This window comes from Brassica napus, chromosome C8 (assembly GCF_020379485.1).
Source record: "Brassica napus cultivar Da-Ae chromosome C8, Da-Ae, whole genome shotgun sequence".
NCBI lineage: Eukaryota > Viridiplantae > Streptophyta > Magnoliopsida > Brassicales > Brassicaceae > Brassica > Brassica napus.
Window position 1 is genome coordinate 29,659,614 of NC_063451.1, and position 63,431 is coordinate 29,723,044.

At 37.9% G+C, this 63,431-nt stretch overlaps 6 protein-coding genes across 10 annotated transcripts; 2 read left to right on the plus strand and 4 right to left on the minus strand.

Moving 5' to 3' along the window:
* Positions 1–31,834: 31,834 nt before the first annotated feature.
* On the minus strand, positions 31,835–34,807 carry LOC106433173 (BEL1-like homeodomain protein 10). Of its 4 annotated transcripts, none has more exons than XM_022700483.2 (5): positions 34,740–34,807; positions 34,388–34,462; positions 33,099–33,839; positions 32,474–33,013; positions 31,835–32,403 (listed from the first exon to the last, which is right to left on the minus strand). In XM_022700483.2, exons 3-5 carry the CDS (start codon positions 33,765–33,767, stop codon positions 32,023–32,025), a joined length of 1,590 nt encoding a protein of 529 aa, XP_022556204.1. In that variant the 5' UTR covers positions 33,768–33,839; positions 34,388–34,462; positions 34,740–34,807; the 3' UTR covers positions 31,835–32,022. The 4 variants fall into 4 exon arrangements, with proteins under 4 accessions (XP_022556204.1, XP_013729469.1, XP_013729468.1 ...); XM_013874015.3 differs by lacking the exon at positions 34,740–34,807 and having other exon boundaries at positions 32,474–32,534; positions 32,766–33,013; positions 34,388–34,725; XM_013874014.3 differs by lacking the exon at positions 34,740–34,807 and having other exon boundaries at positions 32,474–32,534; positions 32,622–33,013; positions 34,388–34,724.
* Positions 34,808–37,279: 2,472 nt separating this feature from the next.
* LOC111205419 lies at positions 37,280–40,231 on the minus strand. Its single transcript, XM_022701202.2, has 5 exons — positions 39,617–40,231; positions 39,112–39,308; positions 38,914–39,030; positions 38,766–38,822; positions 37,280–37,552 (listed from the first exon to the last, which is right to left on the minus strand). Exons 2-5 carry the CDS (start codon positions 39,298–39,300, stop codon positions 37,532–37,534), a joined length of 384 nt encoding a protein of 127 aa, XP_022556923.1. The 5' UTR covers positions 39,301–39,308; positions 39,617–40,231; the 3' UTR covers positions 37,280–37,531.
* Positions 40,232–40,464: 233 nt separating this feature from the next.
* On the minus strand, positions 40,465–43,289 carry LOC106433154 (jacalin-related lectin 3). 2 transcript variants are annotated; one of them, XM_013873995.3, is made up of 7 exons: positions 43,173–43,289; positions 42,856–43,077; positions 42,349–42,789; positions 42,032–42,265; positions 41,555–41,905; positions 41,206–41,427; positions 40,465–41,013 (listed from the first exon to the last, which is right to left on the minus strand). In XM_013873995.3, the coding sequence occupies exons 1-7, from the start codon at positions 43,173–43,175 to the stop codon at positions 40,714–40,716; spliced, it is 1,773 nt and encodes a 590-aa protein (XP_013729449.1). In that variant the 5' UTR covers positions 43,176–43,289; the 3' UTR covers positions 40,465–40,713. The 2 variants fall into 2 exon arrangements, with proteins under 2 accessions (XP_013729449.1, XP_013729450.1); XM_013873996.3 differs by having other exon boundaries at positions 42,856–43,059; positions 43,173–43,279.
* Positions 43,290–46,707: 3,418 nt separating this feature from the next.
* Positions 46,708–48,339, plus strand: LOC106433160 (purine permease 14-like). Its single transcript, XM_022701644.2, has 2 exons — positions 46,708–46,937; positions 47,022–48,339. Exons 1-2 carry the CDS (start codon positions 46,898–46,900, stop codon positions 48,152–48,154), a joined length of 1,173 nt encoding a protein of 390 aa, XP_022557365.2. The 5' UTR covers positions 46,708–46,897; the 3' UTR covers positions 48,155–48,339.
* Positions 48,340–48,347: 8 nt separating this feature from the next.
* LOC106433177 (protein TRIGALACTOSYLDIACYLGLYCEROL 1, chloroplastic) lies at positions 48,348–50,218 on the plus strand. Its single transcript, XM_013874019.3, has 3 exons — positions 48,348–48,565; positions 48,888–48,975; positions 49,042–50,218. The coding sequence occupies exons 2-3, from the start codon at positions 48,929–48,931 to the stop codon at positions 50,036–50,038; spliced, it is 1,044 nt and encodes a 347-aa protein (XP_013729473.1). The 5' UTR covers positions 48,348–48,565; positions 48,888–48,928; the 3' UTR covers positions 50,039–50,218.
* LOC106433176 (filament-like plant protein 4) lies at positions 50,172–53,657 on the minus strand. The gene is made up of 4 exons (XM_013874018.3): positions 53,294–53,657; positions 53,122–53,196; positions 50,790–53,050; positions 50,172–50,711 (listed from the first exon to the last, which is right to left on the minus strand). The coding sequence occupies exons 2-4, from the start codon at positions 53,194–53,196 to the stop codon at positions 50,300–50,302; spliced, it is 2,748 nt and encodes a 915-aa protein (XP_013729472.2). The 5' UTR covers positions 53,294–53,657; the 3' UTR covers positions 50,172–50,299.
* Positions 53,658–63,431: the final 9,774 nt, after the last annotated feature.

Here is a 63,431-nt window from a genome sequence, read left to right on the forward strand (position 1 = left end):
CTCGGAATTTCCTCGGAATAGACTCTGTCGATTTAGGGATTTGATTATAGAGTCTTTTTCCTCGGAATATTCCGACGGAATTCCGAGGAAGATAAGGGTTTCCTCGGAATTCCCTCGGAATTCCCTCGGAATATTCCGAGGAAATTCCGAGGAACTAGGGGTTTTTAACCGAAAACAACGTTTTACGGATTGAATAACACGTATATAACCTTTATTAAGTGTTTTAACCAGATTATGAAGTTAAACTTTGGTGTTTTACCCAATAACAAACACTTTTACGATTGCATGAACGAAAACCACACAACATAAGAGAAACACTTATACACTTTAATAAACGGTAAAAGGAATACTTACAATTATTTTTGAAATTTTGTTATTTCATGGTTTATGATCATCTATACAAAGAATCCTCAATGGTATGCATTACAATTGTATAAGAAATGAAATACGGCAAAAACAAATCGATGTTTTGAAACCCCAAACCCTTTTTCCTCGAAATTTCCTCGGAATATTTCGACGGAATTCCGAGGAAGATAAGGGTTTCCTCGGAATTCCCTCGGAATATTCCGAGGAAATTCTGAGGAACTAGGGGTTTTTAACCGAAAACAACGTTTTGCGGATTGAATAACACGTATATAACCTTCATTAAGTGTCTTAACCAGATTATGAAGTCAAACTTTGGTGTTTTATCCAATAACAAACACTTTTACGATTGCATGAACGAAAACCACACAACATAAGAGAAACACTTATACACTTTAATAAACGGTAAAAGGAATACTTACAATTATTTTTGAAATTTTGTTATTTCATGGTTTATGATCATCTATACAAAGAATCCTCAATGGTATGCATTACAATTGTATAAGAAATGAAATACGGCAAAAAAAATCGATGTTTTGAAACCCCAAACCCTTTTTCCTCGGAATTTCCTTGGTAATTACCGAGGGTATTCCGAGGAAACATGGTTCCTCGGAATATTTTGATTTAACCGGGTAAACCAAGCCGCCATATATTTCGCGAAAATTGAATTAATGATTTCCGAGGAAATTTCGACAGAAATATTTAATTATTCCGAGGAAATTTCGACGGACATTTTCCGTCGGACGCCTCATTTTATTAGGTCGAACCAGATATTCTTCCCCATTTCTCTCTTCCTCTCTACCGAAGCTCTCCTTCTCTCTCGCAATTTTCGCCGAGCTCTCTCTTCTCTCTCGCGATTTCCGCCCTAATCCTCCTCAATTTCAGTCACTGATCATGTATGAACCCTATCCCACTCTCTTAGGTTAGATTTGTTAGGTTTTTAAGTAGATTTGATGATTTTGGAATGATATTTATAGATTTTTGTTAGAGTGAATGGTAGGATTGTGTAAAATCGAGTTTGATTATGGTATTCACTTGATTTGGAATTTTTTTTTTTAGTTTTTATTAATTTTGTGGTTATAAAAATCTAATTGATAATTATGTATATATAATATGAAAACGTTTCTTGTATATAAAATCGATTTTTTTCATTATAAAATCATTTATATATTTATTAAACATTTTTAATATCTATAAAACTTTCTTGGTGATTAAAAACTATTATTTGGGATTTTTTTTAAAAAATATATATATATATAATATAAATTTCTATATTTATTAAACATTTTTAATATTATTAAAACTATTTTTTGTAATTATTAAACTATTTTTTATTTATTAAAACTATTTTTTGTAATTATTAAACTATTTTTTGTAATTATTAAACTATTTTTTGTAATTATTAAACTATTTATATTTTTGTGATTAAAAACTATTATTTGGGATTTAAAAAAAATATATATATATATATATATGTAATATAAATTTCTATATTTATTAAACATTTTTAATATTATTAAAACTATTTTTTGTAATTATTAAACTATTTATATTTTTGTGATTAAAAACTATTTTTTAAATATGTGTTTTTTATTTATTAAAATTATTAGAACTAATTTTTAAATATGTTTTTTTAATTTACAGATCTAATGATGATCAGACCCGGCCTCGACAGCGTCGTGGTCGTGGTGGTACGGGGAGCCAGTCTCGGGATTCCAGCCAGGTTCAGGATTCCGCTTCGCCCCACAGCTCCTACCATACTTCTCCCTCTCCATTTCCCGCTCCTGCTCCTCTCGCTCCCGCTGCTGCACCCGCTCATGCTCCTCCGGGTCCTCCGGGAGTGATGAGTGTTGCGGAGTTGGTTCGACAGCCCGGTCGTGAACATCTTCCCTATCTCACTTCGTATCCACATGGACGGGGTCAAACATGGTAATTTAACGTATTTTTTTCATTAAAATTTGATTCATTATTAATAATTTGTTCTTTTTATTAGGTTCAACCGATCCGGAAACGGGATCAGCGCATGGATCAACCGTATGATGTACTCGGCCCTCGACAAGGGACATCCGACTTTCACTGACTTCCCTACCGACAAGCAGCATCTGTGGTTTCGTCAGTTTGCGGTAAGGATTCGAATTTTTTACTTATATTTTTAATATAAATTTTCTACTAATTGTGTTTTTTTTTCAGCAAGAATTCAACTGGAATTCCGATGATACGCTCTTTATCTATCACCACTTCGTCCATAAAGTTATGGACAACTATGGGAAGCAGATCCACGAGTGGAAGAAGAAGTGGGAAATCAGCAAGGTTGTTCTTAATTTATTAAACTATTTTTTTTATTTATTAAACTATTTTCTTTTTTTTATTATTAAAAGGTCCCAAAGTCAATGAACAATACGGTCTGGACGGAGTTGTGTGTGCATTGGGATAAGGAAGAGACGAAAGAAACTTCTTCCACCAACTCCACCAACCGCAGGAGCGACCGTAAAGGGAAGGGCGTCTTCAAGCATAACTTGGGTGCTCAATCTATTGCCACTCTAGGGGATCGCATGGTAAGTTCAGCCGTTTTTTCTTCAATTATTTAAGTTTTAAAATTTTATTTTTTGTGTATTTCGTCTAATTTCTAATGTTTGTTTAATTTATGTTTTTTTAAAGGCGGAAGAAATGATGGCGAGCCAGTTCATGATCTCGCCCTAATGAAGAGGGCGTATACCAACAAGAAGACCGGCCAGATTGATGATGGTCTTGTGAGGGAAGTGGTCACCCTGGTCCAAACTCAGGTGCAAGACGAAGTGTCTCAGTTTCAAACCGAGGATGACGATTCGACAGCTTCGACCAACTTGTCCCGGTTTCGAATCAACGAAATCGTTGAATCGGTAAGTTCTTTTTTTTAAAGTTCAATTCATTTATTTCTTGATTTTTATTTTATCATCTTTTTATATTATTTAAATTTGGCTATTTTCTATTTCATTCGGTTCCAAAGAAGAAGGGACGTTTGGTCGGTTTGGGTCGTCGCCCCCGGTCGGTTCCTCTTTTTTCTGCACCACCGCCCTTTGTTGATCCAGAAGTAGTTACGGCTCAGTTGAAGGACAAGGATGATCGCATATCTTTGTAGGAGACCCAGATGGCGGCTCAACAGGCGGGCTATGAGGCACAGAAGAGGCTGAACCAGCAAATGATGGAGATGATGCAGAGGATGTACCCGAACGAGGTGTTCCCGAACGTGCAAGACCCGTAGTTTTTTTTTTTTTCAAAAACTCGTTATTTTTTATTTTTATTTGGACAACTTTGAATATTATCTAATATGTTTTCAATTTTAATTTAAATTTTATATTTTTGAATTTAAATTTCAAAAATTTTATTTTTTTAAAAAAATTAATTTTTTTTTGAAATTCCGAGGAAATGAACCCTCTGAAATTTCCGACGAACATTTCCTCGAAATAAGTCGTCGGAATATACCGAGGGGCTCCTTCCTCGGAATTTTCCGAGGGCTCCGTTCCTCGGAAATTCCCGATGAAAATTCCGAGGAACATTTCGTCGGAACTTCCGAGGATTGGACCATCGGAAAGTCCATCGAAATATACCGAGGGACTCCTTCCTCGGAATTTTCCGAGGGCTCCGTTCCTCGGAAATTCCCGATGAAAATTCCGAGGAACATTTCGTCGGAACTTCCGAGGATTGGACCATCGGAAATTCCATCGAAATATCCCGAGGAAGTTCTCCTTCGGTATATTCCGAGGACCTTTCCGACGAACTGGTGGTCCTCGGAAATTCATTTCCTCGGAATTCCGTCGGAAATTTCCGAGGGATTTCCGGGGAAAAAAGAATTTCCGAGGAGTTATTTCCGAAGACTTGTTTCGTCGGTATGTCGTCGGAATAACATTATTCCGACGACATACCGACGATTTTTTCCCTCGGTATGTCGTTGTTTTCTTGTAGTGTTAGTTCGTTTCTATTTCTTTTACGCTTTCACCCATATTATATGAATTCCTGACAACAACTATAAAGTTTAACCATATTAATCCACACGTAGTTGCTTCAACCTGGTTGGAAGAAAATTGGAGCAAATTATGGTAGATTTGAATTATGGGGGTTTGCGCAAGAGAATCCATTTGTTAAAAAGTTCTAGGTTTTGGTTTCCCCAGATTTATGGATCAAATATCCAGCCATACAAAAAATAAAACGATAGTTAAATTTTGATTTATCATGAAATTTTTACTTAAAATCAATTAGTGATAAATGGATTAGTCCTAATTTTTTATATATTATTATGTCCCAGTTAGTTAAACTCCTGATGTGGGAACTTATATTCGCACAAACAAAAAATGACCTACAAAGTAGTAGTGTAATATAATTCAATCTTGTGTTAGTTTATATGAGAGATAGATTCTTACCACATGCAATTTCATATGAATTTCGTTTAATTTTTTATACCAATGTTAAGACAAGCTCTTTAGGTTGGGTCTACTTAATTAGTACTTGTTCTTCTCTTACTCTTATGTACAGGTATAGCATCTGATCCATGATAATAATGGAAAAACTATAAAAAGGAAGAATTTCATCTACACGGTCGATGGTTATAAAAAGGTGAAAATTGTTGATAAGCTTAAGGAAAACAGAACTAGATGAGCCTTTGCTTTTATGTAAAAAATTATATACATATGCGTAAAGCATAACGTAAGTGTGTATTTAGTATCTTTTGGATATGGAAACTTTTTTTTTGTTAGTCTGCAATATTTGTTAGCTATGTTATTACGATAGTGTATTATTGATTAATAGTAGGTAGGAGTAATTAAGTTGTTAACAATCAACTTCTATTTAGGATCAGTTTTTACAGTTGACACTACTTAACTCAAGCTCTAACGTTTTTAATACGAACTTATTAGGTCTTCAAAACAAATTTTATAATTTGACCAAACACTAGTAAACTATGATAAACTAAACTTAATGCCACGAATTAATGGAGGAATCGTGTTACTCGGCTGTCAACTTTGTGTATAGACAGCTAACACTAATACTATACACTAAAACTCATATTTTTAGTAACATAATCTTATTAACAAAAAAAACTCAACCCAATACTGAAATTTCGAGTAATTGTATACTAGCAGAAAACTACAATTACATATTGATTTCAACTAACACGCCTCAGGATTTGTCTAAATCGACTGCATGATATTGTTGAATTTATATTGTTTATATGTCTTTTCGAGTTTTTAAGGTAGGCAAGAAAAAAACACTTTAGGTCACTTCACATGTATTTTGTCTTGTATGAACAACATCTTATGGCACTATATATCTTTTTGTAAAAAAATATTAGGGTTAATAATGTCAACACATACGACGAACCCACCGAGCTTGTAAAGAACTCGAATGATCAACACAAGACAGAGGCCATCACTCAATCCTTCGAAATATACGAGAACAGTATACCAGATGATTTGACTTGTTATCACTTAGATCACATGGCATATGATTCGTGGAACATATTATTGCAAATGATATTCGAACTATTCCTCAAGACAAATACTTGTGACTTGTGAGAGAACACATTATTAATTTTGTCACGTTTTATTTTTCTGTTCCACAGTAGAGACATGGTCTATGGTATTCAGTTAGGGTGTCTAAAAACGAACTTTCGTAGAATCGAAACTGAAACTAATATTTCATATCATCTACTAATTTATTGCAAGCAAAAATATGAAGCTCTACTCTCTATCCCGTTTCCATAGGTCTATTTCATTTTTATCGTCAAACTATTAAAATATAAATAGAATCAATTTTTTTCGGTGAACCACGTGGGTTTTGCTGCCAAGTAATTTTCCAACGCGAATAGATTGCTAGATGAAATAGTAATTTCACGTGAACATTCCGCTTCATGTTCCGACGATGAGCCTCTTCTTGTGTTATATCGAAGAAAAGGCAAAACATGTTTCTGGTGTGATAGTTTGGCACACATTTATTACACTTCATACATGTCGTTGATATTGAAAAGATTAGATAGTACTGAATTTTTTTTTTAAAGTAAACCCAAAAAATCCGTGCCTATCTCTAACTCGTACTTCGACCAGATTCCAACTAGAACCTAGATCTAATTTTCTCCAAGACATTTATGCCATTTAGCATTTTGTGCCAATTTCCGTTTTAATCTATTTGTTAATTGATGAACGACTGCAGAAGAAAATTAAGATAAATTTTCCGCAAGCAAATGCTAAGAGCCAATACAGACTAGTCCAGGGAGTGAGAAAATACTTAGAAGGTATATTCCACAAACTTCCATTTGCTTTGTACAAAAGAATGTGTTTATCTTTTTTACAAAAAAAAAAAGAAAAAAGAATGTGTTTATCTTTTGTTATAGTCAATTATTACCTTAAGTTAAAATTTATTAGATGATCATAATGTCTAACAGTTGATTACATAATAGACATATATAAGGCTACATGGCAACTGAATCTAACCATTGTGCTCCAACCGTTGATAGCTCTCGTAATTACACAACGTGAAAAAATTCGAAAACTAGGATCCACTACAAGAAAACAGCAAGGATACTGAGAGAAAAAATCGTCAGAATTTCGTCGGAATAACGTTATTCCGACGACAAACCAATGAAACAAGTCCTCGGAAATAATTCCTCGGAATTTCTTCTTTTCTCGGAAATCCCTCGGAATTTTCCGACGGAATTCCGAGGAAACAAATTTCCGAGGAAATTCCGAGGATCACTAGTTTGTCGGAAATCTCCTAGGAATATACCGAGGGAGAACTTCGTCAGGATATTTCCTCGGAAGTTCATCGATCGATGCGTTTTTGGACATATATCCATAGATCGATCGGAATATACCGAGGGACATCTTCCTCGGAATATTCCGAGGAAGATGTCCCTCGGTATATTCCGAGGAACATGTCCCTCGGTATATTCCGAGGAACATGTCCCTCGGTATATTCCGAGGAACATGTCCCTCGGTATATTCCGAGGAACATGTCCCTCGGTATATTCCGAGGAAAGGTGTCCCTCGGTATATTCCGAGGAAGATGTCCCTCGGTATATTCCGAACGTTTTTTTATAAACAGATCGATCGATGGATATATGTCCAAAAACGCATCGATCGATCGAATAAAAAATATAATTAATTTCCTCGGAATGTAAAAATTATTAATTTTTTTAAAAAAATAAAATTTTTGAAATTTAAATTCGAAAATATAATATTAAAATTAAAATTGAAATCATATTAATTAATATTAAAAGTTTCACAAATAAAAATAAAACATTTCGAGTTTTTGGAAAAAAAAAAAACTACGGGTCTGGCACGTCCGGGAACACCTCGTTCAGGTACATCCTCTGCATCATCTCCATCATTTGCTGGTTCAGCCTCCTCTGTGCCTCATAGCCCGCCTGTTGAGCCGCCATCTGGGTCTCCAACAAAGATATGCGATCATCCTTGTCCTTCAACTGAGCCGTAAGTACTTCTGGATCAACAAAGGGCGGTGTTGCAGAAGAAGGAGGAACCGACCGGGTGCGGCGACCCAAACCGACCAGACGTCCCTTCTTCTTTGGAACCGACTGAATAGAAAATAGCCAAAATTACAAATTTAAACCAAGAAATAAAAGAATTGAACTTTTAAAAAAAAAGAACTTACGGATTCAACGATTTCGTTGATTCGAAACCGGGACAAGTTGGTCGAAGCCGTCGAAGCGTCATCCTCGGTTTGAAGCTGAGACACTTCTTCTACCACCTGAGTTTGGACCAGGTCGACCACGTCCCTCACAAGACCGTCATCAATCTAACCGGTCTTCTTGTTGGTATACGCCCTCCTCATTAGGGCGAGATCATCAACCGGCTCGCCATCATTTTCTTCCGCCTTGAAAAAAAAACATAAATTAAAGAAACATTAGAAATTAGAAGAAATGCACAATAAATTAAAATTCTGAAACTCAAATAATTGAAGAAAAAGCGGTTGAACTTACCATGCGATTTCCCAGAGTGGCAATAGATTGAGCACCCAAGTTATGCTTGTAGATGCCCTTCCCTTTACGGTCGCTCCTGCGGTTGGTGGAGTTGGTGGAAGAAGTTTCTTTAGTCTCTTCCTTATCTCAATGCGCACACAACTCCTTCCAGACCGTGTCGTTCATCGACTTTGGGACCTTTTAATAAAAAAAAAAAGAAAATAGTTTGATAAATTAAAAAATTGTTTAATAAATTAAAAAATTGTTTAATAAACTAAATCGAACCTTATTGATTTCCCACTTCTTCTTCCACTCGAGGATCTGCTTTCCATAGTTGTCCATAACTTTATGGACGAAGTGGTGATAGATAAAGAGCGTCTCATCGGAATTCCAGTTGAACTCTTGCTGAAAAAAAAACACAATTAGTAGAAAATTTATATTAAAATTAAAAATATAAGTAAAAAATTAGAATACTTACCGCAAACTGACGAAACCACAGAACCTGCTTGTCGGTAGGGAAGTGAGTGAAAGTCGGATGTCCCCTGTCGAGGGCCGAGTACATCATACGGTTGATCCATGCGCTGATCCCGTTTCCGGATCGGTTGAACCTAATAAAAAGAACAAACGGTTAATAATGAATCCAAATTTAAAGAAAAACAAATGTTTAATTACCATGTTTGACCCCGTCCATGTGGATACGGAGTGAGATACGGAAGATGGTCACGACCGGGCTGTTGAACCAACTCCGCAACACTCATCACTCCCGGAGGACCCGGAGGAGAAGGAGTGGGTGCAGCAGGAGCGGATACAGCAGCGGGAGCGAGAGGAGCAGGAGTGGGTGCAGCAGAGGGAGATGTATGGTTGGAGCTGTGGGGCGAAGGGGAATCCTGAAAATGGCTGGAATCCCGAGACTGGCTCCCCGTACCACCACGACCACGACGCTGTCGAGGCCGGGTCTGATCATCATGAGACCTGTAAATTAAAAAAATATATTTAATAAATACAGAAATATATAAATTAATTTTTTTTTTAAAAAAAATCCCAAATAATTTAATCCCAAAATAGTTCTAATAAACAAAAAATAGTTTTAATAAATAAAAAATAGTTTAATAATTACAAAAAATAGTTTTAATAATATATATATATATTAAAAATATTTTTAAATCCCAAATAATAGTTTTTAATCACAAAAAAGTTTTATAGATATTAAAAATGTTTTGTAAAATCCAAAAAATCGAATTTATATACAAAAAAGATTTTGTAAAATCCAAAAAATCGAATTTATATAGAAAAATCATTTTGTAAAATACAAAAATCGATTTTATATACAAAAATCGATTTTATAAATACAAAAAAAAAATAAAAAAATTATAAAAAAATTCTAAATCAATTCAAAAAAAACAAATCATTCAACCAAATCACAATTCTAAACCTATTATACAACCAAATCACAATCCTAACCAATCACCCTAACAAAAATCTATCAAAACTACACAAAAACCTAACAAATAGAACCTAAGAGAGTGGGAAAGGGTCCTTACATGATTTGTCTAAGAGAAGGGGGAGATCGCCGGAGATATCGTCTGACTTAAGGGGGAAATCGCCAGAGAGAAGAGAGGAGTCGCGCAGAGGAAGAAGAGAGAAATGGGGAAGAAGAAGGGGCTCGTGGTTATAAAACCTAGGGTCCGACGGACATTATCCGTCGGAATTCTAATTTCAATTTTCGCGAAATATTTTCCCGGTAAAATGAAAATATTCCGAGGCAATTCCGACGGATAGTAAAATATCCGTCGGAATTTCCTCAGAATATTCCGAGGAAATACCGAGGAACTAGTGTTTGGGGTTTCAAAACATCAATTTTTTTTGCCGTATTTCATTTCTTATACAATTGTAATGCATACCATTGAGGATTCTTTGTATAGATGTGCATAAACCATGAAATAACAAATTTCAAAACTAATTGAAAGTATTCCCTTTACCGTTCATTAAAAGGTATAAGTGTTTCTCTTATGTTGTGGGATTTCGTTCATACAAACGGAAAAGTGTTAATTATACGTTAAGGAACAAATTTTTGACTTCATAATGAACGTAAGAAACTTAATAAGGGTTATATAGGTGTTATTCAAACCGCAAAACGTTGTTTTCGGTTTAAAAACCCTATTTCCTCGGAATTTCCACGGATTATTCCGAGGGAATTCCGAGGAAACCCTCTTCTTCCTCGGAATTCCGTCGGAATATTCCGAGGAAATTCCGAGGAACTAGTGTTTGGGGTTTCAATACGTCAATTTTTTTTTTATAAACGGATCGATCAATGTATATATATCCAAAAACGCATCGATCGATCACTAAGATGGACCAAAGCGTAACAATGTGATCGATCGATTAGATTATCCCATCGATCGATCGAGAATCTCAAGCGTTCCTCGGAATGTCCTCGGAAAATCTCGTAGGTTTTTTTATAAACGGATCGATCGATGTATATATATCCAAAAACGCATCGATCAATCACTAAGATGGACCAAAGCGTAACAATGTGATCGATCGATTAGATTATCCCATCGATCGATCGAGAATCTCAAGCGTTCTTTGGAATGTAGCGTTCCTCGGAATGTCCTCGGAAAATCTTGTAAGTTTTTTTATAAACGGATCGATCGATGGATATATGTCCGAAAACGCATCGATCGATCCCTAAGATGGACCAAAGCGTAACAATGTGATCGATCGATCCGTATTTGTACAAAAACGCATCAATCGATGCTTGTGCGGGAAACAGAATTATAAGGCAAAACCCGAACTTTTTGGATCAAAACCTCAGAACTCTCATCCCCTCCGATTTCCCCTATAATTCGACCCCCCCCCCCTTTTTCTCTCTCTATAATCATCCGATTTGAACAATTTTGGGCTCTATTCCCCTTGATTTTTTGAGCTCTACCTGATTCCTACACTCGTTTTCACCTTAAGACAGGTATACTCCGCGAATCTCCACATTCTCAAATCGTGTTCTTGAGCAATTTTTTGGGTTTTGTGAATTTCTTATTTCCGTGTTGATTCTTTGATCAAATATGCATGAAACAGTTGTTTAAACATGAAATAGAACACAATTGTCTGTGATCAACGAGTTTGGAACAGGATTTGAGATGATTTAGGGATTGAGGATTTTTTTCAATTTGTTTTTTTTTATCACAACTCGATTTCGCCTTTCATTTTCATGTTGATTTGAGTTCTTAATTTATTATTACCATGTTGAGAGCAAATTGTTGTTGAAATACATATTGGAATGATGAACCTGGGGAATGAACTGATTATGGATTGATGTTCCTTATCTGAGTCGCTAGTGTTTACTAAACTCGTGTTAGTATTGCGCAAATTTGATGCGTAACCGTCTGGAAATTCCACATCGTTTGAAATCCAATCAAAGAACGCATCTTTTCCCTCTGCATCAAGTCGGTATATGGGAAAAGGAGCCCTACCATTGTCATCAACATGAAGTTCTGAACGAGCACATATATCGACTAAATCCAGTCTTGACTTCAAATTATCCTTTGTTTTACCTTGAACATTAAGGATCGTGTTCATGAAATTGTCAAAAAAGTTCATCTCAATATGCATGACATCTAAATTATGCCTTAGCAGATGATCCTCCCAGTATGACAGATCCCAGAAAATACTTTTTTTTGTGCCAGTTATGTAGTTCTCCAACAGCATCTACCGGAAAACGCTCATGTCCACCGACGTCTGGCGTCCTTTATGCACCAAAATCTCTTAGTTGTATCTTCAAATCTTTCCCACAAATTTCCGGAGGTGGACTGTCAAACACCCTCTTGTTCTTCGTAAACAAATTCCTACTCCTACGATATGGATGATCAGGTGGTAGGAATCTCCTGTGACAGTCAAACCAACACGTTTTCCTTCCGTGTTTTAGTTGGAAAGCATCAGTGTTATCTTGACAATATGGACATGATAGCCTTCCATGCGTTGTCCATCCAGACAACATACCATATGCTGGAAAATCACTTATTGTCCACATTAGTACTGCCCGCATTTGAAAGTTTTCTTTACACGAAACATCGTATGTTTCAGCACCTTGAGCCCATAGTTGCTGCAACTCATATATTAGTGGCTGAAGAAACACATCAAGTGATCTCTTAGGATGCTCTGGTCCGGGAACGAGAATCGAGAGAAACGAAAACTCTCGTCGCAAGCACAAGTTTGGGGGTAGGTTGTATGGTGTAAGAATGACGGGCCATAGAGAATACTGTCTTCCACTCTTGCCAAACGGACTGAAACCATCAGTACATAATCCAAGGTAGACATTTCTTCTCTCATACGCAAAGTCGGGATACTTTGATTGGAAATGCTTCCACGCTTTAGCATCTGAAGGATGTCTGATCTCACCATCTGTTGAGTGCTCCGCATGCCATCTCATTGGTTGCGCTGTGCGTTCAGACAGATACAACCTCTGCAACCTTTCCGTCAAAGGTAAATACCACATCCTTTTATATGGCATTGGAACTCTTCCACTCGTATCTTTATAACGAGGCTTTCCACAAAATTTGCATGTAACCCGCTGTTCATCCGCCCTCCAATAAATCATGCAGTTGTCGCTGCATACATCTATTACCTGATACGATAAACCAAGACCAGCTACGAGTTTCTGAACCTCGTAGTATGAACCAGGAGCTACATTATCCTCGGGTAGAATACTTTTTACAAAATCAGCAATCGCATCCACACAGTCTTCAGCCAAATTATAATCTGTTTTAATGCCCATCAATCTTGTAGCAGATGATAAAGCTGAATGACCATCTCTGCAACCTTCGTACAATGGTTGCTTTCCAGCATCCAACATATCATAAAATCTCATAGCTTGTGCATTGGGTAAATCTTTCCCTCTAAAATGATCATTTAGCATCTGCTCAGTACCTACACCATAATCTACATCCGTTCTAATTGGTTCTTCTAATCTAACCGCTGGCTGAGGTTCGCTAGTACTACCATGTTCATAATCAGTTTCCCCATGATGATACCAAATTTTGTAACTTCGTGTAAACCCACTCAAATATAGATGAGTCCAAACATCCCACTCTTTAATAACCTTTTTATTTTTACAATTAGAGCAAGGACATCTTAACATACCTGTTTTTGCTTCCGGTTGTCGGTGAACTAACCCCATGAATTCAGTTATACCTCGTTGGTATTTTTCCGTAAGCAATCTCGTGTTCGGATCCAAATGAGGTCGATCGATCCAAGAACGAAAATAATTTGAAGAAGACATATTTTTTATGAATCAAATTTGTGTGTAAATAGAGTATGAGGGAGGATGAAGATATGGAGTGAATGAAGAGGAGGAGGAGTGCTTGTATTTATAGTTTAAATCTTGCCGACAGACCGAGGAAATTCCGACGGAATTCCGATGCAAAAGGCTAGTTCGTCGGAATTTCCTCGGAATTTTGTAAAATCCCCCAACGGCTATAATCATTTTTCCTCGGAATTTCCTCGGAATATTCCGACGGATTCATATTTCCTCGGAATTCCGTCGGTATATTCCGAGGAAATTCCGAGGAAACCCAATTTTGTGTTTCCTCTGAATTTCCTCGGAAATTTCTCGGGATATTCCGAGGATTTCATTTTCCGTCGGAATGTCCGTCAGAATACCGCTGTTTTCTTGTAGTTTTCAAGTTTGGTACAATTTGGTTGAATTCTTAACCTCATAGTACAAAGAATAACCTCAATTATTGTTTTGATTGTGGTTGGAAAATGTAGTCTCTTTCATATTCTCTAAGTTTCGTTTAGTTTTATAGATCAACTTTAGTTTGATAGACACTTCACATGGCCTAACTAATATTTCTTGTTATGTCAAAGCATATAGTACTATTTCAAGAATCGATTCACATTCTGTTAAAGCTTGGCTGAGCCTAATTCAATGTATTTGCAACTCACAGCAAAAAGAACACGATTGTTGTGTGGCATTGCCATGCATGATTCCTTATTTTTAGGGGAGGTTGTATTAGATTACTAGTAAAAGAGGTGAACAAACTGTACCTGAAACTTGTGACGAGTCCTTTGTTTGGTCATATAACCATGTGGGCGATCGACGATGCATCCCTTTTTCTAACATGCAGGACCCATACATTATACAAATCATGTCACAACCCACTTTTTGTTTTTTTTTCTTTTTCCTTTTTTTTTTGACCTCAATTACAGAATCCAAAGTCACAAGCAGGTTCAACGAAGGACTTGATTAAAATAAAATCTCAATGCAAATTTCATCTAATTTGTTAACGCTTATTTATATTACTACACATTACGAAAATATTATAAAACAATTCTATAACAGTATACATCTCTTTGTTTTATGATTGCACTACAAGAAAACACAGTTTTAGCAAGGAAATTTAACGAGGAAAACTATTCCTCATGAGATTACGATGATTTAACGATGAAATTGCGAGGAAATAAAGTTTCCTCGTAATGGCCTTGTAAAATACCGAGTAAAGCTTTTCCTCGTAAAATCGTCGTAAGTTGACGTGGTTTTTCCGAGAAAAATGTGTTTCGTCGCAAATTCGTCGTAATTTTAGCATGATTTTTACGAGGAAATAACTTACGAGGAAAGAACGAGAAATCCACCAACTTAACACGTTTTTTTTGCCACCAACCTAATTTTTCGTCGTAAATTCCTAGCAAAATTCAACTACCAGATTCGAAAATTTTCTATATATATGGAGGTTTGAACATAATTTTAAGCACACCAACAAGAAAAAAAAACGTGAAAAAAATGTCGGGCTTGGGAAATATTTTCGAGTTGCGGAGGTGGATGTATATGCATAGAGATGCTAACGGGAGAGTGACGAAAGAATATCTTGCTGGGTTGGAGCGTTTTATGCATCAAGCAGATTCTACACCGCTCGCCCAAGAAAGCGGTAAAATATTTTGTCCTTGTAGGAAATGTAACAATTCAAAGTTGGCAAATCGTGAAAATGTTTGGAAGCATTTAGTAAATAGAGGTTTCACGCCAAATTATTATATCTGGTTTCAACATGGAGAAGGTTATAGTTATGATCAGAATGAAGCTAGTAGTAGTAATAACAACTTTCAAGAAGAACCGGTTGATCATCAATTGCATAATGCACATAGTTACCATCAGGAGGATCAGCCGATGGTAGATTATGATAGGGTTCATGATATGGTAACTGATGCATTCGTAGCTCATGATGATGAAGATGAAGAACCTAACATAGATTCAAAAAAGTTTTATGAAATGTTAGATGCGGCAAATCAACCACTTTACAGTGGTTGTAGAGAAGGTCTCTCTAAATTGTCATTGGCTGCTAGAATGATGAATATTAAAACTGATCACAATCTACCTGAAAGTTGCATGAACGAATGGGCAGATTTATTTAAAGAGTATTTGCCGGAAGACAATGAGTCTGCTGATTCTTATTATGAGATTCAGAAACTGGTTTATAGTCTTGGGTTGCCTTCGGAGATGATAGATGTTTGCATCGACAACTGCATGATCTACTGGGGAGATGATGAGAAGTTGGAAGAATGTCGATTCTGCAAGAAACCACGATTCAAGCCGCAAGGAAGGGGACGTAATAGGGTACCGTACCAAAGGATGTGGTACCTACCAATTACAGATAGATTGAAAAGATTGTACCAATCGGAGCAGACTGCTGGAAAGATGAGGTGGCATGCCGAGCATACTCAGACGGATGGTGAGATGACTCATCCATCAGATGCAAGAGCCTGGAAACATTTTAACAAAGTACATCCGAATTTCGCTAGCAATAGCCGGAATGTGTACCTCGGATTATGCACAGATGGATTTAGTCCATTTGGAATGTCAGGGAGACAATATTCATTGTGGCCTGTCTTTCTTACGCCATACAACCTGCCACCGGAGATGTGCATGCAACGGGAGTTTTTATTCTTGACCATATTAATACCCGGTCCGAAGCATCCAAAAAGGTCACTTGATGTTTTCCTACAACCACTGATAAAAGAGTTGAAGGATTTGTGGTCAACAGGGGTGAGGACGTATGACTGCTCAACGAAGAAGAATTTTACGATGCGAGCTATGCTTTTGTGGACCATAAGTGACTTTCCTGCCTATGGGATGTTGTCTGGATGGACTACACATGGGAGATTAGCTTGTCCATATTGTAATGGAACGACAGATGCATTTCAACTGAAGAATGGTAGAAAGACAAGTTGGTTCGATTGTCACCGTCGATTTCTTCCAGTTGGCCATCCGTACCGAAGAAACAAGAATTTGTTTAGGCACAAAAAGGTTGTGAGAGACACTCCTCCTCCATATCTAACTGGAGAACAAATTGAAGCGCAAATCGACTACTACGGAGCTAACGAAACAGTTCGCTGGGGTGGTAATTGGCATGTCCCTCGTAATATGCCTGATTCTTACGGTGTTCATCACAACTGGCACAAGAAGAGTATATTTTGGGAGTTACCATATTGGAAGGATCTTCTTCTGCGCCACAACCTTGATGTGATGCATATAGAGAAGAATTTCTTTGAGAACATCATGAATACAATATTGAATGTCCCAGGGAAGACAAAAGACAACATAAAATCGAGGTTGGACTTGCCGGATATTTGCTCAAGAAGTGAGTTACATATAAAAAGCAATGGCCAAGTTCCCGTTCCAATTTTTAGATTGTCTTCAGAAAAAAAGTCGGTTTTGTTCAATTGGGTGGCATCAGAAGTGAAGTTCCCTGATGGGTATGTTTCAAATCTTTCAAGATGTGTTGAAAAGGGTCAAAAGTTCTCCGGGATGAAGAGTCATGATTGTCATGTCTTTATGCAACGACTTCTGCCATTTGCATTTGCGGAGCTACTTCCAACAAACGTACATGAAGCACTTGCAGGTAGTTTACAATAGGACAATAATATTAAATTGGTTTAGTTTACAATAATAGTATTTGACTAACAATGTGTTTAATTGTTTTTGGAATAGGCATTGGAGCATTTTTCAGGGATTTGAGCACACGCACTCTTAAAGAAGAAGTCGTAGAACAGCTTCAGGAGAACATTCCTATCTTATTGTGCAACTTGGAGAAGATATTTCCTCCAGGCTTTTTTGACGTGATGGAGCATCTAGCTATCCACCTCCCATATGAGGCATTGCTTCGTGGACCGGTACATTACGGATGGATGTATCAGTACGAGCGAGCCATGAAATATTTGAAGGGAAAAGCAAAGAACCTCGCCAAAGTTGAAGGTTCTATAATTGCTGGAAGTTTGACAGAAGAAGTTTCTCACTTCACATCGTACTACTTTGCGTCAAAAGTACGTACACGAAGAAGAGCTCCAAGAAGATATGATGATGGTGGCGTTGCGCCCACATATGCAGTTGTTGGTGTTCCAGAAATCTTTAGCCAGATTGGACGACTTGGTGGGAAATCAAAACAGGTTTGGTGGTCGAGTGAAGAAGACGCTCATAGTGCACACACCTATATTCTACTCAATTGCGAGGATCCATTGATGCGTTATTTTGAAAGGTAACTTAAATTGAGTATACATTATATAATTGAGAGAGATTAATTCATGTAAAATGTGAATTTACAGCATGTTTGTTTCACAAGTCGAAGAAACATTTCCTGGTATATCCACAAGTGACGTAGACAAAAGAAAAGATCAACACTTTGTTAAGTGGTTGAAGAATCAGGTATTAATCAAATACTTTTAAAATTTTCATACATGAATGATTTGTATTTCAACGTTCTTTTTATTTTTAAATAGGTTGATTATGACGACGATGCAGATTATCCTAAGTGGTTACACGAAGTAATTCAATCTCCACTTGTAAAGGTCACCACATCACAGATGTATTTCACACGAGGCTATACTTTTCACACATATGAGTATGGTAAACAGCGGGCAACCAGTAACTATGGAATTTGTGTGAAAGGAGAAACAGATTTCTACGGAATCTTGACGGAGATTATTGAAGTCGAATTCCCAGGGATATTGAAGCTAAAATGCGTCCTCTTCAAGTGTGAATGGTTCGACCCCGTCGTCAATAGAGGTGTTCGGTTGAACAAATTCGGTGTAGTAGATGTCAACGGTGGCCGGAGGTACAACAAATTCGAGCCCTTCATCTTAGCTTCACAAGCAGACCAAGTTAGCTTCCTTCCATACCCACGGATGAGAGAGTCGGGTATAAATTGGTTAGCCGTGATCAAAGTTACACCTCGAGGACGAATCATCGTAGGAGAAGAACCACCATTGCAAGAAGAACAAATAAATGAAGTTCATGAACCTGAACAAGAAATTGATGACATCCTTCTCATTGATCCGCATAATCACGAGTATGAAGATCTTACCGAAGATCCCACGGAGGAAGCTGTTGAAGACGAGTTTCATGTAAATGATGATGTTTCAAGTGATGACGAGAATGTCGATGAATCCGATTAATGTATTTCATATTTGTATGAGTTTGATTTATTATATATAATTAAAGATAATGGGAGTTTATTTATAAATAAGATATCGACATTAATTATAAGTAAAGGAATTGTGTTTTTATAATTTTCGGTTTGGATTAGAATGAATTGCTTGAGGTTAAAGGATAGAAGTGTTTGATATATGAAGTAGAAGATAAAGAAGATGTGGTTTGGGATTTGGGGTTTCGTTTTAGGGGTTTAGAGACAGTCGTCGTACTTTCCACGTTATCTCACGGGAATTTTACGACGATTTATAATACATTACCTCGCATATTCCACGGTAACAGTAAACGTCGTAAGAGCCTCGTTAACTTACGTGGACTAAGAGACGATTTATAATTAAAAAAGCGGACCTCGCTTATTCCACGTAAGACCAAAACGTCGTAAGAGCCTCGTTAACTTACGTGGAATGAGCGAGGTTAGCTTTTTTATTTTACTTTTCGTCGTTAATTCGTCGGTAAATATAAACCCTAAACTAAAATGAAACCCAAATCCATAAACCCCAAATGTGCAAACCCTAAAACTCCCCATCCTACTTCATATAAACTAAAAAAAATTAATTTTCAATTTTATATAAACTTAAAAAAAAAAGAGAAGAAAGATATTGGAAACATGTACATATGACGAGATACGTAAGTGTAGCCCACATAAATCTATATCATTTGTATTCAAATATCTTCTTCTTTTTTTTTTTTGTTTTTAAACCTTTCATATATGATTTGTGGAGTGTGTTTGATTTGTTGTGTGATATGTCAAATTCAAAATTTGTAAAATTGTTTTCCAACGTATTAAACCTTTCAAATTCAAAAAAAAATATATATTGAAGTTAAAGGGTTAGAAATATAAGATTTGAGGTTTAAGATTTTAGGGGTTATCGCTATTTGCACGTAATGTCGATGATAAAATCGTCGTAATATCGTTAAATTAAATACTCGCTTATTCCACGTAAGACCAAAACGTCGTAAGAGACTCGTTAACTTACGTGGAATGAGCGAGGTTCGCTTTTTATTTTACTTATTAATTCGTCGGTAAATATAAACCCTAAACTAAAATGAAACAATGTGCAAACCCTAAAAAATACTTCATATAAACTAAAAATTAATTTTCAATATATAAACTTAAACCTTCAAATTCATATATATTGAAGTTAAAGGGTTAGAAATATATGAAGTATAAGATAAGAAATATAAGAAAGATAGGGTTTGAGGTTTGGAGATAAGAAAGATAGGGTTTGAGGTTTGGGGTTTAAAATTTTAGGGGTTAGCAAAAAAAGCCTCGCTATTTGCACGTAAAACCGATGATAAAAAAAAAATCGTCGCAAGAACGACGTTAAATAAAAGACGGGCCTCTGTATATCCTCGTTAATTTTCTTGGGCCTTGCGACGAAACAAAAGACGGGCCCACGTAAAATCGATGATAAAGCAAAAATCGTCGCAAGAACGACGTTAAATAAAAGACGGGCCTCTGTATATCCTCGTTAATTTGCTTGGGCCTTGCGACAAAACGAAAGACGGGCCTCTGTCTTTCCTCGTTATTTTGCGAAGAATTTTCGACGAACACTAATCCTATATATAGGCGAAACCGCAGCCCTCTTCATTTCCTCTCTAATTCCTCTCTACAGCCTCTCCATTTCCTCTCTACAGCCTCTCCATTTCCTCTCAACATGGTAACTCTCTTTCCTCTCTAAGTAGTTTAGGGAATTTAGATTAGGTGGTTAGTTTAGGGAATTTAGTTTACGAAATTAGTTTACAAAATTTAGGTTTCCTCATTTTATTAATTACGTAGTTAATACTGTTCATAATTTTTTATTTACTCTTGACTTTAATTTAGAAATTTAAATTTTGCAGACTATTCGTAGGCACCAGCGTAGTGCTCACTACTCGCAGATGTTCGGTCCACCGGGTAGTCGGTTAGACCCGTCTTCACTTCCCGGTTCTTCTTCAGCTCCTGGTTCTTCGGGTCAGCAGGAGACCGTCCCCGAGACTCAATCTTCTCAGAGAGTCTCGCCTTCTTCTACGGCATCGCCATCAGTTCCTCATGTGCCTCCTCCGGTAGCTCCTCCTCCGATGCCAGCTCCTCATGTGCCTCCTCAGATGCCCGCCCATCAGGTTCATGCTGATTTGATGGTGCCAGCGAGTTGTCCTTACTCTCAGTACACTGTTGAGGACATTCTCGGTTTGCCAGGCAGAGAAGGCTTACCGATCATAGACCCCGACCGACCTGAAGGAACTCTTTGGTATGTATGTTACATTTATTTTTAAAATTCATTTGTGACTTTAATAAATATTTAAAACTTTGAATTTGTTTTTTTTTCCAGGTTTGGGGTTGATAACTGCCTTGCAACAGAAGTAACCGAGACGATTAAAGGTTACTTCTCCATGGCACATCCCAACTGGAAATCCACTCCGATCTACATCAGAAGGACATGGTTCAAGATTTACGCTGTAAGTTTTTACAATTTATTCCTGATTTATATTTTTTTAAATTTTATTTTTCTAAACTAATTATTAATATTTTTTTTTTTGCAGCAAAAATTTAATTGGTCCATGGGGGTCACTGAGAAGGTGCGGAAAGAGTTTATCGACAAGGCGAAGAAACGTTTGTTGGACACGGTCTCCAACTGGAAGGGTGACTGGATCGTGAAGGGCTATGAGCGGGGCAAACCCTCAACCATCACCACGGACGTGTGGGATGGTCTCATCCGTTACTGGAGGGATCCTGATGCCATGAGAGTCGCCCAGTCTTGCTCCGCCTCCCGTAACTCGGTAGATGAGCACGGCCACAGGGCGATGCAACATAGTACGGGCCAAAAGCCACACGCCCGCGTCCGTTTGGAAATGGTACGTAATTTAAATATTTAACTTTTTGATTTTTAATATATATATATATATATATATAATAAAAACTTTCTTAACTATTTTTAGGCCAAGGAGTTGGGACGTTTACCGACTCTTATGGAACTTTTCGATCGGACCCACAAGAACAAGGCGGGCGCATTTGTAGATGAGAGGTCTGAGAAGATCTACAATGATGTGGCAGCTCGTATTGACGAGCGTGAGACCCAGCTGGCGCAGGAGTCCGCCGACGGATCACCCGTCGTCTTATCCACAATAGAAGTGGATAGAATTTACGAGGAGGTAAATTTTATATAAATTTTTTATTAATTCCATTTTACTTTAAAATTTAAATTTTAATATATATTTTATTGTTTTTTAAGGTCGCTCCTAAGAAAAAGGGACGTGTGTTGGGGATTGGTTCCGTCAACGATGTTCCGAGAGCGACTTCCTCTTATGGCCAGAGACGGGATGATGAAGTCTCTCAGCTGCGCGACGTGTTGGAGACGACACAACATCAGCTGTCGTCGACACAAAACGAGTTGGCCTCGACAAAATCGTCGTTCACAGCTCGTATGACTGGTCTCGAGAACTTCTTGGACGTCATAGCGGCCACAAATCCGGAATGGGAGGCCATGTTCAGGACCATGAGACAACAAAACCCCATTCCAGGCGAGACATCCGTGCAAGTCAACGAGGAAGATCTCTCGAGAAGGAGCGAGGAATTCTACGACGCGGCAATGCAGCATTAGTTTTTTTTTTTGTTATTATATTTTAAAATTCAAAACTTATTTATATATTATATAATTTCATTTTAATTCGGCCAAAAAAAATTTTCTATTCGATTTAATTTCAATTAAAATTTTATTAATAAATTAAATAAATATAATTTTTATTTATAAATTCAGTAAATAGAGAACAAAGTAATTTCGTCGCTAATTCCCGATGTATTAACGAGGAAAATTAACGACGAAATATCGAGGAATAATTATCGAGGATTTTACGTGGATTTAGTTACGATTCTATTACGACGAATTGTTTTCGTGTTTCTTACGTTTTTATTACGACGAATTTATTTAGAGGTTTTTGCGGGTCTTTTACGACGAATCATTTACGAGTTTCTTACGAGGAAGCACAACGACCACGTTACGTGGAAACTCCACGTGGTCTTTACGACGAAAACTTAATTCTTCTTTACGAGGAAAATATAACCTCGCTAATTAACGAGGAAATGGCGACGAATCTTCTCTTACGACAATCATATAACGACGAAACGCCTTTCATCGCCATTTCCTCGTAAGCTTTCTTTTCCGAGGAAATAACGACGATTTTGGCCGTCGTTAAATTTGTGTTTTCTTGTAGTGTTGTCAGGCAGTTTTATTTGTACCATATTCTGCTTAAGAGCAATTCCAAATGAAATTTGTAAAGGGTATCTAAACTCTAAAAGAAACTGAAAAATAAAAAGAAAATAGGAGAGAGAGTCACAAAATATATTTTTTCCAATTTTAAGAACAATCTATTCACTTCTAATGTCATGTGTCTTTCCATCAATAACTCAATCTTCTAAAAATAAATACATAATGCTATAATATTATTATTTTGGTGATAAGAAATTACACTTTAAATACTAGTGGATGGAGCTGCTCTTATACCATACTAAAAACCTTTTATAAAATTTTAACCATTAATTTACATAATTAATGATATATTATATATTTTTTAAACTCAAATTCATATTTTCTGATGTAAGATTATTGATAAATCCTTAGTTAAACTTTTTTTTTGAATTGAATGTTAAATTTAATTCAAAGAAAAAATGCCTTGTTACAACAAGTGCTTCCTATTTTAGAGTTTATGAAAATAGAACAAATTTTTTCTAATTTTCAAATTTTCCTCTACGCATAACAAAGCTTCAAATCAATCATTGTGCTAAACCAAGTAACCATCCCTTCCTCAAAATCTTTATCTCCCTTCTTATGAATAATTGTAAGCTTGTTTTTCATGTTTTTGTCAATCCTCTTAACCAATAGCGGTACTCGGAGATGGAGATTCACCATGTCTTCTTAAGTTCCTTTCACGCCAGATAGTGTAAACTGTGGATTGAAACACATATCTCATTATAAACAGCTTTACTCTGTTATCCGATCATCCCGACAGTAGTCTGATAAGTCTCTCCCAATCCCATGTATACTCATCTCTCATCACCCCCTTTACTAGAGTTTCCCATATCTGTGCTGAGTAATAGCATTCAAAGAACAGATGCTTCAAGGTCTCCATTGGTTCCTGACACAGAGCACAAGAAGTATCTACATTCACATTCCATCCTCTCATCCTTTCTCTTGTTGATAATCTTCCATTCATAGCAATCCAAAGAATAAAAGAGAACTTTGGCGTTGCATATTTGAACCAGACTGCTTTATACCAATCACAAAACTGATACTTCTCTCTGATCATTTTCCATGTTTCTCGAGTGGAAAATATTTTTTATATCTTCCGTCCTCATTTTTCCACAAGGACATATCCTCCTCCTGTACCAAGCTTACTTTGTATTTCTCAATCTCATTCTCCACTCTATTCAAAAGGGTTACCCGATGATGCCTTCGTCTATGATCTCTACAATCCTCCACAGTTGCGTTATGTGGAATACCCAAATCGATGTGACCTCCATCTCTCAGGACATCTATCAAACAACCCAACGAAGACCACTTCTCATGCCAAAAAGAAGTTTTCTTCCCATTCCTAACTTCAACCCGATAGAATAGCTTTGCTGATTCTCAACACTTCAAAATCTTCTTCCACATCCAAGAACCACTCTGAGTGCTCTCTTTCACCGTCCATATGGATCCGTTCCTGATGAGGTATTTTTTAATCCAACTAACCCACAAGTAGGCATGGGCATAAAATCTGGAACCTGAAATCCGAACCGAACCCGAACCGAAAAACCCGACCCGTTATCCGATCCGAAATGTAAAAATACCCGAACGGGTCTTGTAGGGTGATACAAAAAATATCCAAACCCGAAGTGTTATTAACCGAACCCGAACGGGTAACCCGAAAATCCGAAATTAATAGTTAATATAAATATTTTGAAATATATAAGTATTTCAATTATTAAATTCAAAATTTCTGGTAATATGATATATAATAATAAATATTAAAATTTTAATAAATAATTTAAGTACACAGTTAGTTATAAATAAGTATTTTATAATTTGGTCATTGAAATAAAAAAAAGTCTACTATCTATAAGGCAATACATATTATTTACAAATAATGTTTGTTTTCATGCTTGATTTAACATTTTATTGTTATTTTATCAATTTTATGTGTGATAGATTAATTTTTATTAGATGTTTTTCTTTATGTTTTGCTTCAAGTTTTTTGTTTTTTTACTTCGGTTATATCCGAACCGAACCAATATAACCCGAATCCGTACGATATATGATTACTTTATGGGTTTTAAGACGCAATACAAATTTGAACCGAACCCGAAATGTTATTATCCGAATCCGACCCGTATTAATAAAATTTTAGTATGGGACCCAGGAGCGAAAACCCGAAAAACCCGATCCGAACGCCAACGGGTACCCGAACGCCCAGGCCTACCCACAAAGAGTGAGAGGATAGAATTCTCCAGATCAGTTTGAGACCGCTTACCCAATTTATTTCCTTCAAGGATCTAACTCCCAAACCGCCTTCCTCTTTAGTTTTACAGATTAGTTAAACTATTAGACTAAGACCACAAGTAGATTTATCACTAAAACATTAAATCTAACTTGAGTATGCTTAGTTACTTTCCCATATTTGAGAAGACATGTATCACACTGATTTCACGATCATGCTACACTCATTTTTTTTTTCATTTCGTCTTTTATATACGGGAATTTACTACGTACACAAAGTGTAGATAGAGAACAAAGTATTCTCCAATATTTCCTCCATCACACGAAATATATTATTTCTTTTACAATTTGCAAGCGTCTCTGTAATACCTGTACTCTCCAAAATAAAATAATAAATAATAATCGTGAACACTCAATTTATTAATCCTCATAAATCGTCTGCACATATCATAAATTTGACAAATAGTCATAAATCCAAATAATAGAATAAATCCAGAAAAATACGATAAAACCATAAAACCCGCAAGTCTGAAATAGAAAGAAGTAAACGCCCAAAAGCACCAATCCGATAGCAATCACTCATGCTCGACAGTCTCACCTGGAAGGAGGAGAAAAGAGGGGTAAGCAACAGGGGAGTCACTCAGTGAGGTATGGGATGCTAAACCGTAAACCACTGACTCAGTACATAGCACTACGACTATGTAGGCCTAGCTCTAGCATGAAACAAACACGGCACCTAATGCGCCACACATAACAACCAATGCGCTTATAGTACATAGCTATTCGTTGCACCTGCATTCTCCTCTTACGGATATAGATATATAAATTTTTATGTATACCAAAAGTATATGTAGTACAAAAGTGCTTCCCTATACTCTCACATTCTCCTCATACACAATGCTACGTTGTAAAGAAGTGCTTCCCTATACTCCCGCACCTCATGCGTGGTACAGAAATGCTTCCCTGTACGCCCCACAATCTCAACTTAAACAATTGTCACGTAGTACAGAAGTGCTTCCCTGTACTCCCACAGCTCATACGTGGTACAGAAGTGCTTCCCTGTACGCCCCGTAATCTCCACACAAATAGGCCGATACAAAAGTACTTCCCTGTATCCGGCTAACCAATCCATACTATATGTATACTTATATATAACCATCTTTTAACATCAACCAAATCAATCAACTGTTGAATAATCTAATTTCCTATCTCCGGTTTAGACAAAGAATAAAATAAAAATAAACAAGACTCCAGTTAGACTCGATTCACAGAGACGGAACATGTTTCGAAACTAAACTTTCCATAATGGTAGTACTAAACTAGCACGGGATTAAACGGAATAACCCTCACCTTAGCCACTGGATAAAATGGACAACAGAGGATACGGTCAACTGTGACACGAGAAATAATGGCTTAGGTCCATAAGAAACTTTCCTAAAATAATAGATTTAGGGTTTCCAAATTAGAAGACTAGGTTTATGATTTTCGGATTTAAACAGAGTTGATACCCGAAATTAAAATGGCCATACCTTCCTAACTGTACCTCAGTTTGTCGATCTGAAGAATGATCTGGAAAGCTGACAACGAGACCTTTCCAACGGTATCTCGCTCGTTTTCTAAGTCAGTCGGGATAAACAGGAAAACGCTTATGAAGTGGACTATTCGTGGACTCGCTCTGCAGAGATCAGTCCCAAATAAACAACCATAACATTTAAACCAAAATTCCAAATGATGATCTGCTTTCTGCTATAGGTAGATCTGTGAGTTTAGAATTTACGATGAAAATTTGACGTCAAAATTCTATGATTTGATAATCCGTTCCTGACTTTCCCCAATACTGGTCTCAGATGTGTTATGAAGAAATATCCCTTGGTAAAACACACATAACTTTTAGAATACAAATCCGATTGGAGATCCGTTTTCTGTAACACGTAGAGAAAATAGTTGGATATTTACTCCCATAATGAAGAAGATGGCTTGAGGTGGCTAATGGAGGGAGAAACCTGAAGATGGCTTGAGGTGGCTAATGAAGAAGATGATGGTGATTAAAGATGGCTGCGCTACAGTTCACGTTTTAGGTTTTAAGAATAAAGAAATACTTATAATTAATATATAAGCATGTCTGGTTTACTAAACCATTAAGGAGAAATTATTTTTCAGATTGGTTTAGTTTAAATAAATAATCAAACCAAATTTTAATTATGGTTTGTTAAAACCGGGTCGTTACAATTCTTCCCCACTTAAATAGGAATTCGTCCCGAATTCAGATCTTGACTTCGCTTCTCTGTATTGACGGTAGGAATATGATTAACCGTTGGCTCACACAAACCTTAAGATAACTACCACTTGACCAAACTCAAACTCACAAAGCAATAAATAATCTCAGTACCAACTAGGACGAGAGTTGTCATGAACCAAAACCGATTAATACGAGTTTAGTAATTAAGCAAGATTTGTTATAGAAAAACAACGTATTAAACCACAAGAATTAAAAATAACAAAAGGTACATAGTGGATCCCGGCTCCACCTCCTCCTAATCTCGAAGCAAAAACTCATTGGTCGATGGCTTGGCGCTTACGCGGTGGTGAATCCTCTGCATGTTCCATCCTCGGAAATCCCTGAAAATATGATCTGGCTGGCCACAGTTAAAGCAATCCACAGTAGCCGCTCTGGGTTCAACAATCTGTCTAACTAAATCCGCATTCAATGGTTTAAACCGGTAGTTTCTCGTCATGTGGCATGTCTGTCCACATGAATGACACCTACTGCACTCTCCATAATGATTGTGCTTGCAACCGGGGCAGCTAGGTGGTTCTAACTAGTCCAATGTTCTCTTTTGTGACCCTAAAGTCTTCCCAACTTTAGGTTGAGCTGATTTAAAGAGTTTCTGCTCCTCTGCCAAACCTGCTTCCTGCTCAGCAGCTTTCTCCACCAAATCCCCCAATCTGTAGTAAGTGACGACACGACATCTGTTACGAATTTCGACTCGCATCTCACCCAAAAACTTTCTAATCAGGTCTTCCTCAGTAATACCACCTCTTGCAAACCTGCGAAGTCGGTTGAACTCATCCTCATACTCCCTGATTGTCATGTCACCCTGGCTCACATGCTCGAAGTCACTCTTCTTCTTATCCATAGCTTCTTTTGGAAAATACTTCCTTTCGAACTCCCGGATAAAATCTGCAAAGGTAAGCCTGTCAGGCCCACGATGGCCCAATCGCACTCCCTCCCACCACACAAGTGCATCTCCACGTAGGTACTGCATAGCCAACCTAAGCGAAGCCTCTGGTGGACACTCAATAATCTCTAATTTCCGTTGCAGACTAAGCTTCAAATCATGTGCAACTGTAGCATCCAATGTTCCCCCAAAATGTTCCATATCCATGTTTCGCATCTGACTCGTGAGTCTGTAAAACTTCTCATCATAAGCACGATAAACCGGTAAAGGTTGTTGCAAACCCTGAGGGAGCTGCTGTCCTGGAACCCCCTGCACAGGAACCTGAGGAATATGCATCTGCGGCGGTGGATCCTGCTGTGGTGGGATCTGCTGCGGTGGAATCTACTGACCAGCAGCCAACTGACGGGCAACTTCATGTGCTGCTACACGAGCAGCTTCTTGTGCAGCTACACGAGCAGCTTCCTGGGTAACCTGTTGAATAGCAGTCTGAGGAGCCTGGGTAGCTGCCTGCCGAACCATCTGCATGAGCGTAGCCTGGTCAAACTGTGGGGCTGCATGCTGCACACACTGAACACCCCCTGCAGCACCCTGCTCATCCACAACTTCACGAGCATAAGCTCTGACCCTAACGGTGCGAGTACACTTACCTCCTCTTTTTGGCGGCATCTGAATAGAGAATGGACGACACGATTAATTTCTGTTAAATCGGAACACTATCGATTACTGAAAAATAACCGAACAGAAAGGTGCTATACATTTTTTTTTGTAAAATTGCCAACCCCATAAATATTTTAAATCGTCAAAAATCGATTAAAACAAAGTCCCACAAATCGCCATCCCGGGTCGGAGCCGGGACGGAACCCCGCTCTGATACCAAATTGTAATACATGTACTCTCCAAAATAAAATAATAAATAATAATCGTGAACACTCAATTTATTAATCCTCATAAATCGTCTGCACATATCATAAATCCGACAAATAATCATAAATCCAAATAATATAATAAATCCAGAAAAATACGATAAAACCATAAAACCCGTAATTCTGAAATGGAAAGAAGTAAATGCCCAAAAACACCAATCCGATAGCAATCACTCATGCTCGACAGTCTCACCTGGAAGGGGGAGAAAAGAGGGGTGAGCAACAGGAGAGTCACTCAGTGAGGTATGGGATGCTAAACCGCAAACCACTGACTCAGTAGATAGCACTACAACTATGTAGGCCTAGCTCTAGCATGAAACAAACACGGCATCTAATGCGCCACACATAACAACCAATGCGCTTATAGTACATAGCTATTCGTTGCAACCCGCATTCTCCTCTTACGGATATAGATATATAAATTTTTATGTATACCAAAAGTATATGTAGTACAGAAGTGCTTCCCTATACTCCCACATTCTCCTCATACACAATGCTACGTAGTATAGAAGTGCTTCCCTATACTCCCGCAGCTCATGCGTGGTACAGAAGTGCTTCCCTGTACGCCCCACAATCTCAACTCAAACAATTGCCACGTAGTATAGAAGTGCTTCCCTGTACTCCCGCAGCTCATACGTGGTACAGAAGTGCTTTCCTGTACACCTCGTAATCTCCACACAAATAGGCCGATACAGAAGTACTTCCCTGTATCCGGCTAACCAATCCATACTATATGTATACTTATATATAACCGTCTTTTAACATCAACCAAATCAATCAACTGTTGAATCATCTAATTTCCTATCTCCAATTTAGACAAAGAATAAAATAAAAACTAACAAGACTCCAGTTAGACTCGATTCACAGAGACGGAACATGTTTTGAAACTAAACTTTCCATAATGGTAGTACTAAACTAGCACGGGATTAAACGAAATAACCCTCACCTTAGCCACTGGATGAAATGGACAACGGATGATATGGTCAACTGCGACACGAGAATTAATGGCTTAGGTCCATAAGAAACTTTCCTAAAACAATAGATTTAGGGTTTCCAAATTAGAAGACTAGGTTTATGATTTTCGGATTTCAACAGAGTTGATACCCGAAATTTAAATGGCCATAACTTCCTAACTGTACCTCAGTTTATCGATCTGAAGAATGATCTGGAAAGCTGACAACGAGACCTTTCCAACGGTATCTCGGTCGTTTTCTAAGTCAGTCGGGATAAACAGGAAAACGCTTATGAAGTTGACTATTCGTGGACTCGCTCTGTAGAGATCAGTCCCAAATAAACAACCATAACATTTAAACCGAAATTCCAAATGATGATCTGCTTTCTGCTATAGGTAGATCTGTGAGTTTAAAATTTACCATGAAAATTTGACGTCAAAATTCTATGATTTGATAATCCGTTCCTGACTTTCCCCAATACTGATCTCAGATGTGTTATACAGAAATATCCCTTGGTAAAACACACATAACTTTTAGAATACAAATCCGATTGGAGATCCGTTTTCTGTAACACGTAGAGAAAAGAGTTGGCTACTTACTCCTACAAGAAGACGGTCAATGTTGGTCGTTCGACCAACTAATGAAAGGAGAAACGTGAAGATGGCTTGAGGCGTCTAATGAAGAAGATGATAGTGATGAAAGATGGATGCGCTACAGTTCACGTTTTAGGTTTTAAGAATAAAGAAATACTTATAATTAATATATAAGCATGTCTGGTTTACTAAACCATTAAGGAGAAATTATTTTTCAGATTGGTTTAGTCTAAATAAATAATCAAACCAAATTTTAATTATGGTTTGTTAAAACCGGATCGTTACAGTCTTCTCCACCTCTTTGGTTGCGTTTTAGCCAAGGTAGATGAACTTTTTTTATCTTAGCATACCTATCAATTGTATTTCCTTAATTTTCGTTTTGAGTGGAAGTAACCAAGCATTTCTCTGTACTCAGCTGCAACATCATTGTAACCAAACAAGCTCACTGATCTTTGATTCTTTCAAACGGTTTCATGAGGAGTCAGTGAGAGGCAGAGAGCCTAGCCTTACCTGCTTCATCATACCGTTCTTCATCAGCAGTTTGCATCATGTTGCTCAATATATCGAACTCTATTGTATCTATTAGACACGGCTGACGATTTGGCCTGCACAAAGAAAAACTCTATTGTCGTGTTAATTGACTAATTTACCCTTTTAATTAACTTCTTGCACTTTTGCTTATGTTCATGGAGAAGGATAAAAATGAGAATTCACTTGTATGTGAAGTACTCATAAAAATCCGACAAGTCATCAAGTAACCGTAGCCGAATAAATTAATCGTAATGCCACGTGTTCGACGCTTTTGTCAGATATGGATAAGGTTGATGGATAGTGACATCAGTGGGATCTAGAAGACTGTTTCGTAGGTTCGTCGATAGTCAACGTCAACAATTGGGCTTTAGACCCATAAAAATATGATATAGCCCAGATTAAAATTAAAGTCAAAAAGTTAATCTCCGTTGTAAAATGAAGCGGTTGTTCATAATTCTTCACACCACCGTAAATCTTATACACACATAATCAAATACTTGTGTTACAAGTGTACTACTCTATACACAAAAGCCACAGATGGTTGTGTTATATGCCTATCTATAAAAATGCAAGACATCACATTTCTTGTGCCTCAAGAATCATGTCCTCTGTTCAAACGACAAAGTCGTGCAAGTGATGGCCATTGGAGAATCTGCTCTCCTGCTGGTTGTTTCCGTCTATGTAACGGTAATCATCAACACCAAACCCGTGATAGTTCACTAGACTATCATAATCAGCTGACCGGTTCATCTGATGTAGTTGTGGGTCATCTTCATTGGCTGAAGTACAGTCTGGTTTAGGTTCTGATGAGAAGGCAACGTTTGTTGTGTTCTCCGGCTCCTGCTGCTGCGAGGAGGAGTCTTCTTGGTTGGTGCTGCTGGGAGACTTGGAAGTTAGTAACTCAGAGGCATCATCACCAAACTCTTCTTTATACATCTCTTCTATCATTGGTTTCCATAGACGAACTCTCGCGTTTATGAACCAATTAGCAACCTAATTACATTACACACAGAGTGATTCAAGCAGAACACAAAGATGAAGGCAGAAAAAAAGCTCAGGTTACCTGGTTTTTGGACAGTCTTGTCTGCTTTGCAAGCATCATTTTCTCAGATTCTTTCGGGTATCTACATATAACAAACATAAACTCTCTTAAAATGTTTTGTAATACGAAAACATAAAGGATGTGACTTGTGAGAGAAGGAAACACAAACGGATGAAGGAAATGTTCAAAGAGCCAAGCGCGAAGCGCAGAGACAGAGCTTTCAGGGAGACCTCTTTGAGGTCTCCAAGAAGGTCTAACCATTCCAATCTGTTGATGCAAAGTTCTCTGCTGTCTCAACCTTTGATCTAAATACCTCAATCTCGGTATCCTCTCTCCTCCTTGTTGCTCATCCAATGACAACTCTCCTCCTTTCTCCCCAAGCTTCTCTCTGATAACCTGAATATGTTCCTTAATCGCGTCGCGAAAAGAGCGAAAATGGCAAGAGATTCTGTTGAGAGCCACTGATGTGTAAGGCTTAGCTGATCCAAATCCAGCTACTACCTCAAATGATGAAGCTAATGCTTCCATTTGATGGTAATATTGGTTATATCTTTTATCTACCTACAACAATTAACACAGCCACAAGAAGATGTGAGTTAAGTTAATTAACTAAGTTATAAGAGATGAGAGTTAGTTAAATAATTACCTCATCAACCATTGTTAAAAGCTTGTCCTTCTTGCTTTGAAGCTCTTGTCGTTCAATTGTAGATAACTCTATTGATATCTCACCACCAAAGCCTCCTCCACCTTCTGTCTCATTTGCACTATTGTTAAAGGCTTCACCTTTCTTCTTCTTCCTCATCTGGTTTAGCTCTTTCTCGACACTAACCACTTCATCGAGCAAAACCTGAGCCGGTTTAAGATACCGAGAACGCAAAACGCTGCTCATATTGTAATTGTTGTAGACTTCAGCATAACCGGAGGAAGGATCAGATTGACCCAACAGCAACATCTCTTTGCTAAACGGCGGCGTTTCCTGAACCGAGATTGGAGGATTTGTGGTGAAACCCGATTGGTATTGCTGATAGTGAAACGAAGGAAGAGAGATTTGAGTGCCGAGGAGACTTAAAGATAGTCCCTGGCCGTCGCGGAAGGTTAACTCGCTGCTCGAAACGGGAACGTCTCCGTTGAGATTTTGAAGACCCGTTGGTGGAATGAAAACCATCTCGTTTCGAACATTCTCTTCGCCGCCGACGAAAGAGGCGGCGGCGGAGGAGGAGGACGAAGGTTGTTGTTGTTGTTGTTGGTGATGATGGTTGAGATAGATTGGTTCTTGCTGGTAACAATTGACATTACTTGGGTAATAAACCGCCATGTTTAGTGAATTTGAAGAGATTTTATTACAGTGATGTCTTAAATTCGCTGAGTTTGGTCGGAAAATGAGTTCCTGCAAAAAAAAAAAAAAAAAAAAAGGAAGAGTCGTGTAAGGTGGAGTTTTTTTAAAAAAAGACATTTGGAGAAATCTGAGTGGAGGAGAGGTTAAAACATCGTAATCCATTGTACCAAACACATTTTTATCATTAACAGTTTCGAAAGCAACAAACTTCCGAGGATTAAAGTCAAATTCTTTATAAAAGCAAAGTGCTTTTTTTTTCGTCAACAAACTTAAGAAACCCAGAAAACCCATTTCAGTGATTGTGTAATCGAGATTAATTTGGTTATACAGAAACCCTAGTTCGAAGGTGAATGAAAAATGCAGAGTAAAAAGTTGTCTAAGATTATCAGCTCAGTGACTTAAAAACAGAGAAGATCAATTATTACATACATAAAAAGTTGGTCTTTTTGATGATTTCATCTCTCATCTTAATGTGACAATCTTCAAAAATAAAAGGGAGAAAATAAAATAAAACAGGAAACAAAATGCAGGGCAGATCAACCTTAGAAAATCAAGAATCAAGAACCAAGAACTTGGATTAAAGTTACTAGAGAAACTACCTGCAAGAGAAACTGAAGCTTTTAGAAACCCTAGAAAAAGAGAGAGATTCTTGTGAATGTGGATGTCGCTGGCAGCTGTATCAGGAAACACAGAAGAGAAGAGTTTCCAACACTCGTAAGACGAAAAAAAAAAGAAAAAAGAGAGAAGATTTGAGACCCAATCCCGAGAGAGGCGCTTAATTATTGGAAAACTCTGAAATAAACAAAAATTTTCACTCCACAAGAAAGAAACCAACTCATCTTATTATTGGTGGACATTAGACAAACACCAACCCAATTTTAAAAAGTTAAGCTGTTTAGCAATATCAACAATACAATAATGACACTAGTAGGAAATTTTGGCAACCGCTACCTGTAATTTTTAATCGTTCCCGGCAGAAGCTTCTGTATCTTATGCCTAACTATAAATTAATTAAATGATTTTTTTTTGTGCCAACCATTGCTAAATAAACACGTGACAGCACAAAAATCACTAATTCCCTTCTTTTCTGATTAAGGATAATATACTTTTAACATAAGATTAGGGATGATATTATGACGACTTTTCTTTAATAAACTTCTGATCAAGAAGACCTTTAAAACAATATTAGTATTTGATTATGAAACAAATAAATGATGATGTGTTGTTATTGACTTGAATCATAATACTGATCATACTTCCAAAAATACTGTAAATCATTCATTTTCATTTTTCAATATATGTAACAGATATATGCTATACATGGTAGCGGAAATTAAACTCCATCAAAAAAAACGTAGAAACGTCACTATATGGGGAAACTTGAACTACAAAAGTGCCCCTGAGAAGCTGGTTTAAGGAAGAAGAAATTAAAGAAAAACAACTACTAAGGTGTGTGTGTGTGTGTCTGTTCAATTGCTTAATTGAAGGATTAAATGACCTAAGAGCAACTCCAATGGTGTTACCCACCATTGGAATCTTTAGCATTTTAATAATATTTTTTTTTTTGAATAGTTAAGAACTCTAAGAGCAACTCCAATGATGTTACCCACCATTGGAATCCTTAGCATTTTAATAATAATTTTTTTTGAATAGTTAAGGACTCTAATCATAAATGTAGGTCCAGTGATGTTATCGGATATGGAGTCCTTAGGAATTTTTTTTTTTTTTTTTATTTGAATCTTTGAAATTTAAAATTATTAAATATTAAATTAAAATTTTTCATTTATTGAATGACTAAATGTAAACATACAATAACTAAACATCTTCATCATTACTAAACTTGTTCCAAATATTTTGAATCAAATCATATTTCAATTGTGCATGTATGTGCGGGTCACGAACACGCCTCCGTATGTCAAGCATAGTACGGAGATTTGAAGGCCTGGGAGAATATGACATATCCACCTGTGAACTTCTACTCGAGTCTCCTTCTTCAAACTCTGATGTATCATACTGAGATCCACTGCGTTTATTTTCTACTATCATATTGTGCAGTATGATACATGTTCGCATAACCATCCCTATTTGCCTCTTGTCCCACAAAATAGTCGGGTTTTCACTATTGCAAATCGAGCTTGCAATACTCCAAAAGCACGCTCCACATCTTTTCTGGTTGATTCTTGAACTTTAGCAAATAACTCTGCTTCGGGCCCTTGAGGGTTTGAGATAGATTGGATAAATGTTGACCATTTTCGATATATGCCGTCTGTGAGGTAGTACGCCAAATCATACTGGTGTCTGTTGACCACGTACTGTACCCTTGGAGCTCGACCTTGTAAAATGTCATCAAAAACAGGAGACCGATCGAGAACGTTAATATCGTTTAAGGTACCTGGAGGACCAAAAAAAGCGTGTCATATCCAAAGATCTTGTGAAGCTACAGCCTCCAAGACAATTGTTGGCTTTCCTGATCCACGTGTGTACTGTCCTTTCCAGACGGTTGGGCAATTTTTCCACTCCCAATGCATACAGATCGATGCTTCCTATCATCCCAGGAAAGCCGCGCATCTCTCCAATATCGAGTAGTCGTTGAAGATCCTCTGGAGTGGGCTTTCGTAGATACTCATCTCCAAATAACTATATTACGCCTTCTATGAAATTGCTTAAACATGAAAGTGTTGTGCTTTCTCCAAGTCGGAGATATTCGTCAACGGCGTCAACAGCACAGCCATAAGCAAGCATACGAAGAGCCGCCGTACACTTTTGTAGTGGAGATAGACCTAACCTCCCAGTTGCATCTCTTCTTTGTTGAAAGAATGGAAAATTTTCTGAGAGGTGATTGACAATACGCATGAATACTGCATTGTTCATGCGGAAACGCCGTCTGAATAAATGAGGCGGAAATGTCGGATTTTCACTAAAGTAGTCATTCCATAGTCGGGTATGGCCCTCTTCGCGGTTTCGTTCGACATATGCACGTTTGCTCTGTTTCTTTGTTTGGTTGTTCGCGATGTTGTTGTATATATCTTCAAAATATTCATCGACAGCCTCATCCAAAGCCGCATTCAATCTTCGATCGACTTCATCTTCCATATTTGGCAATCCTTAAAAAAAAATTACTAATTAAGTTATGAATCATGGTTAGACTTAAAAAAAAATACTAATCAGGTTAAGAATCATGGTTAGTCTTAAAAAAAAAACTAATCAAGTTATGAATCATGGTTAGTCTTTAAAAAAAAAAATAACTTAGCAGTTTATGAATCTTGAAATTGAAATTGATTTATGAATTGTGGTTGAGTCTTGAAATTGATTTATGAATCATGATATGTTGATGATGAATAAGTCGGAAAGTTCAAAAGTGATTTCTCAAGTGATGATATGTGATGATCAAGTGATGATATGTGGCATAACAAGTTCAAGTTCAAGAAACAGAGAGCTAGAAGAAACATGAGTTGCTCTTATAATGCTAGAAGAAACAAGTGTAACACGAGTTTTAAACTGAAAACAACTTCAAGTTCAAGAAACAGAGAGCTTACAATAGTAGAGTTTCACGTTCCAAGTTCACAAACTGAAAACAGAGAGATACAAGTTTTTTCAGGTAATAGAAGAAGAGCAGTAGAGTTACAAAGCCGAGACAACATAGTTATAAACCCAAGAAAGGGCAACAGACAACCCGTGACTTGGTTCACATGAAAACAGGAGCAGAAACAAACAAAACACACAGCAGTTTTTGTCTTCAGTACTCACATGGGCTTGTACTTCACCTGAAACACGTAAAATGAGATTCGTAAGCATGAGTAAAAAGATAAGTAAACATCACTAAGTTAGCGTTAACAAACCATCACAACATCTCAGACATTAATTTCATTTTCAGAGCTAATTCCATCTCAGTCAGTGGCTCAGTCTTTGCAAACAAACTTGCAAGCAAACTCTGATTTGAGATTTGCCTTTTGGTCTCCATCAATTCTTTAAGTTGTCATAATTCTTCTTCTTTTCCAATTTTCTTCCTCTTGTCAGCAGCCTTAGATGCCTTCACTCCTATGGGTGTCTCTTGTGGCTCTGTCACTGACCCTTGAGTATCAGAATCACCTGTTTTGCGCTTGTCTTTTCCACTGTCCTTCCCGAGATAGGTGGAGCACCATTTGACATCATGCCTAAGCTCTCTCCACGCATGTTCCAAGTTGAACTTAAAGCCCTTGTCATTGAAGAAGATATCCAAGGAAGCCATCATCACATCGTTGTCATTTTACCCGCTTCTCTGCTCCCTCAGTGTCATCTCGTAGCTACCAGAAAACTTACACACCAAATCATTGATCCTAGCCCATCGTTGCTTGATTTGCCCAAGTTCTCGTGGGATTGTTCCAACCAGTAGAGGACTGGAGTTGTAGTTCTCTACAATCCTCTTCCAGAATGCAAGGCCTTTCTGTTCATTACTAACTATTGGGTCTTTGCTCGTGTTGAGCCAAGCACCAATGAGGATTATATCCTCCTTTGCTGACCATTTTCTCCTCTCTTTGACAGTAGAATCATCGGAACATTGGCTGGCTACCCCTTGACTGCTAACACACAGAGGTTCCGATGAGTCAAGGTCAATTACCCCTTGGCTCGCTAAAAGGTTAACAAAACTTGTGGAGTTTGCCATTTAGGAAGAAGACTATGTTTTACTGGACTCTAAGCAAAGGGAGGCGACTAAATAGGGGATTATTTACGCAAATGTATTTACTTCTAGTAGGAAACTGTCCTCTCATTACAGCTAAAGACACTTAAATGAAGCTTTACCCCGAAATAAGCAGTTAGACACAATTTAATGTTGGTTTACTTTTCATTTATAACATATCAGTTCACTTTCGAAATCACAACAGAAAGTTAACTAGTTCAAGGACAGAAGTTAATTCACTCAAACTACAAACTTACGTTTGAACTAGAAAGTTTTGCAAACTATCTAGCTAAAGTTAACCGGTAAGTTTAGACACTAACCTCCGAATGGCTGCTCTCAAGTTCATTCAGACGCAAATGCAGCATCTTCACCTGCTCCTGAACATATATCAGACAAACCAATCATTTTGTCACAAAGGTTGCGTTAACAAACCATCAATTACATGTTACAATTAATATTTCCACTCACCTTAAGCGCCTGGCAGTCTCTCAGAAGCTTCTCCTGCTTGTTGAATACTTTTTTGAGCCTCTCAACCTCTTGTTGCATACCCATAACCCATGGTTGCCTGAAATGCATCCCGTCATTCTGCCAAAACATAATTACCATTGTTAAACTGCAAATTCATTTCGAAGAAGAAGAATTTTAATAACAGAGAACACTAAATACCTCGAACTCACAGCAGATGAAGTATCTTTTCCCAGGGAGGTAGTCATATGTGTCCTCTTCATCAACGACTTCCTTCGTGAGTTCTCCACAGGGGCATAGTTGAGGAATACCTTGTTGCGCATCTGAAACGGCATGAAGCATGTTGTAGTAATCTTTGTGTGCTTTCATATCTCTTAATTCTTCCTCCATTTCAACACCTGCAAGAACAAAAACTAATCGATTTAGAACCCTATACCCGAGACTTAAATCGATTAAGAACTCAATTCAGTCCGTGTAACGATTTATAACTCAATCTTGAACCTTAATAATGACGAAAACAACAAAGAAGCGACTCGAGATGAACAAAATAGCAAACCCAGACGAAAACCCTAATTCGATAAAATCCCCAACTCGATTTGAGACCCAAAATCGATTTAAACCCCTCGATAGAACCCTAAAACCAGATGAAATCAACATGCAACAACTCCAAATGCAAAAAAAAAAAAAAGTGAAAGCTCTGATTTACCTTCACCCTTCTCCAGTCGCCGAATCGCCTTTGATATCGCGAGACCTCTTTTTTCGTGATGGAGAAAGCAAATGATTCTTCTTTTTCCCACGCGAAACACACCCCTCCGCTAGTCTATCACGTGATGCCACACACTTAAGGATTAATCCTTAAACCTCCTTGCCTAAGGACTCTTTCTTAGCTAAAGTAAAAATAAAACGATTATTATACTAACATTTGCCTAAGATTTTGCGCTAAGATAAACACTATATCGACCGGATGGTCTAACAACCAGTTGGTGAGTCCTTCCCTACTCTTTTGTTATACCCATTTTTTCTATTTTCTTGTCTTTTTCATTTCTTTTTAGCTAGTTAGACCTAGATATTCGATCTATTTTATGTTTGTATTTGCATATTTCTTGTAGCTACACTAGTTTATAGTTTTTAATAATTTATTTTGTTGATAAGATATTTTCGGTGTAAGAAAAACAAATAAGTTCCGTTTTGGTTTGTTGGACACTAAACTCGAGCAGCCGACACAAAATCATTTGGGAAATAACCATTGTGCTGGAAAATTATTCATAAGTTTTGAGTCTTTGAGAGATGGTTGATTATATTGACTTTGCTCCCACGTGGATGTTGATTTATCAAAAATAAATATAGGCAGTTAGCTGGTAAGGGATGGATTAAATGTAACGAAATTTGAGATAGTTTACATCATTGTTTTTAAATAGGTTATGATTACGATTTTGTAAAATGAACCATATAATTAAGATGAGGTTTTAAATAAAGATGTACTAATATAAGATGACGATGAATAGCTTGCGATTTTGGAACATACATGTCTCATCGCTTATGTGCTCAGAGAAGTGTTGCAACACACAAAAATTCACTCACGAACAACAAAATAGCATATCATTATACAGAATATAGCAAGTAAATTACAAATTTTCTTCATTTTATTTTAAAGTCTCTTCTTGTTTCTCTAGATTTTCATAGTTACTGGGAAAGGAAACACAATGCGGTTAGGCGCATTTTTATTTTACTTGTAATAAACTGTAAGCATTAGTCCAACCATACGAGTTTAGATGTTGTTCTTGTGTTGTGCCGACAAGATTGTCAGTAGCGCTTGAAACAGGAAGTCCTGTTGAACTGAGTCTTATTGTCAACAAGCCGCTGCTGCATGTGAACTCCAACGGCGTCCAAGTAGGAGCTGCTTCTTCCATGTAAACCCAACACTTTCCCTTGTGTTTTAGTTGAAGTGAAAAACGTCCCTGTCTCTTCACCGTACGGACCGTACTTACCACGGCTAGTGTACAAACTCAGAGACTTGACAACATTAGATTTGTCTGAATTGTTCAGTGGTCCGTAATACCCTGAAATGCAGGTGAGCGTCTCGTTTGGATACTCGAGTATAATCTGCAAGCGAGATTTGAAATGAGTATCATATATGAAAGGTTGTGATGCATCAAAAACCATCAAAAGGTGGCACTATGTATATGAAAGAAGAATCGATTGTTTTTTTTATGTCACACCAGTCTCTTCGGCATGTTATTTACATTGCCTTCAACCACAAGAAACATAAATTAAGAGGCGGGTGTGACAGTTTACCCTGTGTGTGGCGACTCCACTATGACCACCATGTTCAACGGACCAAACAGATTGTCCATTCTTATCGTACTCGATTTGTAATGAAGAGATAGCATCATTTGCTCTTGTTACAAATATCTGCTTGATCCCTGAAAATACACCATCGTCCCATGGTTTACCTCCGTTGCCTCCCCACGGTCCAGACCCGTTCGGTGTTGGTTCTTTCACGACTCCGCGCTCAAACTGTGAGAATGATTTAAACCCAACAAGTAAGCTACTATAAAGGTGTTAAAATCCAGATAAACTGAACAGGTCTTAAAGCTGAACAGATAGATATGTAACTACCATTATTATGGGATCTACATATTACCTTTTCGCCATGGCCGTTTACTGCAAGAACTAGCTTATTAGCCCCTACGCCAGTGTTGTTATGAGGAACAGTTGCATTGTGAGGAGATGGCTTAAAGGGACTTATTTTGCATGGCATAACATGAACACCAATGGAATCAAGAAATATACCCTCTCTTCCATGGAATCCAACAACTTTACCCTCGTCAATTTTATGTGTAAAAGAAGGTCCTTGTTCTTCTCCACAAGGTCCATGTTTGCCTTTGTTGGTGTGGAAAGTCAGTGACTTTATCACATTAGGTCCCATGTATACCAACGGTCCATATGTTCCCGTTATATGTGTTAAAACCTCTGATGGGTAATCAAATACAATCTGCAAATTATATTCAAACTCTCAGTTACAAAAAAAAAAAATATATTCAAACCAAAAACAACTAATATATGAAGGTGTAATTTAGCATTTAAAAAACAAAAACAAAAAGGTTTCGAAGTCACACACCTTATCATGTTTGAATCCTCCCCTGCCACCATGCTTGCTTCCCCACACAGCTTGTCCTTTAAAATCATAGCACACCTTCATCCATACAATCCCAACACTGCGTGACAAATTGATCTGTCTAACACCGGTATATATCCCGTCGTCAAACATGATACCACCGATTCCACCCCATGGTCCATGTATTTTCACACCACCTCCAGCTTTTGGCTGCAATTTCTCAGTATCTGTCACCAACTGATAAGCACAAACCCATACTCTTTTGGTCAAAAACGGTAAAAGAGAGAGCTAAATGTATAACATAAAAGTCTTGTACTCACCTTATGTTTAGTGATCTCAGCATCAACGTGACCTTCATGAGAAGACAAAGTTGAATCTTTTTGTTTAAGTCCAACCATATCAAAGTTTTGGCCTACACTTCCATGAATATTCCCCGAGTGCTCGAGTTTCTTCACACCACGAGGGACATTTTGAGGTGAGTGCAAAACCATTTTCGACGTGGGATTAGTCTCTTTAGGAATTGGTTTAAGGTAAGCACCAATAGCATCCAGATACCAACCAGCCTTCCCATAAAACCCGATAATCATCGAGTCTGATTTTGGCAAAGTGAAGTATGTACCTGACTCAACACCAAATGGTCCGTATAGTTTGCGGTTACTCTCAAATGTAAGCGACCGGACACATAGATTGCCCCACACGTCAAAGGCACTGTACGTTCCCTTTACTGAAGTCAGATACTCATGCGGGTAATCAAGTTTGACCTAAACAACACAAGAACGGTAATCAGTTTCTGAAAACAACAAGGATTAATAGTCTATATGACTTACCTTATCAAACTTAATGCCTCCTTTTCCTCCACGTTTTTCAGACCAAACCGACGTACCATTCTTGTCATACTCGATTTGGATGGAGTCTATACTATAACCATGTGCTATAACTATTTGCCTTACGGTGGTGAATGTTCCATCATCCCATGCATGACCACTTTGGCCTCCCCATGGTCCAACTGAAGCAGGCTTTCCTTGAACATTCTGCATTCCTTGAACATTCTGCAGCAACAACTTCAAGTTAATCTCACATAATCGTAACTACAATCATTTATATAAAAAGAGGAACGGGGCTAAACAAAAGATGTTGCTAATACCATTCTCAGACTAAGATGATCTCAAAAAGACTCAAAGCAAGTGTAAGAAGCTCGTGAAGTGAAGAGATAGCTGACTACTGTGACACATAGCTTAGGCATTTGACGAGTATTTATAATGGAAGAAAAGGTTACGTTTGTGGTTGTGAATTTTCTGGAACTATACTACAGAATAGACGTTATTGCAAGTGGCTCATACTCGTTTCCACTCAAGTGAAGTCGTGGTCGGAAAACAGAATCATATTCATCAAAGAATCATATCTCCCAAGATTACGAAGAAAATAAGCACTATTGAACCTTCCTAAAATGGTCTAGTTCCCTAGCTGGTGCCCATATTAGTGAAAACTTTCAAGGTAGCACTGGAGTTTAGGAGCTTTCAAACTTCAATTAAATCTACTCAAGCCATGCTACGTACTAACTATCAGAGTTGCCTCTTCATTAAAGAAAACATATGAGAATGACACATGACGTGGTTATATGGTAAAGAAGACTGCTCAAATCAAGTTTACGGTCGTCTTAGAGCATGATTAATCGGAGTTCTTAATTCGGGTTTCTTAATTTATGATTTTACATTTTTTTACTTTTTTTTATACATTTTTCGGTTAAGAACCGGCTCTTATATCTTTTATTTAAGAGCTGGTTCTTAACTTTTTTTAGTTTATCTAAGAAACGGTTCTTAACCGAAACTAAGAATCTCATCCTAATATAAGAGACGTCTCTTAGGTTTTTTAGTTAAAAACTAAGAGACCGTATCTTATATTATCCTAAGAAACTTAACCTAAAAAACCTAGAATAAATATGCTCTAAGAAGTGGACCAAGCATCTTGTCTACTAGTCTACGTCGATTGATTAGTTTGATATTTACGGGAACAATCACCACTCTTAAAGTGGTCCAAGCATCTTGTCTACTAGTCTACGTCGATTGATTAGTTTGATATTTTTTAACGTATCTAATTCGAAACCGATTACGAATTACTGGGGGTATCTAATCTCATTTAGCTCCCCTAGCTTTTATATGTCAGTGTCAGTGTCGTCAGTGCGTTGGTTGTTAGTATTTTTCTGTACACCATATGATTATTTTATTTATTTATTTTAACAAACTCCACATGTTTATTTTTTCTGTGCACCCAACTCCATGTTTATTTAATGGGAAATATTGATGAACAATGCTGAAGAAAGAGGGTATCTGCTGTCCCAAGTTCGATTCCACTCTTCGACTTCTATTCTTTTACTTTCTTCGAACAAAAGAAGAATCATAACAAATCACTGGTCACATGCACGAATGAAACAAAGCATCTTTTTATCTTTCTTTTTTTTTTGTCAGCAACATAAACAGACTCATATAGACTTTGCAAACCAAACCGGTATCTCCGCATTCATATAGACAAAACATCTTTTTATCAACGGATAAGATTTTATTTAATTTACAATAAATATTTTTCATTAAATTTTAATCCCTTCATTTGTGGCTTACACTGTCTTCCTCTCCTCAACAGATAATATTTAATTTAATTTACTATGTATGATCAATGTGTAAAAATTTTAGAAACGTAGGTGCTTGATGGTGGAGATGTTTCCTAGGATCGTATCTTTTGGATTGATCAAGAAAAGTGTTTTACTTGATTGCCTTTATGGTTAAAAATAGTCTTGTGATGCTTCTTGAGTTGGCATTTTCATTGAAAGACTGTTAAAATGCTATCTAAAGAAGTTTGCTTAACCGGAGTTTCAGTGCCAAATCCTTGATTGCCTCTATGATTAAAGAATAGTTTTGTGATGCTTGTTGAGTTGGCATTTTCATTGAAAGCCTGTTAAAATGCTATCTAAAGAAGTTTGCTTAAACGGAGTTTCAGTGCCAAATCCTTGATTGCCTCTATAATGGTAGGACCTTACAGTTGGATGAAGAAAGGAGTTTGCTTGACCGATTGAATAGTCTGGTTATGTTCTTAATACTAATTCATTGCTTCTTGAGTTGGAATTTTCACTGAAAGTCTGTTAAAATGTTATTTTGTTATCTAATTTTTTTTGCTTAATCACAGTTTCCGTGCCAAACCCTTGATTGCATCTATGACCATAATATCATGTAGTTGGATTGATCAAGAAAAAGGTTTTTCTTTATTGCATTTCTGATAAAAGAATAGTCTATGATTCTACTGGTGCAAGTATGGTTTTAATCACGCTTCTCTAGTTGGCATTTCATTGAAAAGCCTGCAAATCTGCTAGCTAATGAAGTTTGCTTGATCAGAGTTTCAATGCCCCATAGCGTTTTAGTACTGAAGCTGTTACACCGATGATGAATGGAGGAACTCTATAAACACATGTCGAAAATTGCAGCGTATAATCCATGGATCGTGTTAGTTGCTTTGAATTTTTAAATCTGCTGACACAGGTTAGGTTTTGCTACTTAGCTATACCTCAACTTTGGCTGTGTCAGTTCTTTGTCAAGCCTTGAACTTTAAAAGTTAGGGAGGAGAGGAGTGTTCATTGATTTGAGTATTGGGCTGTATTATTTAAATTAGGGGTACAGCGTAGCTTACAGCTTTTAAATCTGTGGGCTATATAGTTTATGCTCATCAATGTTGAAAAAGAGATTAAGGGTCTAATGAGTTGAGCGTCGTAGAAACAGTGTGGGGACGTTCTTAAGATTAAAAAAGACTGAAATCTAAAAATAAATTGTCAAAGGAGCAGCAAAGGAATTGTCTTGTTTATATCCCTCTTGATCACTTATCATGTCATATCCAAATCATCTCCAGAGAATCATTTGGCCTGAGAATGATTAGTGTTTGCGTTGAGTACCACTGAATCCGAGTTCTTGATTTGCGAAGTAGTTACCGCAGATAAATCCATTGTAATGGGAAAATTCCACCTGTTTTGTGTGGAAAAAAATAACCTTTTTATTGGATTAATGAAGGAGTCCACTATTTTAATACTATCATATAAATATTAGAGATGTTGTAAGTTTCAATTTACCAAAAAAGTATGCAATATTGGTGCGAAGATGATATCACTCTTTAGAGTATACAAGAAGGACACGCATTTAAGATATTTTAATACGTCGAGGGCTGCCAGAATGGGCACCGTGTTTGTCCAATTCATGTAACGTAGAAAGTTGGATAATCCCGTAATCTTTTTTTTTTGGTTTTTGTTCAACTTCAACTTTCATTAACCAATAAGAAATTACAATGGATTTTGACCTCTAAAGATTTCAACCACAAAGACAACTAAACGAGACCGCTAAAGATCCCGTAATCTTTATTTCCCATATAAAAAGAAACGAGCACTATATATTTGTTATTATGTCATTTCCTTAATAATTGATTTAACTAAAAACCGAATCGTAAATCCAGATCCTGAATATCGTTGACCACACAAAAAAACTGAATGATGACTATTATCAACCCCCATTTTTGTCGATTATTTCATATAATTTTGTTAGGACTAGAGAATAGTTCATTAAGTTTCATCATTGTAAGTGGTCTAGTATTTTATTGGTAACGACTGACGAAGCAACGAAGAAAATATGAAACAACGACGCGTAGACATGAGCTCACTTAATTGACCATTACGCCGCCAAGTAGACTTCTTTTTCATATATATTCAACACATCTCTTTCTATTATCCCAAATCAAATATCATCTTCATCCACTCCAAAACATCCCAACACGCAACAAACAAATCAGATCTCCGACAATACGTTAGAACTAAAAATCTCTGATAATCAGTTCCAAACCATGGCTCAGAACCAACCAATCTTTCAGACCAAGCCACAAGGTAATAATAATATTATGTCCAAATCATTCTCTTCGGCGAATAATTTGATTCTAACATCTCAATCTTCCTCTTCTCTTTTTGCAGAACATTTTGTGCAGATTCCAATCAACATCGAGCGTGATTCAACCACACTCATAAACCAAACCGGAAACTCAAACCGGAGACCAAACCACTGGCCAACGATCCTCCTCTCAACCATCCTCGTCATCCTAGGCCAATCCGTAGCCAAACTCCTCGAAAACTTCTACTACGACCAAATCAACCGAAGCGAGTACGACGAATCCCGCCAAAACGACGGCGTTTGGACTCAAGCCCTCCTCCAAACCGTCGGCTTCCCTCTCCTCCTCCTCCCTTTCATCATCCTCACCGCCAAGAACCGCCGCAACCAACCTTGCGACCAACTCCACTACAAATCTCTCACCGTGATCTACATCTGCATCGGAATCGTCATGACGGTCCAAGCGAGGCTCTCCGCCATGGGAAAGCTCGAGATCCCCTTCGGCGTTTTCACCCTCATCTACACGACGCAGCTCTTCTTCACTCCGATTCTCGCGCGCCTCGTCAACAAGATCAAGTTCAACCGGTGGGTCGTGATCTCCTTGGCTCTGGCCATCGCCACCGGAGCTCTCACGTTATCCTCGGCCTTCGGCGGGGAGCCCGACGAGGCGGAGGAGAATTACGCGAGAGGCTCGTGGGCGGCTCTGTTCGCCGGAGTCTGCTTCTCTCTCCTCTTGTGTAACATCCAAAACGTCTTCGACAACTACATCTTCAAACGCACCGAATCATCGACCACCAGAAAGCCTAGCTTCGCTTCTGTCTTCGAAGTCATCATCTTCTCCTCCCTCGCCGCCACCATCATCTCCGTGGCGGGACTTCTCATCGCCGGGGAGCAGGACGATTTGAAGAGGGAGATGAACGAGTTTTCCAAGGGGAAAGGTGCATACGTGATGGCTATGGTGGGCCAAGCCGTTTCGTGGCAGGTCTACTGGGTTGGGATCGTTGGGCTCGTGTTCTCTGTGTCGAGCGTGTTGTCGAACGTGATCAGTGTTGTCACGTGGCCGATCGTGTCGGTTCTTGTGGTGATATTCTTTAACTTTATGGACGATGAGTTTGATGTGTTCAAAGGTGTTGCCTTGATCACTGCCGTCTTGAGCGCCGCCGCTTATTTCTTCAGGCTTCATAAGGAGAATCGTGATAATGACGTAATAGCTAATTAAGTTGAAGTTTAAAATTTTGTTTAATTTTTCTTGCGTGAATTAAATCATATTTTAATTGTTTTATTTGTGTGTAACTAAAAAATGTAACAGTTTCGGTTCTACTTCTAGTTCTAGGAGTAAATTTATGTGATTTTACAGTTGTACGTTTCTACAATGAAATGTTTGAAATATATGTATTCTTTACAGTTTGTATTGTTTTAGATGATGCATAGTTGGTGAAATAGTACGTTGACATGAAGAACTGGGAAAGCCCACGTTTCATTTGTAAAACATATTGGGCTTTATAGCGGCCCAAGTGATGTTTTGCTATTTCTTTTAGTTGAGAAAAGGTTACGGACTAGCGAGCTCTGGATGAATCATCTGAAGCAGCAAAGCTTCTTCCATCTACCTTGCTTGGTTTCTATTCTGAACGTAAGTTCTCTTGAATCTACTATCCATAGATACTACTTTCCACTTGTAATTGCTCTTATCGAGGTTCGTGTCGAACTTATCAAGATCAGTTTAGTATATGATTTGGAACTGGATTTGAAATTGACTGCCTTAGAGATTGATTGATTGATTGTTGAGGAAGTGGAACTTAGTTATGGAATCATTATGCGTCGATGTGGATCTCCGTGTCCTATGTTTTTCTCGCTTGCTACGATTTAAATCAATTCTAAACCCGATTCTGGGCTTTTTCTATGGCATTTATTTCGTCCTGAGGATTAAAAAGCTGTCATATATATGTCGACAGGGGAATCAAGTTTAGCGTGTTTCCTTAAACGCTGTTAGACAATGATGCAGACTTGTTGTATCCATCAGTCATTGCCATTTCCTCAGAGGTATTTGTGTTGGCAGATAAGCTTCTCCTTGACTTCATTGAATTCTTGAAAATTACCTTTTTGCAGAATTCTTCCAAGGCACGATGCTTCCATCGGTTTTAAGCCTCCCAAACTCGGTTTCATTGGAAAGAATCAGCCTTTGGGGATTTTGAATCTTATACGGCAAAGAAGATTATACGTGAACTTGAATGCTAATGACGCTCACCCATCCATGTCTATCCTAGAAGAAGAAACCTCCTCTGAAAACAGCGCACCGACTCCAGAAGCTGAGCTTCCATTCAGCGAATGGTCACCTTCTAAATCCATATGGAGAGGCTTATCAGTCCCCATCATAGCAGGACAAGTCCTTCTCCGGATACTCAAGGGCAAGATCCACTGGAGAAACACTCTCCAACAGCTCGAGAGAACCGGACCCAAATCTCTAGGAGTCTGCCTTCTCACTTCCACATTCGTCGGCATGGCTTTCACCATCCAGTTCGTTAGAGAATTCACCAGGCTAGGCCTCAACAGATCCATCGGAGGCGTCTTGGCTCTCGCCTTCTCCAGAGAGCTCAGTCCTGTCATCACGTCCATCGTTGTCGCCGGGAGAATGGGAAGCGCGTTTGCAGCTGAGCTGGGGACAATGCAAGTCTCGGAGCAAACCGATACGCTCCGTGTCTTAGGAGCTGACCCGATTGATTATCTCATCACGCCGAGAGTCATCGCTTCGTGTCTGGCCTTGCCGTTTCTGACTCTCATGTGTTTTACTGTCGGGATGGCTTCGAGCGCTCTGCTATCCGATGCGGTTTATGGGATTAGTATTAACATAATCATGGACTCGGCTCATAGAGCGCTTAGACCGTGGGACATTGTGAGTGCCATGATTAAGTCTCAGGTGTTTGGTGCTATAATATCTGTGATTAGTTGTTCTTGGGGAGTTACCACTACGGGAGGTGCTAAAGGTGTTGGAGAATCCACAACTTCTGCAGTTGTCATGTCTCTTGTCGGAATCTTTATTGCTGATTTTGTGCTTTCTTCCTTCTTCTTTCAGGGTGCTGGAGATTCTTTAAAGAACTGTGTGTAACTTTTTTTTTTTACATATTAAAAAACCCCGTTTACATAGCAATAGATACGATATACAAACATAGTTAGATTTGTACCTTTTTTGTTTACTTTGTGTTAGTTGAGCTCAAGCTCATCAGAGAAGAAGCTCGAAATAGAAATATCTTCTGTTATTTTCATTAATGATTCAACATTTACATTATATATATAGTATTGAAACCCGGTTTACACATGTACCGGATACAATCTATTATTGAACCAAACTCTATTCAGAGCTTATACATTAATACTTTGCTTTAGAGGAGAATAACCTGCTTAGTCCTTTAGAGTGTTTCTCAGGGGTAAGTCCTGAGGAGGAGGAGGATGGTGAGTTTGACTTGGTGTGTTTATGTTTCGGCGCTACGGGAGATCTCATTGTAGTCATCGATGGTGTTTCCTTGTCTGAAGGCGAACTTGGTGTTTTGACTTGAGGATTTGTGGAAGTTGTGTATTCGTTTTCTTCTTCGGGGATTAGGGCTTGGTCGTGGCTTGGAGAAGAAGCAACTTGTTCTGTTTGAGGACACATGGATTTGAGTTGCTTCCCGAGAAGCAATATAGTCTCTTGACACTCCTGTAACTTCTCTGCAGCAGCTGCTATTTCATTGTCCTGTTTGCTTTTGGGATCAGCTTCAGTTACTTGGCAGGTTTGGTTGTTCCTAAAGTTTTGTAGGAAACAGAAGTTAGAGACTTAGTATATGGCGAATAAAGAGAGTAGTGTTTAGTTTTAAATATACCTTTGTAATTGCTCTTCGAGTTCTTGGCATTTGGTTAAAGCCTCTTGGTGGTTTTCCTTTTCCTCATGAAGCTCATCTTCCAAGTTTTCTATTTTGCTTTTAAGAGAACTCAACTCGATTTCCAGCTCTGATGATCTAGTTTCCAGAGATCTGTATGATTCAACCATGCATTTGAGCTGCGTCTCGGCCATGCCATTAGACCTCTGAACAGATTCCAAATCTGACTTCACTTCAGCAAGAAGCTGCTCTGTTTCTTGTAGTTTCGACTTAGTTGCTTCAAGATCCGCTTCACAGCTTGCAAGGTTGGTCTCTGCTTTTTCTTTCTCCAGCTTCAACCCTTCAAACTCGTCTGATGTAAATGTACAAGCAACTGCTGAGAGCTTGTGTTCGTAGCCGATGCAATCATCTGGAATCTCGGAATCAGAGCTCTGAGAACAACCACTCTGGTAATGCTCACCTGATGAATCTTTTAGAGCTTTGTTTTCCGGTAAAGCGACTTTATCAATGCAGTCAGGGCTGTGAATCTCCACTTCAGATGCGTTAAATCCCACCACATTGATTTTCAGCTCACTAGCTTCTACTAAAACACGAGAGAGATCAAACAGAAAGTCCACCAGAGTCTTCTCCTTGCTCAACACTCTGTCAAGTGTGACAGACAACTCTTGAACTTTTTGAGAGAACGTGTCCTGACACGGCGTTGCTTCTTTCGCAAGGTGGGAAACAAAGTGGTATATCTGAGAAAGAGCATGAGCCAGTTCTTGGCTAACTGTTTCCTCTGTGGTCTCACTTGACATGGGTATCTCCTTTACATTAGGCCCACCTGCATCTTCAATGGCACATTGTACCTCTTCCAAAATCTTCTCGAAAGCAGCATCTTTGGGAAGAGACTGAAGCGAAGTTGAGATTCTTTTCATCAGCGGTGGAATCTCAGCATCAGCATCAGCATCAGCATCAGAATCACCACTTGGTAGACAAGCTAGCTTCTCCATTTCTAGAAAATCATCCATAAGCTCCAACTGGTTAGCACTCTTCGTTTTGTTTTTATCCTTGTTGGTTTGAGAGATATCAGACATCAAAGACCCAGCGATGCTTCTAGCATCTTCGTTTCCGTCTTCAGACATTGAAGCCATACTAGGAGGATTACTCATCCTCTGAGATTCCAATGTTTGAAGCTTGTTTGCTGTCCTAGCACAGAGGCTTCTTGAAACCTGAAGCTCGCTGTTACGCTTAGCCAAAGCTTCTTTGAGCATCTTTGTCTCTTCTTCCATTGCAAGTAACCTCTCTGTCAACAAATCGTTTTCTTTGTGAATCTTCTGCATATTGTCATACGGGAAGCCAGAGACCTGTGACATTGGAGACATGAGAGGACTAGAAGGCTTAGCTGGTGACCCCCTCTGTCTATGATGGTCTCCTCCTCTCCCTAAGCTCTCAACCTCCATTTTCATCTGCGCAAGCGCCCCAGGACCAGGGAGTTTCTTTCTTACCAAAGTGCGTAGCCTCTGGCACTCGGCTTCCAGCTTTGCAATCTTCTTGACACCTTCCAAATGCTGCTTGTTCGCTGCCTCCGCAGATCTCATGCTCATGTTCTTCTCCTCGTTGCGGATCTCGAGCTCTTTGGTGATCACATGGGTTTCGTACTTGAGAGTGTTGATCTCCCTCTCGCAGGACTCTATGTTGCTCTTGAGATGCTCGATCTCGGCCTCTGCTTGCGACTTCTCTTCGCTTATCCTTATCACCATGTTGGAACGCTCTTGCAGCGATCTTGACAGCGCGTCGTTCTCAGCTCCGGAACGGAGCAGCTCTTGCTCGAACTCTCGGATCTTGGACTCGAACTCGTCTCTGATCTTGTCCATTTGGTTGGTGTTACTTACAATGACATCATGCAGCTTCTGTTCGTTCTCTTCCTTTAGACTCCTTACCTGTTTCATACACTCCTTGAGAGCTCCGTCTAGATGCGCAGCACGGTCTTCAACGGTGAGCTTGGCGAGGGTGACGGTTTCGAGATGCGTTTTCAAAGCAGAGGCTTCTGCTTCAGCTTTTTCCCAGCCTGAGACAGCTTCTTCAGCGACTTTGGAGTGCTGTTTGACCATAGCCTCCTTGGATGTAATATCTGCATTAGCTGTAGACAGCTTGGAATCTAACTCCTTGATCTGGTCTTGTAGGTTGAGGACTTGTGCCTCGTACTTGTGAACGTCATCTTTCAAACCATTGAGATGAGAGTATTGGTCAAAGGAGATGTAGCTAGGCTTCTTCCCATTTTCCTGTTTATTTTTTAAAAAATTGAATCAAATCTCAAACTCTCTCTGTAGAGATAGAGAGAGAGATGAAGTACCTGGTCCTGGGCCGTGACTGGAGCAGGTTTCTCAGAGGAGGACTTCTTCTTCCATGGCCAGCTCTTACGATCCATCTACACAGAGCAACTCTAGTCACTAGAGATCCAGAGCAACGACCAAAATGAAACAGAAACAAGAGGAGAGAAGAGAGTCAAATCTGAAGAAACTAACCGGAAATTTTCAAAATGCAGCAGTGAAACAGAATCTCCAGAAAGGCAACTATCAGGAGATAAGTCAATCACCACCAAACAGATTGAAAACAAGAAAACACAGAATCAACTCTGTTTCTAGGAAGAGAGAGAGAGAAGAGTGGTGGTGGTGGTGGTGGTGGTGGTGGTGGTGGTGGGCTATGGTGTTCGTGACGGTGACGGTGACGGTCACGGTGACGGTCACGGTGAAAATAATCTATGCCTTCTGTAACACTTTAAAGCCTAAAAAGTAGCAGAGGCTCTCCTTTAAACAACGCTCTCTCTTCTTTCTTTTTTTTTCACCACTCTCTTCTTTCTTTTTTTATATATTTAATTGACCATAATAAATTACTAATTCATTTTAATATGCATTTTTGTTTCCATTTCTATTTAGTTTTAGATAGTTTCCTTATTAAATACGAAACCTGTGTCAGCAGAAACCAAATAAAAATACTAAATCCTTATACACTAGCCTATTTTCTTAACAGGTGGAAGCTAATTTTGCGATGGTTTGACCAATGGTTCATTAATGCTTCTACATTAGGAGGTATGAGTTTTAATTCCCGAAGAAGATGGAATTATGCGAATTAAAAGAGAAAAAACTTACAAGATATCTGCAGCATGACACAAATAGTACCGTCAAACATGAATTCCATAGGCCGGCTCATGTGATGCAGTTATGCGTGAATACTCATATGACATATAGAATTGTCGGTTGCAGAATCATATGTAATATTTTTCATAGTTGTAATACTATAATTATCCAGTGTTACAAAAAAAAAATAGGCTTTTCAAATTATTTCTTATCACAACAATACTCAAAGAATGACATGTAACACATGTGCTTAGTTGCTCTACAATATCATTTAATAGAAAGACATAAGCGAATAAACCTAATTATTTAGAGCATGATTAATAAAGGTTTTTAGGATAGAGTTCTTATTTTATTTGCTTCTTATTAATAAGGTAGAAAAAATATTTTATTTAAAAACCAGTTTTTAGTAATTAAAAGTTAAGAGATGAGTTTTTATATTTCGATAAAAATTTCTCCCTAAGAACTCCTTTAATCTCTGACGTCTTGGAAACTTAGACTTCAATGGTGAAACCCTTTCTTTTACTGGCTATATATTATATACACGACGATTACTGAACTTAATTCTTTTAAAATAACTATTTCGATGTTGTTGTTTTTTTCACTCTACCGGGCATGTGAATACTTACAGTTTCTTACACGGAGTATTTTATTTACAGTTTCTTATTTTAACTACGTTGACTGATTACATCAGGAATGATTAATTGTATAAATAATAGAATCATTGTGGTGATAAATATGGAAAATGGAACTACTCTAGAGTGGTGACCAAATAACAAATCGACTAGATATATTAACTAGGTTGAAGCGTCTACTTCCATCTCTTAACTATCCTTATATCTCACTTAATAATGAAATAAAAATGGACTATCAGCTTCAACTTTTTTCAATTCGAAAATAGAGATAAATACAATATAGTTTTTAAAAGAGGATCAAATAGCTTCGACTTTACATAATAATCATAGTCACTTCCATTAGGTATATCATCTAATATGTCTACTGTCTACTGTCTACTGTCTACTGTCTACTGTCTACTGTCTACCTACACGTTTTATCCATTTTTAAACTAAAAATAAGCAACTTATATTTTTTTGTTCAAATAAGATGCTCACCACCCGAATAAACTTTTGTAAGTAATATAGGCATATATATATGGCGTCAATAAATAAATATGCATATACGTTAGAAAATTGTGTCAATCAAATTTTTTTTTTAAGTTTTGTCTGCCTAGTTTTTGAAATTAAAATTGTTGAGAGGAAAAAAGAAAAAAAAAGAAGAAAAGTCTATTGGGATAACTACAAGTTATATGGGGATAACTCCTACTTCTAGATAGATAATGATGTTTAGTTTCCTAGTCCTTATCCTAATAGGAAACGTCTATGTATAAATACAGAGCTTTAGTTGTGAGAATAGAGGGCGGTTTCATTCTATTCAATAATAACTTATTTCATGGTATCAGAGCAAAAAGAACCTGAAACCTAATTTTTTTTTTCTACTACTAAAACGTGTTTCTTGATACTCAAGAAACATGGGAGACACGACTTTAGCTCTGTCCTCTACGCCTATGGCAACCTTACCCTCTCCTAATGATGCTTCTAGCATATACTATCTACACCCTTCCGACAACCCTGGAGCACTGATTACCTCTGTTTTGCTTCGCGGTGATAATTATACGGAATGGGCTACAGAGTTATCAAACTCTATCCAAGCCAAGCGAAAGCTAAGTTTCATCCAGGGAACAATCCCAAAACCTGCGACAGAACCAGATCTCTCACGATGGTTAGCTACAAACTCGATGCTTGTTGGATGGATCAGAACGTCCATAGACCCTAAAATCAGATCAACCGTAACCTTTGTACCTGACGCGCATAAGCGTTGGGACAACCTCCAGCGTCGGTTCTCTGTTCGGAATGGGGTCCGAATTCATCAACTTCGTGATGAAATTAATACATGTCAACAAGATGGTCAGACTGTGATCGAGTACTATGGCCGGCTTGCGAAACTATGGGAGGAACTTGATAATCTCAAGACACCTCGATCTTGCTCTTGTGATGCTTCCGCAGATATAGAAAAAGAACGAGCGGAGATACGAGTTCACAAGTTCTTATTTGGACTGGATGAGTCTCGGTTTCGTAACATCAGATCTCAGATAATTGATGAGGACCCTCTTCCCGACATCAACAATGTGTACTCCCGCGTCATCCGTGAAGAACAACACAACAATACATCACGATCAAAGGAACACAAAACAGAGGCAGTCGGCTTCACTGCTCAAGCTGCTCAAACTGATCTTGTCAAAACCACTACGCAACAACCTACAACAGTCTTCACCCGAAGTCGGGATCCAAATCGATCATGTACTCATTGCTCTCGCAAAGGACATGATCAGAGTGAATGTTTTCTCTTGCACGGCTATCCAGAATGGTGGTATGAACAGAAGAATACCACGAATGCAGGAAATAATTCTCGTGGACGTGGTGGACGTTCTCAGAACTCAGGACGGGGTCGTGGCAGGTCTAACTCTTCGAGAGCACTAACAAACAATGCCTCTGCGGCTCCCTCTCCAACACTTAACAACGATCAGATCACTCAACTACTTCAACTTCTTCAGACCACTCAACAATCATTGTCTTCTGAAAAACTTTCGGGTAAACCTACACCTAAAGATGTTATCATAGATACAGGCGCATCGCATCATATGACAGGAGACCTTTCAATCCTGAGTGATGTCGTTGATATACATTCTTCCTCGGTCAGATTTCCAAATGGCCGCTTCTCTAAAGCAACAAAGAAGGGCAAACTTGTTCTCAGCCGAGACTACTACCTAACTGATGTTTTATATGTTGAAGATTTTAACTGCACATTGATATCGGTGTCTTGTCTTCTTAAACAAACTGGCTGTATTGCTATCTTCACTGACACCTTATGTGTTTTGCAGGACCGTTTTACGAAGACCCTGATTGGAACGGGTGAAGAACGTGAGGGGGTTTATTACTTCACAGGGGTCACGGCTGCACGTGTTCATCGGACTGAGTACAAGAATTCATCTACTTCAGAACTTTGGCATAGGAGACTTGGACACCCTTCTTTTCGAGTTTTGTCATCTTTACATGTTTTAGATAAACTGGTTTTCGATTCTGAGCAAGCCTCGAGTTGTGAGATTTGTTTTCGCGCTAAACAAACGCGCCAAGTTTTTAATAATAGTTCACATAAAGCTTTTGAACCCTTCTCTCTGATTCATTGTGATGTGTGGGGACCCTACAGAACAACTTCTTCGTGTGGTGCTAGATACTTCTTAACTATTGTTGACGATTACTCGCGGGCAGTGTGGACATATCTGATGTTAGAGAAGTCAGAGGTCTCGAAATTGCTCAAAGAATTCATGGCTCTGTCTGAGCGCCAGTTTGGCAAGAAAGTAAGGACAGTTCGCACAGATAATGGTTCTGAATTTCTCACCCTCTCGTCCTACTTCAAACAGCAAGGTATTGTCCATCAAACCTCATGTGTAGACACACCACAGCAGAACGCTCGAGTCGAACGGAAGCATCGCCACATCCTAAACGTAGCTCGGGCGTGTCTATTTCAAGCACATCTCCCAGTCACATTCTGGGGTGAGAGCATACTAACAGCTGCTCACTTAATAAATCGCACGCCATCTCAAGTTCTTCAAGGAAAAACACCTTATGAACTTTTATTTGGAACAAAACCAGATTATGATAAGCTCCGTGTCTTTGGGTGTTTGTGTTACTCTCATCGGAAGGCGCGTGACAAAGACAAATTTGGCGATCGCAGCAGAAAGTGTATCTTTGTTGGCTATCCTTATGGTAAGAAAGCATGGAAATTATATGATCTTGACACTCACGAGTTCTTCAGTAGCAGAGATGTTGCCTTCTCTGAATCAAAGTTCCCTGGTGTACATACTGATGCATATGTTACACCACCTATGAATCATTATGACCCTACTATAGATGATTGGTTACTACCGAACTTGGACTCAAGGGGGAGTTCGCTGCCTCTGCCACCTTCTCCTCCTACCAGTTCAGATCACACAGTCCCACCACCGGTTAGTACTAGTCTTCCGCCTACGTCTGAAACAAATCCTGTAATGCCTACAGCAGCTATTCATACTTCTCCAGCATCACCGCACCAGTCTGTAACTCCTGTGCCTCCTACTACAGATGAATTTACTGCATCCCCAGGCATACCAGAGATTCTTGGTCGAGGTCAAAGGCATAAAACTACATCAATTCTACTCAAAGACTATGTGACCCATTCAGCTCAACATGATAATAAACCCTCTCACGTACTCTACTCGCCTGATCTTGGTCCTCCAGAAACGGTCTCAGGTATGACCCCATACCCTATATCTAGCTATCTCACTGACAAGATATTTTCAGTTACGCATCAAGCGTTTATGGCTGCTCTTATTCATGATGATGTTCCTACGAGCTATCGCGAGGCTTCTAAACTCAAGATATGGGGCGATGCAATGCACAAGGAGGTCACGGCCTTTGAAGCCACTGATACATGGGAGGTCACTAATCTACCTCCGGGCAAGAAAGCCCTTGGCAACCAGTGGCTTTACTCTAACAAGTATAATGCGGATGGCACGTTAGAACGACCTAAAGCACGTCTCGTTGTGCTTGGTAATCATCAAACCGAAGGTGAAGACTTCACTGACACATTTGCGCCTGTTGCTAAACTCGCCTCGGTCCGCTTCATACTCAAACTAGCTGCAGTCAAGAATTGGTTTGTCCACCAGATGGATGTTACAAACGTATTTTTACATGGTGACCTCGAAGAAGAGATATATATGAAACTCCCGCAGGGTTTTAAATGCTCCGATCCGACCAAGGTCTGTCGTCTCAAAAAGTCTCTGTACGGGCTGCGCCAAGCACCACGCTGTTGGTACTCTAAGCTTACTAAGGCGCTCCAGGACTTTGGTTTCTCTCATGACTATGCTGACCAGTCTCTTTTCTCTAAAGTACGGGGTTCCACATGTTTGCATATCTTGGTATACGTGGATGACTTCGTGATTGCCTCTAATGATGCTAAAGTTCTACAAGAATTCAAAGACTATCTTCACCGGTGCTTTAAGATGAAGGATCTTGGCACATTAAAATACTTCTTGGGTCTCGAAGTTGCTAGGAATCAGACAGGGTTTTATGTTTCTCAACGGAAGTATGCTCTTGATATTATTGCAGAGACTGGTCTTCTTGGTGCTAAACCAGCTCCTGCACCTATGGAACTCAACCACAAGCTTGCTTTGGCTACAGGACCTCTCGCTAACATACAACAATACAGACGTTTGGTAGGTCGTTTAATCTACCTCACTAATACGCGTCCTGACCTTGGATATGCTATCCATACTCTGTCTCAATTCCTGCACAAGCCGCTATTACCTCACTGGGAAGCTGCGTTACGGGTAGTTCGATACCTCAAAGGAAGTCCAGGCCAGGGAATATTTCTTCAAGCCGATGATAACCTGCAACTAAGTGTCTACTGTGACTCTGATTGGTCATCTTGCCCTCTGTCTAGGCGTTCTCTGAGTGCATATATTACCTTCTTAGGTGAGTCTCCGGTTGCTTGGCAGACCAAGAAGCAAGATACAGTCTCTCTTTCGTCGGCTGAAGCTGAATATCGTGCAATGTCTGTTGCTCTCAAAGACCTAAAATGGATGAAGGGCCTTCTCGAGTCCTTTGGCATTGCGCATCCAACGCCAATGAAGCTCTACTGTGACAGTAAATCCGCTCTGTATATTGCTGCAAACCGGTGTTTCATGAGCGTACCAAGCATATCGAGCGCGACTGTCACCATGTCCGCGATGCACTCAAGTCTAAACTCATTACTACTGAACATGTCACGTCAAAGAATCAACTCGCTGACATTCTTACAAAGTCATTACCAGGACCGGCATTTGAAAGATTTGTGTCCAAGTTGGGTGTTCGCAATCTCACACTGCCAACTTGAGGGGGAGTATTGGGATAACTACAAGTTATATGGGGATAACTCCTACTTCTACATAGATAATGATGTTTAGTTTCCTAGTCCTTATCCTAATAGGAAACGTCTATGTATAAATACAGAGCTTTAGTTGTGAGAATAGAGGGCGGTTTCATTCTATTCAATAATAACTTATTTCAAAGTCAACATCCAACTATTGTCGAAATCAAACACAGCAGCTTGACAGCAAGAAAAACCCGTGGCTTTGTTTCACACGCTTGACCATTTGATCTAACCATGGTATACGCTGTACAGTTTCCATTCTCATAATCAATCTGACGGCTGTTGTCTGCTTTTGCTATTGATTGTTCGTAGCTTCACTGACCCGTAACAATAGATAGACTATTAATCAGTAGTGTATGTTATTCGTTTGATAAAGTTGAATCTGATTCTTTATAGTATGCTTAAGTATATAAAGATATCCAAAACTTCACGAAGACAGAATAAAAAAAGAAAGAGATTCTCATATTTATATAAAGATAAGTAGTACTCTATCCGTTTCGATTTATTTGTCGTTGTAAGAAAAAAACTTGTTTCAAAATAAGTGTCGTTTTAGAGTTTTAATGCAAAAATTATTAATAAAATTTTATATTTTATTTTTCTATTGGTTGAAAAATGGTTAGGTGTATAGGTAATTGTGTTTTTGTTATGAAAATATACAAAATCATATGTTTTTTTAATCCGTGTGTATAAACCTAGAACGACACATAAAATGAAACAGATGGAGAATTAAAAATCGTCTAAAAAGTTATGGGATTCTAAGCAAGTTTTGAATATGATGAGCTGTGTTGAATGGCATTAGTGACTACTGACGAATGTTAAAAGAAAAAGTAATTAGAGGTGGGTCAAGATACAAAAAGACCACGTAACGCGCTTTTCATCACGTGATATGTCTACATTGTCTAGGGTCATTACATTAGTACGTGTGTGTATCAGTACGCTTTATCTTTCAATAATCATAACACTTTCACGGCAATCCCTATACAAGGAAAAATTTACAAAGAAGAAAATACGCCACACATCCTTAATATTTGTATTATCAAAATGATAAAGTACAGTGTATTTAAATGATACACTAATTAATACTTACTATTGAACTCATCTAAAATATTGCATAGTTAATGGTGAGACTAGCTGGGGTCATGACCTGCCTTGAAGCGAAAAGACTCCATCGACCAAACGACAAACTTACACATAAAACAAAAAAAATATAAGAGAGAAACGAACAACTTATTATGCGTCCAGTGTTTTTTTTCGTTTTCTTATCTGTTCTTCAATATTTGGTGGATAATACACTTTAGATAAATCCTAAGTACTACCAGCAAAATAGATTAATACTACTCAATTCAACTTGTTGATGTTGATCGATAACCTAAACACGTTTAACTTAAAGACTTTAATACTGGTTACCGACTTACATCGATCCAAAATATAGTTGGTATATGTTTATTATAAAGATTCTATAAATTTCGTATTAATTTATACCTTATTGAAAGTATATGATAATACTATATCAATCAGTTCCGCAGTTATGCAATTAAATTTATGACTAATATTATCTAGGAATCATCCGCTGGATCATCTATCTTATTGAAACTCAAGTACAAATTAGGTTTGTTTGAAAACATGTATAGTAATTTTTTTAAAAAAAATTATTTGGAAACATAGATTGTAGTTAAAAAAAAATATTTGTTTGGAAACATGGATTACAGTTTTAAAAATGAAGTTTGTTTGGAAACATAGATTGTAATTTTTAAAAATATGTTTGTTTGGAAACATGGATATCAGTATATTAAGAAGAAAAAAGTAATGGGGTTATATTTAAAAAAAAAATTGGAAGACCATTATATTATAAGAAACCATCTATCTGGTACCTAATCGGGTTCGGTTCAGGTCTGTTTAGGTTTCGGGTTTCTGGGATCAAAGATTTCAGCCTCATTCTAATATTTCTAAATTTCAGTTCAGGCTCGCTTCGGATTTTTGCGGGTTCGGTTCGAGTTCGGATAACCCATTTAAATTACTTTTAAAATTTTAAAATTCATTATATATTTATATACTTTAAATTTCTCAAAAACTATAAACAAAATAATATATTAAATATAAATTTGAATAACATATGTCAGAATACCTAAACTTAACATATAAATTAATTTAGTTCAAATATTTGGATAGATAATCAATAATGATTTTAAGTATTTTTGGTGTTTTAAGTATAGTTTTACTATTTTATATATTTACTATTTATTATTTGTATATATTTTCAAGTATTTAAACCAGCTTAAAAGTATCATATATATTTTAGATGTATTTATATATATTAAATCTGAAAATAGTTAATATATATAAGTATATAAATCTATTTCAGATACATTCGGGTACCCGGAATACTTCGGTTCGGATCGAATTCGATTTTAGTTCTCCAAAACCAAAATTTTGAATAATTCGGATATTTAATCAATTGAGTTTGGTACTACTTTTTCGGATCGAGATCGGTTTGATTCTTCAGATTCGGATATTTTGTTTATTCCTTATATTATTGACATGAAAAATAAATAGAAACATATTTTTGAAAAATATATCTGTGCGGGTTCGCGGTCGAAGTCCAGCTGTTATTACAACTACCACTAAAATCCGGACCTTGCTATTCAATAAAAACGATTAATGGGTTATTTGTTTTAATTAGTTTGGTGGTTGTTTAACGTTATTTAAATAGAGATAACCAATATAACCTAAATACTGACCTAATACGGTTAACTGTTACCAACTACGTTAAAATACCAAGAAATCTTCATTTGCTAGCTATAACAAAGACAGAGTACATCAACTACTCACAGAATACATGTTAAATATACTGTATACATATGTATCCCGTAGTACTTTAATGATTGTAGCTGAAACAAAACTCGAAATCTTACACATGTTGTGGACAGCATTAATTATCATATGATATATACATTAAATTCCTATTTATTTTCTGCCTGATGTATATCAATATATTTATCAGCTAATAAATTTGACAAAAAAATTATGCGAGACAAAATTCCAAAAGAGAAAGAAAACATAAATGGAGAATATCAATTTAGACTAGAAAATGTTCGCGGGAGTTCAGTGCACATGCGAATAGCCACGTAGGTATATTTACATTGTGGTGCATGTGAGTATCCTGCACGTTGAATTAAGCGAGAGCTTTAAATTCATAAGCAAATAAATACGTATGTATTCACTATAAAATATAAATAAATAATATATGAAATGGCGAAAATTACTTAATTTGGCTACATAATTTCGAAAAAGTAATTTGATTGTTTTTGTCAAAGAAAAAAGCAATTTGATTTTTTTTCTTTTTGTAAAATAATGCAATAGAGATTTCGAAAATGCCTAAATATTTTGTTATACGAGATATCTAAGTATATGAAACATGTACCAATATATGCATTATGCCAATATATGCTGTATAAGTTATACTAAATCCTCTAATACAAAATTATTTTTTGATATTTACTCTTTACGGTTGATAAATTAACTC

Excerpts from the sequence above, each read along its gene's own strand:
- LOC106433176 (XM_013874018.3), bottom strand. The coding sequence starts at position 53,196 with ATGGATCGTAAGAGCTGGCCATGGAAGAAGAAGTCCTCCTCTGAGAAA. Across the intron at positions 53,051-53,121 it reads CAGTCACGGCCCAGGACCAG|GAAAATGGGAAGAAGCCTAG; the intron begins GTACTTCATCTC and ends AAAAATAAACAG. Across the intron at positions 50,712-50,789 it reads CTCGAAGAGCAATTACAAAG|GAACAACCAAACCTGCCAAG; the intron begins GTATATTTAAAA and ends ACAAAACTTTAG.
- LOC106433154 (XM_013873995.3), bottom strand. Across the intron at positions 42,790-42,855 it reads GAGGCATTAAGTTTGATAAG|GTCAAACTTGATTACCCGCA; the intron begins GTAAGTCATATA and ends TGTGTTGTTTAG. Across the intron at positions 41,906-42,031 it reads GAGGATTCAAACATGATAAG|ATTGTATTTGATTACCCATC; the intron begins GTGTGTGACTTC and ends TATAATTTGCAG.
- LOC111205419 (XM_022701202.2), bottom strand. The coding sequence starts at position 39,300 with ATGGAGGAAGAATTAAGAGATATGAAAGCACACAAAGATTACTACAAC. Across the intron at positions 39,031-39,111 it reads TCATCTGCTGTGAGTTCGAG|AATGACGGGATGCATTTCAG; the intron begins GTATTTAGTGTT and ends ATGTTTTGGCAG. Across the intron at positions 38,823-38,913 it reads GAGACTGCCAGGCGCTTAAG|GAGCAGGTGAAGATGCTGCA; the intron begins GTGAGTGGAAAT and ends ATATATGTTCAG.
- LOC106433160 (XM_022701644.2), top strand. The coding sequence starts at position 46,898 with ATGGCTCAGAACCAACCAATCTTTCAGACCAAGCCACAAG. Across the intron at positions 46,938-47,021 it reads CTTTCAGACCAAGCCACAAG|AACATTTTGTGCAGATTCCA; the intron begins GTAATAATAATA and ends CTCTTTTTGCAG.
- LOC106433173 (XM_022700483.2), bottom strand. The coding sequence starts at position 33,767 with ATGGCGGTTTATTACCCAAGTAATGTCAATTGTTACCAGCAAGAACCA. Across the intron at positions 33,014-33,098 it reads TTTTAACAATGGTTGATGAG|GTAGATAAAAGATATAACCA; the intron begins GTAATTATTTAA and ends TAATTGTTGTAG. Across the intron at positions 32,404-32,473 it reads CAAGACTGTCCAAAAACCAG|GTTGCTAATTGGTTCATAAA; the intron begins GTAACCTGAGCT and ends TAATGTAATTAG.
- LOC106433177 (XM_013874019.3), top strand. The coding sequence starts at position 48,929 with ATGATGCAGACTTGTTGTATCCATCAGTCATTGCCATTTCCTCAGAG. Across the intron at positions 48,976-49,041 it reads TCATTGCCATTTCCTCAGAG|AATTCTTCCAAGGCACGATG; the intron begins GTATTTGTGTTG and ends ACCTTTTTGCAG.